Source organism: Rhinopithecus roxellana, unplaced genomic scaffold, assembly GCF_007565055.1.
Source record: "Rhinopithecus roxellana isolate Shanxi Qingling unplaced genomic scaffold, ASM756505v1 contig2159, whole genome shotgun sequence".
Taxonomy (NCBI): Eukaryota; Metazoa; Chordata; class Mammalia; order Primates; family Cercopithecidae; genus Rhinopithecus; species Rhinopithecus roxellana.
In genome coordinates, this window is record NW_022141972.1 from 1 (window position 1) to 70,029 (window position 70,029).

The window sequence follows — 70,029 nt, forward strand, 5'->3', positions numbered from 1 at the left end:
AGTGTACATGTGTGAGTGCATGGGTGTGAGTGCATGCAAGTGTAGTGTGTGCACGGTGTGAGTGCACGTGTGTGAGTGCATGTGTGTGAGTGCATGTGTGTGACTGCACGTACAGGAGTGTGCACATGTCCTGGGCCACCCAGGAGCAGGACTGCGGGGCAGTTTTGGGGCCACCCAGGACAGAGTCTCATGTCTGCCACGTTCGCCAGTGCCTCAGCCAAAGCACAAACTCCCGCACAGCTGCCTCTGCCCTGGACATGGTGCTCTGCCTCCTTAGAGTCGTCTGATGTGACCACTTGAGGCTCCTTGGGAATTCATTTGTGGAGATGCTAGTCCTGTCTGGAGAGAGTAGACTGCACCAGCCGAGGACCACGGACGTCCAGGAAGCACCATGAGCCACTAATCCTTGGCCATCCTGCCTGTCCCTCCCCGACCTCAGGGATAGACCCCAAGTCAAGGAGGAGGGGTGGGTGCAGGCTTTGCTCCCCTGAGTGCTTTGTGGCCCCTGAGGTTCTGAGATTGCAGTAGGTGTGTGTGAGCGTGTGGAGCATGTGTGTGCCTGTTCACACGCCTGTTTGTGTTTGCATATGTGCCAGTATGTTTACATGTGCGTGTGACTCCCTGTGTGTGTGCATGTGTAGATTTGGCTTTCATCAATAAGGATCTTTCAGAATGCATCCCATTAGTGTCCCCTCCTTCCACGTGGCTCTAAGAAGTAAGTGCCACAGATAAGGCCAGAGGCTCAGAGAGTTGCCCAAGGCCACCCTGCCCATCCTGCCTGGCTTCAAAGTCTCTCCTCTGTGGGGCTGAGTCCTTGGACCGTGGTACCCACTGTTGAAGAGAACACTTCCACTGCTCCTGTCTTCACCTGCAGACACACTGCTCCCCCATTCCCTGAGGAACTAGAAGTCACACACACTCCTCTCCCCAGCTCTCAGACCCCGTTCCATCTGTCTCACCAAACGAGAGTGTAGGAGACCCCGGCTGGGGTGAGTGTGAATGACGCATAGCCCCTTCCACGTCCACCTCCTTTCAGGGCCCACCTGACCCCAGCCCTTCCTGGCACGTAATTGGCAAAGTCCCAGCCAGATGACCTGGGCTGCTCACCTTGGCTGTGTCATACCCAGGCCCTTCCGCCCTGCTCCAGAGGGTTCCTCTGAAGGTGCGATTCCCACACGTGGGATCTCTGGGCCGAGGACAGAGACTCGCCTTCCTGCTCTGTGGGCATGCTTGCCAGCCCACACACAGGCACCTTCAGCCCTGCAGGTCCCAGCAGGCTGCTTTCCACCAGCTGGCTCTCACAATGGTTTGAAGCTGCTTTTTCCTCATTCTTATTTGCTGTTCCCTCCAGCTCCTGTCAGTTGCTAATTCAATCCTTTCCCTCTTTGATCTAAATCACCGATAAAATGTCAAACCACAGATTTGGCCCCCGTGTGAGGCCAGGCAGGGTGTCAAACAGGTTCCAACTTCGGAGACTGCGCTCCCTGGGACTATGACCTCAGTTTGTTCGCTTATAAAAGTAGGATAACAAACTAAGTCGCTCATGAGGCTCAAGTGACTCTGCCGCCCTCAGCCCCTGGTGAACACTCACTGAACGCTGGAGCCTGTGGCTAGGGTGCAGGAGGCCTCCCATCAGGCTCTGTTGATTCTGTCTACCCACATTTCTGGTTGTCGAACTTTGGGGTGTGAGGACAGGCTTTGCCAAGCTTTGTTGGCATTGCGGACAATAAGTGTATAGATTCTGACTGAAGCCTTGGTCAAGGAAGCCATCAACAGTGGTATCAATGTCAACTTTATTATCATCATTTCTAGTGACAGAGTCTCACTCTGTTGCTCAGGCTGGAGTGCAGTGGTTTTAATCATAACTCACTGTAACCTCAAACTCCTGGTCTCAAGTGATCCTCCCACCTCAGCCTCCTGAGTAGCTAGGAATACAGGTGTGCCACAATGCCTGGCTATTTTTTCGTGTAATTTTTTTTATAGAGAGGGTCTCACTATGTTGCCTAAGCTGGTTTCTTACTGTTGGCTTCAAGAGACCTGCCTTGGCCTCCCAAAGTGCTTGGAGTATAGATATAAGCCACACCTGACCCAATGTTAAGTTTAAAGTTAGTTTTTTCCCTCCTGGCCTTACTCTTGTCACTTTTTCTGCCACTGGGGCCAGGGTCCATCCTGGGGCTCCCACCCTTCTTGGAGAAGGAGAATGCACCCAAGTCCTGGTAGTGTTCAGTTCTTCCAGGCCCATCAGAGCTAGTCACAGTTGCAGGACTGGCCTGGCAGTCCTCTGTGCTGGGCTCGGTTCTTAGTCCACACTTAAGTTCTTGTAGCAGCACCCAGCACCTTGGAGGCTGTCATTGTCAGCCAGCTCCTTTTTTTTTTTTTTTTTTTTTTGAGACGGAGTCTCGCTGTGTCGCCCAGGCTGGAGTGCAGTGGCCGGATCTCGGCTCACTGCAAGCTCCGCCTCCCGGGTTCACACCATTCTCCTGCCTCAGCCTCCCGAGTAGCTGGGACTACAGGCGCCCGCCTCATCACCCGGCTAGTTTTTTTTTATTTTTAGTAGAGACGGGGTTTCACCGTGTTAGCCAGGATGGTCTCGATCTCCTGACCTCGTGATCCGCCCGTCTCGGCCTCCCAAAGTGCTGGGATTACAGGCTTGAGCCACCGCACCCGGCCTGTCAGTTCCTTCTTAATTCCACCGATTGCACATTTTCCAGACTGAAGTCACTGCTTGGTCCAGACAGGAACAGAGAAAGCCATAGCTGCTTGCTGGGACCTCCTCTTCTCTGAGCTGCCAGGTTCAGAAACCCCTCTGTGCCTGTGTAGTCACCAGCATCTACCACCAGTCTTCCTGCCTCCTGTGCCTTCTATGCCAGTTTCTTCATGCCATCTTTTGTGCATGTAAAATCCTGAAGTCTTCCAAGAGCATCAGTGGGAGTGAACTGAGTGCTCGCAGTAGCTTTTCCGCGTCTGTCGTTAACCCCTTCCAGCAGTTCTTGAGGGTTCACCTCCACACAGCTTTAAGATGAGGGCAGCTGAGGCTGAGTCCCTGGCTGAATGAAGAAGGGTCAGGCCTGGCCCTGAGACCACTCCTCAGAAATGCACTTGATACACTAGCGTCTCCGTAGATTCCTCAGCTTCCTCCTTGCTGGGGAGTCCTAGCTGATTCCGCCTTGGAGTGTCTTGCTGTTGTCCTGGGCTACACTACTGTTTGCCTCTGCCCGGTACTCACTCCAGTTTGTAGCTGAGCTGTTTTGAAACCTGCTCTCCTAAGTTCTGGGGAAAATCTTGGGCCTCCTCTAGCTGATGCAGGACAGGCCGTTGATTATTGAGGCTCGATTGCTTCCTTCCTGCAGGCAATTCTTCATGGGCCTGCTCTGGGAGCCCTTGGCCCTGGGAGGTGGAACTCTGCCCAGCTTTAATGGTGGAATATGCAGGGGGAGTATCTCCCTGAGTCTCCTTCCTCACCAGACGCTGTGAGCCCCTGCCTGGGCTGTGGATTGGGTTGGGGAGGGCGGCATGGGATCCCCGGGTCCCATCTCACTGGCTGTGCATCCCTGTACTGCACCCCAGGCCTATGTGCTTCGTGAAGCAGCTCGAGGTCCCTCCATATGGGAGCTACCCGGCCAACGTGGCCCTACCACGCCCAGGGCCAACTTGGCCAAGGAGCTGGAGAAGTTTCTCCAAGGTCACCTTTGACTACGCAAGTTTCGATGCTCAGGTTTTTGGCAAACGCATGCTTGCCCCAAAGATTCAGACCAGCGAAACCTCACCTAAAGCCTTTCAATGTAAGTTGGGGAGAATTGCTGTTGTTTCTCTTCCGTGTTGCGTCCTGGGAGGGGCAGGATTCAAGGGGCAGTGGAGGAGGGACCGTCTCGAGGAGCTACTAGGGAGGGAATCTCCACCCTCGTGAGGGGACCACGATGCAGGCTGGAGGACTCAGCTGTCCCAGTGGGCACTGTGGCGGCTTTCTTGGGGCCTGCGTCTCACTCCTGCTGCCACCTTCATGCTCACCATTAACATTTATGTGTCTCCTAATTATTTGTGAAACAAAACCCAGATCTGTTATGAGTGTGTGTCTCCGAAGACTCAGAGCAGCTCCACTAACATGGTTCACCCCGGGAGACCCCACTCTCCCCGCTGTCCTCGTGCTACCTGTTTAATCCCAACGCAGCCGGGCGTCCATTTCCCAGCACTGCCTCTGGGGAGGGTCAGACTGTGGGCTGGGTGGGGCCAGATGACTGCGGGGCTGGGCCCAGTGCCCTGGCGGGAAGCCATTGGTCTCCTGGTGGGGACCGTCTTACCGGATACAATGTGTTATTTGTGACATTAGTGACAATTTTCTGGGTAATTGTACTGACAAAAATCATTCCTACAAATCTTTAAGAACAATCCTTTCTGTCTTGTCTTGTCACTTACGTCCTAGTTTGTGGAATAAGCTCATTAGCTCTGAAATGCACGCGGAATGGAAAAGCATTTGGTGCACACACGAGATTGGGAGGGCGTTTTGTGGCAGATGTTGTCAGCCCAAACATGACAGTGACGAGTCTGATTGCGGCAGCTCCAGTGGGGTGTGACTCTCCTCCTAACTCTGGCAGAGCCTGCTCGTCAGGCGGAGGACTTCCTGCCTCCGGGCACACACACCTACTTGGATGAGGGAATGCAATGGTACCAGTGGAGAGGGGACCACACGATAAGCTTTCCAATATATCTAGACCTTTCTGGATATACTGGTGACATCGTGATTGCTGAGAACATTGTGCATGAGAGTGATTTTGCGGCTACAGTACAATTACTAGAAAAGATAACATTGCGTGCCTTCATTCGCCATGTTCATTTGAGCAGTCATGTTACTTTTTGAGGCAGTGATGGTTACTGGGGACACCAAGTCAGCCTAAATATGGGTACACCCCTTTGAGATGGTGTCACAAAGTTTTCCTATTTGGGCGATACGGCACACTCATCCTATTTACAGAATGCTTCAGTTTCTGACAGACAAGTTATTTTGTTTGAAATGTCAGGGCTGCTGGAATGTCTTGGAGGCTTTTATTCTTTTTGCCCAAATTTCACTGAGCCAGAAACGAGATTGTCTCCTCAGTCCCCTAGAGGAGGGTGGGTGGGAATGAGGTGTGTGAGGACATGGGACTGGGATGGGTGGCCAAGCCCCCGGCCCACTTCGACATAGCTGTGCCCTGGGCCCTTGAATCGCTCCCAAAGTCCCCCCTCCCCACTGACTTGTCTGCATTGCTGCCTCTTTCAAGTTGTGTATCAGCCTGGTGTTGTTCCCTTTTTGCAGCCAAACCTTTCCCAAAGGCCTCTTCCCCCAGGCACAGCCCCTCCAGTAGTTATGTGAGGAGCACTTCATCCTCTTCTGCAGGCTTTGACTACTCACACGATGCCGAGGCTGCACACATGGCTGCCACTGCCATCCTGAACCTCTCCACACGCTGCTGGGAGATGCCCTGAGAACCTCAGCACGAAGCCACAGGACCTCCCCAGCAAGGTCAGTGCATCCGCCTTTCTTGGGAGAGGTGAGTTGGTGGAATTTGCAGTCAGGCCCACCTGCTGTCCGCACAAAATGTCCCTAGGAATGGCTCGTGTCTAGCTGGCAATTCTCATTCTTTACTTTTTCTCCCTCCTGGCCCTGGCCCCAAGGACCGCAGAGCTTGGATGGGTCCACCAAGAGAACCTGGTGTGCTGAGTGAAGGGGGACCAAGGGCTGTGAGCACAAGTTCCCATGTGTCTCCCTCTGAGCCTGCGGGTGGTGCACACACATTCCCAGGTGTCTCCTTCTGAGTCCAGGGTGGTGCACGTGCCCTGTTCACATGTGTTTTCCGCAGAGTCTTGTGGTTACTGACACACTCTCCTTGCTCAGAGGACCTGGTCCTACCCGTGTTTATGACATGTCCTGAGGGACTGGGTTTTGTGCTGTTGGAAGGCAAGAGGAATTGCAGGGCCTCCTTCATGGGAAATCAGGAAATGGCAGTTGGATTTTTCCCCTCTCGCTGCCTGTCTATCTGTGTTGTTCTGCTTCCTTCTATGGAACCAGGGTTTCCGACTCTGTACATTTGATTAAAATGTACCAGAAGGCACACACGGGAAGGTGCTGGAATCGCTAACAGATTTCACCTTTGCAATTACAGTCTGTGGATATTGAGGTAGATGAAAATGGAACCCTGGACTTGAGCATGCACAAACACCGCAGGCGAGAACAGGCTTTCCCCAGCAGCAGCAGCTGCAGCAGCAGCCCCGGCGTGAAGTCTCCCGACACCTCCCAGCGCCAGAGCAGCAACCAGCGCCCCCAGCAGCTCCATGACCTCTCCCCAGTCCAGCCAGGCCTCCCGCCAGGATGAGTGGGACCGGCCTCTGGACTACACCAAGCCCAGCCGCCTGAGAGAGGAGGAACCTGAGGAGGTGGGTGCAGGCGCCTGGGCAAGCAGTCAGGGAGGCTGCTTGCCCTGCCTGAGGTTGTTGTAATGCTGGCTTTTCAAGGAAGCTCCTCCTCACCGGTTCTAGTAGAGCCTCGGGGGAGACATCCCTTTTCGTGAAGGGTCCTTCATCTTCTGAGCGGCTGGGACTCAGGGGCCCACCCTCTAGGTGGGATTTTCAGCAGCAGGGCCATGCTTCTTGTCTGTCAAGAAGGAGGTGGTCTTCTCACCCCTGTGGAGCGTGGCGGCCAGTACCAACGTGGGCACTCTGGAGGCATGGGGAGGAGAAAGGCGTCTTTCAGATCCCATGAGTTGACTGGGGAAAAGCTCAGGTTTCTTGGGTTTTGAGCCTCCCACCACCATGGGCTTAGGATCGCCCATGGTGGGCCGTGCCAGGTCCCTGAGACCAGGACCAACCTGGCGTGGGTGTTGGAACTGTGATCTGGGAAGCAGAGGATCCTTCCCTTTTAGTTATTCCCTAAAACATGTGAAAGAAGAGCCCTCAGAGGCTAATTCTGGGTTTTTTCCCAAGGAGGTGTGTGTCCTGAAGAGAAAAGTCCAGCTCTGAGGGCAGCCCAGGGTCCAGGTGGCAGCAGCGGCATGTGTGAGACTAGCAGGCTCCTCTCTCTCTCCCTCTCCTTCCCCTCCCCTAAAGCCCCTCAGAGGTGGAAGGGGTCCCTGCGGAAGGAGCAGGGCCAGACCCTCAAGGAGGAATGAGGGAGGTGGGGCTAGGCCCCTATGAAGGGTGGGGGCTGGATCAGGCCCCCTCCATAATCCGGCCTCAGTGGGGAGCCAGACTTCCTCACTGGCTCTCACACCACCCTCAGGTCGCCCCATTTTATAGAGGAGGAGCCTGGGAACCCACAACAAGGTCCAATTGTCCGAAGACTGTTATTATGCTGGGCCGTGGGCTTCAAGGGCATTTCCTCATTGATCCCCAAAAGCCCGTGAGGGACTGCTGTTACCTCAAGTTTAAAAGAGTGGCACCTGGGCCTAGGAGCCTGAGCCACCTGCCTGGGACACATGCGAGTGCTTGTCAGGACTGGAATTTGAGCTCTGGTTACAGCATCCTGCAGAATGTTGGCCTTCTGACCCTTCATGGACCCCTGGCCCCTCCGTGGGGGGGACTGTGCCCTGCTTACCTGTGTCCATAGCACTGAGCCTCCATACCCAGCATTCAGTTTGAAGCCTTTATCAAGTACCTGCCATGGTCAAGGCATCGCATTGGTGGGCGTGTCAGGCCAGGTGGTTTCAAGGCCACTGCAATGATCGTAATTTGTATATTATTACCCTCGTTGTGTGCCGTCCCATCTTCATGGCATTTCAGTAACACTTATTTAGTGCCTACTGTCTATTGAGTGCCATCCCTGGCTCTGAAGGGACAGTATCCTGATGTTTACACTGTGGAGTGGCGTGGTGGAGGGGACCCACACACCTGAGGCCAGGGAGAGTGTCAGGAGCCTGCCACACTGGGCAGCACCAGGCCTTCTCATTTTTAGGGCAACCCAGGAGCTCTGGCTGAAGTGGGGGAGGGATCCGGCCCCTCGGGGGTGTTGTCTTCTGTGTTTTGCTGGGGAGTTAAGTCTTCCTCCCTTATCCAGAAGACAGGAGACTCCAGGCACTGTCCTGAAGGGTTCCTCTCCCTCGCCCACCGGGTTGGGCGCCCAGGCCTCCCCGCCAGCCGGTAAAAACATCTCCCTGCTGGTTTTTTGCAGTCAGAGCCAGCAGCCCCATTCTTTGCTTCTTCTGAAGCAGATGACCAGGAAGTGTCGGAAGAGAATTTTGAGGAGCGGAAGTATCCGGGGGAAGTCACCCTGACCAACTTTAAGCTGAAGTTTCTCTCCAAGGACATAAAGAAGGAAGCTGCTCACGTGAGTCCCCTGCTTTGGCTGGCACAGCTCCTAGGAGACCCTCTGTGGCCTGGGGAGGAACAGGCCCCGGTCCCGACCCGTGACGAGTGGGTCTGCTCAGGCTTCCTCCGACCTGTCCTGACCACCTTGATCCGGGCGGCCTGCGACAGGAGCCAGAGCAGTCAGAGGTTTCCCAACACCTTTGCGTTGTGGTTGGCTTTACTGCAATCTTCTAAAAGTGATTAAGAACAAAGAAATTCCCCTGGCCAAGCTCACCAAGCAGGACAGAGCAGAGCAGGGGCAGAGTGGAGGAGAGTTCCTCAGAGAGCTCCACTGGAAGCCCTCGGGGCAACCAGAGGCCCAGCCCTCTCCCTGAGGCCGCAGCTGGGCACGTTCTGCCCAGGGCTCCGTGGCCAAGGCCTGGAAATGCACTGCCTTAGGGCTCACCACCCTCACTCTGTCATGCTGGCTGGCCCAGATGCTGTGTGTCTGAGCTGGTCCGCACGGGGCTGGAACAGTCAAAGTTGCTGATGGATAATGGTGAGATGTCAGTGACCTTCAGGTCAGCCTTCATTGCCAGCCACCTCTCCTAGGGGACTGTGAGAGGCTGTGCCTGGCACCTGCTCCACAGGTGATCCACCTCTCACATGTGCTCAGAGTACATTTCTGGGGTCCCTCTTCTCCCCACCCTGAAACCCCTCTTGTACCCTCACACCTGTGTCTTGCCCTCCTGGGAGCGGCTGGATCCAGGGAAGGCCTTGCTGCTTCAGGGCCTGGAAAAGGGAAGGAGCTCCCTGCCTAAATATTCACGGGCACATACACGGGCACACACAGCATGTGCGTCACAGGCATCCTAACTTTAAGCTCAACTTTAATTTGGTTACCTTTTTCTTCTTAAGTTGTGTGGGAGAAACTTCCAGCCTGAGAGGCACCGGCTGTCCTCCAAGGACTGAGGGGAGGAGGAGCCACGAGCCAGGAGTGGGCATCAGTCACCCTCGCAGAGCAGGCTTAGCCTGGGGGACAGGTACACACCACTCTCTGGTCTGACACTCTTTTTCCTTTGTCCAGCTGTCCCACCCCTGGCTGTGACGGCAGCGGCCACATCACTGGGAACTATGCCTCCCACCGCAGGTTTGTCTCCCGCTCGGGTCTGTCTGGCCTGGGTGCTTCTTGGTGGGTCTTCCTCCGCTCCTCCTCCTCTGCTCCCCTCTTTGGCTTACCCCAATATCCCATCTCTTCTCTTTCAGCCTCTCTGGTTGCCCTCTTGCTGACAAGAGCCTCAGAAACCTCATGGCTGCCCACTCTGCTGACCTCAAGTATGTTTGCGCTCCCTGACCTCCTGTCTCTTGGGCGGCACCCTCGCTTTGCTCTCCTTCCATGAGGCTCCTGCCAAAATCAGCCTTCTCCAAGGTGCCAAGCCTCGGCTGGCCCTAGCTCTCCTGAGATGGGCAGAGGGGCAGGGCCGTGGAGGGGCCGATTCTGCTTGGCTGGGGCTGCTCTGCCTCTGTGCCCCTGCTCTGAGCTCTGCTGTTCACCTCTCCGCTGGGGGCTAGGGGCTGCTGCAGGCTCCCGCGCTGCTCTTGCCCCATTCCCCACCCTCCAGCCTCTCCTGAAGACCCCGACAGGGCTGTTTGGGCCTGCCTTCTCACTGCCCTAGAGATTTGGGAAAAGCCCAGAACCGACCAGGGAATGTGAGCCCTGCCGTGGCTCGGCAGGCCGCAGGCTGTGTGGCTCTTGCTGAATGAACTGAACGCTGATCATGAAGAGAAAGCTCCTTGTCCTCCCCCTCCTGTCATGCTCCAGCTGCTTCTGCCTTAGCCCTGATGCCCTCTTCCTCCATGCTTGTGCCTTCTGTTTGCTGGGCTCACCCATTTCTGCTTCTGCACCTCCCTGCCCCTACCTAACACATGGGCAGGGCAGGCCCTGCAGGCACCAGCCAGCCTGCTTGACAGTCCCGCACAGCCAGGCGCAAGCACCCAGAGGTTTCCAGGTATCAGTGTCCTCTTGGGGTTGGAGTCAGGGACTGTTATTGCCTTTGGTTTTCATGCCTCCAGTTGTGCTGTGACTCCACAGCCTATGTATGTGACCCTGAGCCACGGGGAGCACCTCCTGGGCACCGGGGTTGAGCTGAGGCCTTGGAGGAAGGGGGTCCCATTCTTGTCTCCTCAGGGCACCCCTCTCCGGGGGTGTCCCTCCCTCCCATAGCCCTCTGTGTTGGGGGCCCTGAATTCAGGTCAACACACCCTGTCTCATTCCATTCTGGGGCCAGACAGGATCCTGGGCACTGGTGCCTCTAAGATGAGGAAATGAAATTGCTGAAGGGCTTCTAAGGACCTTAGCTGGCTCAGAGCTGGACAGAAAGCTCTGGGCCTCCCAGAGCCCCCACCCACCAGCAGCCTTGTCTCTGTTTCTCTCTGGAGGCTGCCCTGGCCCCAGCAGCCAGGAGGAGTGTGTCATCAGGCCCTCAGTTCCCACAGGGTGGGGTGCACCATCTCAGTTTCCTTCCTGGAAGTTCATAGCTTCAACATAAGCATTTTCTGAGGCTCAGGTCACCACAGCCGATTCACACATTGACTTGTTCATTCATTCTGCCCCTCACTTTGTCTAGTCCTAGAAACCCAGGAAACACTCAGTCCTGCAGCTTCTGGGACTGTCCTCTCTCCCTCTTTCCTTCTTCTCTTGCCATCTTTCTTGCATTCCGTTTTCCTTTTCCAATTCTGCTTTCTTTTCTATGATTAGTTCCCATGGTGTTTCCCATTTGAGGGCCTGAATAATGAAAGGGCAAGAAATGTGGCTGTGTGCAGCCAGTGGCCCCATGTCACCATGTCCTTTCTGTCCTGCTAAGTGGATGCCCAGGTGGATGAAAGAAGCTTGGCACGGTTCCGGCCTGGAGACATGGCCGTCTGGGAGAGTTAGTGCTTTTTTAAGACTAAGAGCCTGTGAAGAACTTTAACTCCAAACTTCTTTAGAAATAACGACCAAAAGCCTCCCCTGTGTGAAAGTGAACCACTCATCAGCATTGGCAAGGTGTGGGCAGGCAGCCAAGGCCTCCAGGCTCCTTCAGAAGCTCCACTCTCCCCCCAGGGGCCTTTCCATGGGAGGCCACTTCCTCTCCTCCCTCCGACCACTGCACGAGCTTGGGACGATGGTGGTCCTGCCCCGCCACGTGTCCTGATATACCAACCTCTTTGCTCTCTGCCACCTCCTGTGTGAGGGGGCATCGGGCACTGGCTCCTTCTGATCAGCCTTGTGGCAGCCATGGGTGAAGGTGGCCTTGGAAAAAATGAGGTTCCTTTCATGACCTCCCTGTCCACAACTGGCTGCAGTGACAGTCGGATGATGTGTGTTCTGTGTTTTAAGTGAATCCCAAGGGCGTTCACTCTTCCCTCCCATGTGTCTGATGTGGTCAAGGGCTGAGAGGACATGGTTGCCTCCGGCCACAGCCACACACACCTGCCAGGGCATGACAGGCTTTGTGCAGGGTGAAGAATGCCTGTCCACAGCACAGGGATGGGGCTTAGAGAGGTGAGACCTGGTGTGTATTGCCAAGGGAGAGGGTGTCCCTCAGACATGGAGCTCCCTTCTGCCCAGATGGGACACTCAGAAACAGGCAGTGGGAGGGGTGGAGGTGGCTCCAGATTCCTGCAGCTGACCCTGGGGGTCCACAGGGCCATAAGGGGCATGCAGAGGGGACACCTGCTCCTCTGACTATGTGAGCACTTTCCTCTCTTGGACACAACTCTTGAGAAAAGCCATTGAATGCGGCCTCAGTGAGGAGTGCAGGATGGCCCCACCTGTGTGTTAGGTACCTGCCGGCCCCTTGGGAGTTATACGCCCACCTGAGACTCACTCACAGATGCCATCGGGGAGTATCTGCTCTGCTGCTGATGCCACTCACAGCCCAATGCTGTGCTTATCCCCGTCGAGGCCTGGAGCTGCTGTGGGTCTGTCACTCTGGCACCTGAGTGGCCACTTGCCCACCGCACTGAACCGGAGCTCTACCCGATGCTTTCCTGCCACTGAGACAAGGAGCTGGAGCCCCATGTGGCCACTTGAACAGCTGCCAACTCAGGAAGGAGAGGCAGGCCATCTTTGGTTCTCTGGGCTGGCCAGCAAGGTATCCAACGTGTGGCCCACAGGGCGAGGATGAAGGAACCTGAGACTCCCCATGAGGGCGTCCCGAGAAAACTCCTAGGGGCTGAAGAGAAGGTTGCAAGAGGTGGGGCCAGCCCTGCTGTGCCGCCATAGCCCTTTGGGTGCCAGGCTGTGCCCGGCCGCATCTTCCTCTAAGCGAGGAGATGTCCTGCCCCAGTGGCCAGATGTCACATGTGCTGGTGGAAGACTCCGGTGAGGAAGGGCCGGCAGCATGGAAAGTGAGACGTCCTCCCTGGGGTCTGAGCGCCACAGCAAAGTGCCCATGAGTAGCAGGTGATCTGGACACAAGCACTGAAGTCTTGCCTGGCTCCTACAGGGTCAGGATGCTCATGAGGGGTGAGGCACAGAGAGCAGCCCTGACGGGGGATGGATCTACCCGCACAATCAGGTCACCTCCTCCCACTCTAACATCAGCAGGAACTCACATATTTTTCCTCACTGCACATTCGGAAGAAAATAGCATCCGTGCTTGTAATATTAAAGTGGAATTTTGTACCACCTCCCGTGATGCATTCATCACATAGTTTTGGGTGTATGAAGTTGGACTTGTGTGCTTCTCCTCCTTAGTCTGCTGTAAGCTACTGGCTGTACGAACTCTGAAGTCACGCTACACAACAGCCAGGCCTGGCGTGGCCAGCGCCATCTGCTATGCAGCACGTGGGCAAAAAACCCTCTGTTCATTTACCAGCCCATGGTGGCAACCCTTTGTGAGGGCAAGCTCCCAGCCCGTCCAAGAAGATGTACTGGTCTTAGGATCTGGAGAACTCATGCTTGAAGTTATGGCTCAGATATGCTCTGAATGCCTTTAGTGCAGCCTAGACCCTACAGAAGTCCAAGCTGGGAGCCCTTCGTGTCCTTGGGCTGCTGTGGACCCTGTAGGCCTGTCCCAGTGCCCAGGTTTGGTGCCTGGATGTAAACTGATGCTGGAGCAGCATTTGGCTGCTGTCCTCTCAGACTTCCTGGTCTCCCTTGGGGAGACAGGGGAGGAAAGTACTGAACCCCCGAGATGATCTCTTCAGACCCCTGTTGCTGGCAGTAGGCAGCTGGGGTGAACATCAGTGATGTTCCTCTGTGGATAAGGGAATGTGAGTGGGCTCACTCAAGGGCTGCGCCCGGAAGGCTTTCCTCTGGGAGTCCCAGGGCTCTGGGCCGGGGCTAAACGTCTTCACGGGCTCTGGTTCCAGTTCTGCTTTCCTCTGCAGGTGCCCCACGCCTGGCTGTGACGGCTCTGGCCATATCACAGGGAACTACGCTTCACACCGGAGGTGAGCCTGCCACGCCCTCAAGTCCTGGGCCCCAGGGGTGTGTAGGGAATCTCTTCCTTAGATGAAGATTGGAAGACACTAATGTTGCTGACCGCTGGAGTCCATTTCCATCTCTTTAATCTGAATTGTTGCCATTTCCAGAACCTGATTAGGTTGCCCTCTGCAGTAAGATAAAAGACAAAGCGTCAGGGTTAGGGGCTCATGGAAATGCTTCTCCTTCTGACCCTGCTGCCTCGTGCGAAGGCTCCGTGTCTGTGGTTTCTGCTTCTTACAATGGATCCATCAGTTGCCCTCATTCTCTCCCACCCCAACCTGGGGTCACAGAGCGTGAGGGGCGAGGATGAGATGAACGGGTGTGAGAAGCCGCTGTTCTAGCACTAAGGTGGCCTTTTTTCCTCTTTCAAAATCAGCTTGTCTGGCTGCCCTCGTGCAAAGAAAAGTGGAGTCAAGGTGGCACCCACCAAGGACGACAAGGAGGACCCCGAGCTGATGAAGTACGTTGGGCCATGCTGGCTCTTTCATTGCTTTGCAGAATTGAGATTTTCCTATGTTTTATAATGTAAAAAATGCCTGCTAGAGTCTCTTTTCGTTAATACAATGGGTCACCTCACTGTTTTATGGAAGCTCTCGCTGCACGTTGGCACCTGTGAAGATGTGAGTACGGAGGGCGTGGGTGCCAGAGCCTCCGGGCTTCTCAGGTCTGGAGTATTTGACGGGGCTGGGAGAGGCAGAGCACCCTTCTACCTATGTCTTAGGGCCACCTGGGAGTGGGCCCCAGGGCCTTGCAACCTGCAGACTTTTGTCTGCAGGAAAGGTGAGGTGCAGAAGTCAAGGAGAAGAGGGTGGTTAGAAAGACGTTGAAGCTTCAAACCCCATGTGTCCGTCCACCCACACACCGATGCAGAGAGCTGGTAGACAGAGAGCTGGGAGGATCTAAACTGGACACCAGACACTGTTGGGTGAAGGAGAGGACATCCTTGGCCTTAAGTGACCCAAAGTCCTTGAGGCAAAAAGAATCTCCTCTGTTGCTCTCCCCACTGGGGCAGGGTGGGGCTGATGTGTCTTTGTGGGGCTCACGGGAACCCTGACTCTGTGTTGTCTTACTCGGTGGGGGTTTGTGTCCTCGCAAGCCTATTCTCCCAATAGGGGATGGGTCCCCTGCACTGCCCACTTGTAGGTGGGGGCAATGCTTTGCCACAGACTCGAACCGGGCGGCCCACTGGCCAATGTGCCCAGGACCGAGGTACTTTCAGAGCTGACATCTGGCAAAACGGGCAGTGGGTTCCCCAGCAGGTGAGCGGCGGAAATGATGGCTCTGTACACTTTGTTGCCCAGGGCCTTGGGGCTGGCTTGGTCAGGACACGGCCCTACTATGCCCACAGGAAACAGGTTGCCCTGATTGTGTTACCTGCTGGGCCAAGGGCAGGCGGACCTCACCCCTGGGGAGGGGGCAACTTGGCCGAGATTGGGTTGCCCCTCTTGGTAGCTCGCTCCAGCTGTGCCCCTGGAGGAACCTAACTGACCAACATCACATCCTTCGGAAGGGCTGGCCCCACCAGCTGTTTGGTGTAATAGGCTGTGGCTTGTTTGTTTACTTTTTACAATAAAACTGTAATGAACGCTAAATTAACAATGCAAAATTTGTGGTTGTTAGTACTATGAAGGCCGCACGCTAAATGCTGAGGTGTAGAAAAAACATTTTGCCCCTGAGAATCCAGGAATTTGCTACGATCATATAAGTGCAACACCTTTATGGATTTGGCAAGGATCCTGCTGGCAGGGATATTACAAGTGAATCGTGCTGCATTTGCAGATAACTAAAATCAAGATCAGTATTTTTCAAATTAATCAGGAAAAACGGTTTTCCTTTCTAATGTGCTGTCAACTTAGCTTTAAAAAAAACAAGAGTTCTGCAGCCAAGTGGAGACTCGACTTTGAGAAACACTTAAGCATTTGCAGGATAGACGAAGTTCCTAATGGCTCCACGGCAGAGGGAACCTGACCACTTAACGCCTCCGTTTTACAGGGGTTTGCCTCCCCAGCCATAAACTTTAACTGCATTTATAATTGCCCAACGTCTTTAAACAGATGCAGATCGAAGCAGAAACTCGAATGGATGTGTCAGGTCTTGCTGAGGGATGGGATTTTGTCAGCGTGCATGAGCTGTGATCTGGAGAGCCTGGTGGAGCAAGTCCTTTTTATGACGTCTCATGCCTGCACTATTTAAAACTGAGTCACAACAGGCACTTGGTGGTAAATCCCTTTGCCACAGCTTTATAACTGGTCATAAAAGTCCTGCGGAGGCGCCACCATGGGAGTCAAGAGGCGAATGTCCCCCTGCCCTGCCCATTGTCCCCAGAGGGGAGCCCACGCTGTCCCTGGCCACACAGACACCCGACAAATGAAATGCACCTCTGGTTCCTGGTCCTGGCCATGTTTCTCATGTCACTGGCACACATGGCTTCTGCCCCCCAATATGTGACAGGAAACACTAGCTCACCCAAGAAGCACAGAGGCCTCACCAGCTCAGTGCCTGCACCCCCGCCCCAGCACGTCTCAACATGATGTCCCTGACGGCTTGAAAGTCTCCACACACGGTGTTGTGAGAAAGAGAACATACTTGAAATCTGAAATCCTCTCCATGTATGTGACCCAGGGGAACAAAAACAGTTTCCCTTGATGAAGGGGACTAGTGTTTTGCAAGAAAGGGAGTAAAAATAATTCAGATTTGGGCCAGGCGCTGTGGCTCATGCCTGTAATCCCAGCATTTTGGGAGGCCAAGGTGGGCGGATCACCTGAGGTCAGGAATTTGAGGCCAGCCTGGCCAACATGGTGAAACCCCATCTCTACTAACAATACAAAAATCAACTGGGTGTGGTGGCGGGCGCCTGTAATCCCAGCTACTTGGGAGGCTGAGGCAGGAGGATTGCTTGAAGCCAGGAGGTGGAGGTTGCAGCAAGCTGAGATCGTGCCACTGCACTCCAGCCGGGGCAACACATTGAGACTCCGTCTCAATAATAATAATAATAATAATAATAATAATAATAATTCAGACTCGACCGTGTAGAGTAACTGAAGAGCCACTTCCCATTTGGCCAGTGCCTCTTCCCAGCCCAGGTCCTCACCTCAGGGTCGGCTGTGCCTGGCACAGGTGCCCCCCAGGGCCCCACGGCTGGGAGGCATCCCCGTCTGAGGGGGGCTGGACATTGAATGTGAACTTCCCAAAGCCCCCATCGGGGCCGCTGGCAGTGTCTCTGCTCTGGATGGGGTTGAGACAGCCTTGGACTGCTCAGGGAATGTCCTGTGAATGTCTGAGGGCTGGGTGGGTGGGATGAGCAACAAAGGGAAAAGAGCCCTGAGAGGGGCCTGTGGAGAGAGAGGAAGCAGGGCCCTGGCTGAGGTGGCTGGGAAGTGCCTGAAATGGCAGCTTCAGAGATGAGGCCAGCGTGGGGGCAAGGAGCCGGATGCTGCCCTCCCTGCCCAGGCCTCGTTGACCTCCCACTGAGCAACGCAGCCCTGTGCCCCCATCTCACCCCTGCAGCAGGAGCCTCTGCCACTGCCCCCGCCCCCCGCTACCGTCCTCCGGAGCGCTTCCTGCGCTGTGACTTCCCTGTATCCCCGTGGATCTCTTTGTAAATGGAGCAATGTCCTCTCTTGGGGTCTTGTGTTGCCAGGTAATCAGCACAGTTGAGCATGTGACAAATGGGAATTTGGATGAGTTTCATTTATGGAGAGATAAGAATGAGCCTTGCAGATTGAAGATCTTGTCCTAGGTTTGGAGTGGGTTCCCGGATGACGTGGTCCCTCAGATCCCCAAATCCTGGTCCAGGTCCTTCCCTGAGGCCGTGGGGACAGACACTCAGAGAGGTCTTGGGCCTGGGCCCTCTGCATTGTCATTGTCCTGTTTGTCTCTGACCCACACTGTGCTCGAGGCATTTGCCAATCTGAATTTATGTTATTGTCATAAGGGCCTCTATCTCTCTCTTGGAACACCCAGAACAAAAGAAAGGGAACCACCATGTAAGGCCAGCCTCAGGCAGGAGTGATTATGGGATGTCCTAGCGAGTCTCCCCCACATGAGGCCTGTGTTCTTCCTTCTAGAACATAGATCTCAGTTGTGTCAAAGCTGCAACATCTGTGGGCATTGCCCCCGATTGCACTGGCCTCAGTCTGGGAGGCTGTGGGGTGACAGGCCCCTGCTGTCCCTGAGCTCCCCTGCTTAGGGTACCTTGTCATTCTCATGGATCCATAGGCCCCCGGACCTGTGCTTGATGCAAGCTCCCAGGGAGTAGCCTCTGGGTGGTCTCAGCTGACAACATGGCTCCACATTGCTGAGTGACACATAAGTGACTCCAGCAGCAAGGCTTGGAGTGAACTTGAGGGCAGCCCCCAGGCTCAGGGTCATAGCTGCTGGAGGGCACGGAAAGAAGGTGGCTGCGGAGACTCCAGCCATACAGGGGCTGTGAGGCCAAGGCGGAAGAGGGAGCGTGGCCCTGCAGTCTTCACATTCAGCCGGGAAGGGCCAGGTTCTTCCCTGAGGCTCCAGGACCTCAACTGCCCTCCCTGCCTCACTCAGAAGTCCTTTAATGTGTGATGCTGGGCTCTCTCGTGTCTGGCTTGGGAGCGTCTCCAGGCTTCTCCTCCCAACCCTTCGCCCCTGTACTCACCCTGGCCTTTCTGTGCCCAGGTGCCCAGTTCCAGGCTGTGTGGGGCTTGGTCACATCAGCGGAAAATACGCCTCTCACAGGAGCGCGTCCGGCTGCCCACTGGCCGCCCGCAGGCAGAAGGAAGGTTCCCTCAATGGCTCGTCATTCTCCTGGAAGTCCCTGAAGAATGAAGGACCGACCTGCCCCACCCCGGGCTGTGACGGCTCTGGCCACGCCAATGGGAGTTTCCTCACCCACCGGAGGTAACTGTGCCTGCAGGCCCTGCCCCTCTGCAGTCAGTAGGGACCCTCGCCTGGGGCCTGGGGCTGAAGCCAGACCAGGACTCCGTGTGACCAAAGGTTCTCAAGGGAAAGGCCAGGCCGCATGGGTAGCGGATGGGGGAGGCTAGTGGGTCTGTTGTGCCAGGTGATGCTGTTGGTTATGTCTTCGCCATGCGTCTTCCCTCATAAGCCACCCTTCCACATCCTGATGGAGTCCTTCCAGGCTGGGTGTGATGCTGGACACAGAGGCCACACATGAGCAGAGCCCTGGGTCTGACATGTTCTCTTAGCAGGCTGACAACTTCTCAGGAAAAGTGTGTCTTCTACACCTTTTGCCGTGTCTCTCCCATGCACACCTCTTCTTTGAACTCTGGGCAGAGACCCCTGCCTGCTTTGCAAGGGAGCTGGCGACCCCTCACTGTCTGGCAGTGGGCCTGGGCAGCACTCACCACCTCTCACCTGCCCTCCAGCACCTGCTGTGGAGCTGAGGGACCTTGCTTCACCAGCCCCCACTTCCTGTGTGTGTCCTATGGCGACAATAAGTGCCTGGTCCCATCAGAAACCCTGTGTCTGGGCCTAGGGCCAATGCTGACTCTTCATTCCCTCCCCTGTCCCTCCCCTCCCCTTTTTCCCTCCTCCTTCCTCTCCCTTCTCCCTCCTTTCCTCTCCTCCCTCCCTTCCTCCTTCCCTTTCCCTCCCCTTTCCTCCCCTCTCCCTTCCCCTATCCCTCCCCATTTCCTTCTTTCCCCTCCCTTCCCCTTCCCCTCCCCTCTCCCTCCCCTTTTCTTCCTCTCCCCTTCCCTCCCTCTCTCCCCTCCCCCTCCCCTCTTCCCTCCCTCTCTCCCCTCCCCTTCCCTTCCCCTCCCCTCCCCTTCCCTTTTCCCTCCTCTCCCCTCCCCTTCCCCTCCTCTCCTCTTCCCCTCCCCTCCTCTTCCCCTCCCCTCCGCACCCCCTCTCCTCCCCTTCTTCCTCTCCCCTTCCTTCCCCCCCACCTTCCCCTTCCCTTCCCTCCCCTTCCTCACCTTCTCTTCTTTTTCTTCACCTCCCCTCCCTTTTCCCTTCCTTCCTCCCCTACAAGATTAATTAACTCACTCATTCAACAAAAGCATTTGCACCATGTACCCAGCCCTGGAGAGAGAGCAGAGAAGAAAAGGACAACTAACCCTTATCCTTGTAGAGTGCATTTGGGGCAGAGTAGGTGGGACAGCCTGTAAATAAATAAATACGTAAATTACAAAGAGGACAAGAAAGTCCTCTTTGAGAAGGAGGTAGCAGCTTGGTCTGAGATGTCTGTGGCACAAGGCCTCAGTGAAGTGGCTGGAGCTGAGAACAGCCTGGCCCGCTGGACGAGGTTGGAGGTGCTGGGGGGCTGGAGCCAGGGAGAGGCAGCGAAAGGAAATGAGGTAGAAAGTTCTGGGCCAGGGCTTATCTGGCTGCCAGCTAGCAAGGACTCAGCGTTCACTGTGAGTGAGGGGCCCTGGCAGAAGGCAGAGGAGAGACTAGATCTGGCACGGGCAGCTGGCATGGTCACAGTCGCAGAAGCCAGGAAGGCCACTAAAGGAAGCTACTGCAGCCAGGGTCAGGTGGGCAGAGACTCACGCTGGGCTTCCTAAAGACGTCTCACCTTGCCTCAATCAACCTTTACTTATGCCGTGGATACAATCACTTCATAAAGGAAATCATGCCTGAGAATGTACAATTTTAATGCCTTTTTCTGCTCGAGTGTCTGTATCCGAGGAGTGATCTGTGATTGTCGTTACCACCACATCCTAGAGGGTATCTCAGAGGCAGAGTCAGCTAGAACCGGCTCCTCTGGGAGGTCCGGGCTGCAAAGTACGGGCAAGCGGGTCATGTGGACCTCAGACCCCAGAGGGAGCGTTACCCAGAGCAACACTGCCCCGGCCCCTCGAGTATCAGTTAGGGCCAGCTATGGCTGTGCCAAGTGAGGTAAGCTCTGGAGTGTCCCCTTCCCAGCCTCTGCCCTGCCAAGATGTAGCTTCTTTTTCCCCATAGAACACAGTTTGGCCATAGGGAGGCCCTCCGGGTCATCTAGGTGAAGTGAACATACCTTCTGTTAACCCATAATGTGTAACCCTGGGCTGGTCATGGTGTCTGACCCCAGACTAGTCGTGGTGACCGCTAGACTATCCCATAGTGTGTGACCCTGGCCTTGTCATGGTGCGTGACCCTGGGCTGGCCATGGTGGGTGACCCTGGGCTGGCCGTGGTGGGTGACCCTGGGCTGGCCGTGGTATGTGACCCTGGGCTGGCCGTGGTGGGTGACCCTGGGCTGGCCGTGGTGGGTGACCCTGGGCTGGCCGTGGTGTGTGACCCTGGGCTGGCCGTGGTGGGTGACCCTGGGCTGGCCGTGGTGGGTGACCCTGGGCTGGCCGTGGTGGGTGACCCTGGGCTGGCCCTGGTGGGTGACCCTGGGCTGGCCGTGGTGGGTGACCCTGGGCTGGCCGTGGTATGTGACCCTGGGCTGGCCGTGGTGGGTGACCCTGGGCTGGCCGTGGTATGTGACCTGGGCTGGCCGTGGTGGGTGACCCTGGGCTGGCCCTGGTGGGTGACCCTGGGCTGGCCGTGGTGGGTGACCCTGGGCTGGCCGTGGTATGTGACCCTGGGCTGGCCGTGGTGGGTGACCCTGGGCTGGCCGTGGTGGGTGACCCTGGGCTGGCCGTGGTATGTGACCCTGGGCTGGCCGTGGTGGGTGACCCTGGGCTGGCCGTGGTGGGTGACCCTGGGCTGGCCGTGGTGGGTGACCCTGGGCTGGCCCTGGTGGGTGACCCTGGGCTGGCCGTGGTGGGTGACCCTGGGATGGTCGTGGTGAGTGACCCTGGGCTGGTGAATGATATGTGGCCTCTGCTTCCAGTTTGTCAGGATGTCCCAGAGCAACATTTGCTGGAAAGAAGGGAAAACTCTCAGGGGATGAGGTCCTCAGTCCAAAATTCAAGACTAGCGATGGTAAGGATGGCTTCCTGAATTTCCTTGCTCATGACTGGGTTCCTGGGCGAGTGAGAGCTGTGCACCTTTTTGGTGGGAAGAAGGCAGAGAGATGAATCCCCTCCTGGAATGAGTCATGGCAGAGGCAGATCCCTTGACCTGAGCTGACAGCCTGTTGGACCTTGGCTCTGCAGCTCTTGACACCTGTGTCTGGGGCCCCTGGCCCTCAGGAGGTCATGCCTGCTGTAACCTGCGGCTTTGGTGACCACTGGGATCAGAGTCCAGTGGAGCCCATGTGCTATGATTTTGTGGAGAGGTGAGGCTCATTCCCACTTAGGTGAGGAAATTCAGCATCGCCCGAACAAACTTCCATCTTTAATGTAGCAATTAATATCTCCCAAAGAGATTTAAGCCTTTCCACCTGCCACCCAGCTCAGGAGGCAAACCATAAACACTCATCTCACAATTTTCAAGACAGACTTCTCCAGCACACAATGTGGGGTATGAGCCCCAGAGAGATGAGCTCAGACAACCAGGAGGGGGGACCTCTGCTGCACGGGGGGTTGCAGTTCCATCTAGAAAGCAGGCTTCCCCACAGCACTTTGGCCCAGGCCTGCCTGAGGCCCAGAGCCACAGCTCAGGTTTCTCACTGGGTCAGTGTTGGAGAATGATGAGGAGATCAAGCAGCTGAACCAGGAGATCCGAGACCTGAACGAGTCCAACTCGGAGATGGAGGCCGCCATGGTACAGCTGCAGTCCCAGGTAGGTGGTGCCGCCCCCCACTCCTGGGCTCTTTGCCTTCCCAACCCAAACGTTCATCCTGGGAACGGTGAGGCATCCGTCGGCACTCATCAAGGTTGCCGTAAGGGCTGAGCTGACGGACAGCGCAGTGCCTGGCACACAGGCACACTTAGGACGTGCTGGCCACTCACGTGGTGGTGTCTGTGAAGTCACACTGTGAGTGCCGGCGGGTCGCTGGAGCTGGTTGTCCCGCTAGGGCTGTGGTCTCATTAGTGTTAATAATACTATTAATAATACTAGTCCTATTAAGATAGCAGCACTGTTTTTCTTACTCTCATTAGAATTAGTCCCGTCAAGGCTAGTGGTCCCATTAGGCTTACTGGTCTTGTGAGTACCAGTAGTCCATGAGGGTGGTGCCTTAGAGCCAGGCCTCTGGAGCCAGGTTTCTTCCCCAGCACAGCCACATACCAGCTGAGGGACCTGACAAACCTTTCAGCCTCTTCCTCCGTAAAATGGAGGTAAGAACAGGATTCTACTCCAGGTTATTGTACAATGAACGCATTTCTATGAGGAAAACAGTTAGCATAAGCACCTGATTGGCCGGGCGCGGTGGCTCAAGCCTGTAATCCCAGCACTTTGAGAGGCCGAGACGGGCGGATCACGAGGTCAGGAGATCGAGACCATCCTGGCTAACGCGGTGAAACCCCGTCTCTACTAAAAAATACAAAAAACTAGCCGGGCGAGGTGGTGGGCACCTGTAGTCCCAGCTACTCCGGAGGCTGAGGCAGGAGAATGGCGTAAACCCGGGAGGTGGAGCTTGCAGTGAGCTGAGATCCAGGCACTGCACTCCAGCCTGGATGACAGAGCGAGACTCCATCTCAAAAAAAAAAAAAAGCACCTGATCCAGAGTAAGTGTGGTCGATGAGAGCTGCTGTTGCTGAGGAATAGGATTACAAATTACTTTAAATGTTTGTGTCATATTTCCTGATTTCCCTAAAATGAGCATTTATAATCAGAAAAATAAAAAAAACCACTAAAGATCTTATTTTGAAAATAAGAGCATGCCTCACCCGTGGGCAGCCGCAATGGGGGAGTGGGCACACATAACTGTGCCCCTAACGGCTGGAGGGACAAAGGGACAAGGAAGTGACCAGGTCCCACAGGGAATTTGGGCAGAGCCCCTCTGGGCAGGGACAGATGGGGAGACGGCGGCCTCCACCAAGGCAGCAGAAAATGAGTGACATAGTCTAGCCCCACGTGTCTCGTTACTCTGCTCTTGTCTCTACTGGCAAACAGGCTCACGTTGACCGCTTGTTACTCAAGAGCCTGTATAAAAATAGCATCACCCCATGGGGATCAGGAAGGATTTTCGTTGTCATGCACATGTCGATGCTGCGTGCCCCCAGGTTCATAGGCAGTGACGACAGAGAAGGGGTGACGGCCCGCCTAGCAGAGCCATCCCCATCCCCTCCTGGTGTCTCCGAGTGTGGAGATGCACTGTTGTGTGGGTGTCCCACTTTGTGCTCCCTGCTCCTCCCCTTCTCAAAGTCCTCAGAGGCTTCATCAGTGTCAGTGTCCTCGGGGTAGCACCTCTGATTTCTCTTTATTTGCCAAAAGCAATCTTTTTAAAGACAGATGATTACCTTTTACTGGCATCCCCTCGGAAGGACTCAGAAGCCCCTGTCCCTCTGAGGGAATTTGGTGAGTGGTGTCCTCTGCAGCAGGGCAAAGGCAAAGGGAAGGCAGATCCCTGTCCCCCATGCATCCCTTTCAAAGCCACATGCTTGTCGCCAGGTGGCAGAAGAAGCGTGCTTGACCCCATCCACAGCCTCCCAGGAAGGAGCTCACCACTCCTGCCTCGTGTGTCACCCACACTGTCTTTCTGTGAGTTTAGCCTCTGCCCGCATGGCTCCCTGCAGATGTGCAGTCCGGCTGGCGGCTATTCCTGGACACCAAAAGCCTCAGGGCCAACACAGCCCTGGGCAGGTTCCCCACCGTGGTGGGGAAGTGAGAAGACTTGCCTGTAGTTGACCTGGGGAAGATGTGCTTGGAGGCACTGAGGAGGCTCTCTGTTGGTCTTTCTGGTGAGGGGAAGACCCAAAGGCAGTCTGACACCCCACAGGGTGGGGCAGTGATTCCCATCTTACAGATAGAAGCAGGAAGCATGGTGAAGCGAAGACCACAGCAGGTGGAGTCTGAAATTGAGACAGGGCACTGTGAAGTCTGTGCTCCCACCCCATCCCCTCAGGACAGAGGGGCTCAGAAAACCAGGAGGGGGACCTCAGCTGCACAGGGGTTTCAGTTCTATCTAGAAAGCATGGTACAGGGAGACGTGCCACATGGGCCCCCTTCCTGGCTTCCCTGGAGTCAGGCCATGTCTCCAGAGGGCCCTTGCCTTACTCTCCTCTGGCAGCCCCTCACCTGTGGCAGGACACTTACAGGAAGGCAGGGTCCCTGTCCCTTCCCCCACCCCAGGGTTCTGCATTCTCCCAGAGGGTTGTGAGAAGCAGCCCAGGGAGGACTCCCAGGAGGATGGGGGCCAAGGGGCAGGCAGCACTTCAAACCTCTCTCTGGCACAGATCTCCTCCATGGAGAAGAACCTGAAGAACATCGAGGAGGAGAACAAGCTCATTGAGGAGCAGAATGAAGCCCTGTTTCTGGAGCTGTCTGGCTTGAGCCAGGCCCTCATCCAAAGTCTCGCCAATATCCGCCTTCCACACATGGTAGGCAGCACGCGGACCTGCCAGCACCACAGCTGCCCCCCAGGGTCTCTTCGGAAAGCAGGAGGGCAGGGCATCTCCCACCCCCTCTGCCACTGGGTCCTGCCCTAGGGGTCCTGTGCCCTGGTGGAGATTCTCTCTACCCCCGAATGGCCCAGGCAGGCTGTTGGCTATGGTGACTTTAGCCCTCCTGAGTAGCTAATGAATCCGAAGCAAAATGATGATTCCACCAGCAGAGAGGCTACTGCTGGGATGGCTACAGAGAGAAACACTCAAAGCAGCCAGGGCAGGGCAGCCAGTGCTGCCCCTCGTTGGTATGGGCTTGTCTCGGGTCACACGGGGGCACAGGTCTGATGGTCCCACATCAGGTTCTTTGGTGTGGGGCCCACTGCATGGATGGGGCTTGCTAACCTGGTTCTGTTCTCTAGGAGCCAATATGCGAACAGAATTTCGATGCCTATGTGAGCACCCTCACCGACATGTACTCCAACCAGGAGTGCTACCAGAACCCGGAGAACAAGGACCTCCTGGAGAGCATCAAGCAGGCTGTGAGGGGCATCCAGGTCTAGGCCGTGTGGCACCCAGGAGTGTCCCAGCCCACCACACCGTTTACCTCCCCCGCCCTGCCCCACACCATGGGGATGCCCAACTCACAGTGACTTCCCGTTCGCGGCCCGGTGTGGCCTCGGGTGGGTTTATCCAAAGGGATGGCTGGAAATCGGCCTCTCCCACGATGCTCCCTCCAGGCTTGGGGCCGTGGCGGCCCCATCCATGTGCATAGGGGCACTGAAGAATTACAAAGTGATTTATTTTTGTTTTCTGAAAGAAATCTGAAGAGCAGCTCAAAGTCTCCAGTGGAAGCTCATGGACAAGGTTCTCAGGGAAGTTTTGGAGTTTGCAACCACAGTATTCCTTTGTCTGTCGAGGCTGGGAGGGTAGCCGTGAGCGTGGTGGGCGGGTGGTGTGAGTGGCATCTTGGCCTGGAGGACATGCCCGGGGCAGCGTGTCTGTGCTCAGTGAGGGCGGCGGAAGCAAGTGCGTTTTCTGTTTTCATTTAATTCAGTTTTGTGTTAAGGGTGGAACAAAGCTCGGTCCCAGAGGGAAAGTTAGGAATAGGCCTCCCAGAGGACACTCCAGACAGTTGACAAGCATTGCAGCCCCTGTCAGGTCAAGGAATTTTAACCTGGGAGACTCCTGGAAATCAGCCTAGTGTCGGGGCAGCTGGCGCGCTGAGGCTGTGGAGATGTGTGTGGCCCTGGGTCACAGCTCCCTGTTTGGGCTGCAGCCTTTAGACCCTGGGTCTGGGATCCACGTCCAGGGACCGCTCTGGATTCTGTGCATCCACCCGGACCCCTGACCCATCACTGCCACATTATCCGGGGCGTGGCCAAGCTTGACCTCTGCATCCATGGCGACGGAGGTGGCAATGACATCATCAAGGTCAGAGGGTAAATTCCTAATAGGAGACCACCAAGGTTTCACTTCTTTTAGATCCATCCAGTATGCGAAAAAAGGGTACATTTTAATTTAATGTGTTAAAAACACAATGTTCCTACTGTGTAAATAGAATCCAAGTCAATTGTGACTGCAATTCCAAGTTAGTATTTAAAAGTAGAGAAATTGCACTTCCTGGAAAAAATTAAAAAGTAGTTAGTTTAATTATTCTGTAAATTATTTAATTTTGTCAAGATGTATTTATATTCACAACCTTTTATGTTAACGTTTGCTATTTATTTAACATTTTTATTTATTAATTTTATACTATTTCAACTAGACCCCACACCAGGGCACCCTAAGAGGGGAAAAGTGAATTCAAAGCAAAAATAACTATTTGACTATAATGTAGGCCACAAAAAATCTTGATATAACTCCTAGTTATAATTTTGATGCAACCAAGTTATTTTTTATATATTTTGTTATTTATTCTTTTAATAATGGAATTTTTTTAAAAACTATTTTGTAACTGAGGAATTTTGATAATTTGGGGATTTTTTTCCCCTTGGTCCAGTGGAGAGAAAGACATTTTGGTTTTCTTTTTCCATTTTGGGTTCCTTTTGTTTCAAGCACGGATAACAGCAAATGGAATTCTGTATTTATTATTATTTAAGTGTAGCGCAGATGTGTGTGCTTGGGCATGTTTCTCGTGTCGCGTTTGCGTGTCGGCCCTTGCGGTGGAGTCCTGTTGCTGTGAGGGGGTGCCGGCCGCAGGCAGCCTCGAGTCGCCGCTGGGCTCACAGGCTGTGCCGCCCATCCCTCCGACAGCTCCAATACTGTGACCCTCCTTCCTCAGGAAATGCGTTGAACCCACAGCACTCCATGGTGTGTTTGCAGGGTGATTTCCTAATAAAAGTCCACTCTGACTGTGAGTCGGTGCTGTGGTCTGTGGGGAGGACACTGTCTCCATTCCTGGTGGGCTCTATCATGCACCCTCCTGGGAGTCCTTCCTGGTGAGCTCTATCATGCACCCTCCTGGGAGCCTTTCCTGGTGAGCTCTATCATGCACCCTCCTGGGAGCCTTTCCTGGTGAGCTCTATCATGCACCCTCCTGGGAGCCTTTCCTGGTGAGCTCTATCATGCACCCTCCTGGGAGCCTTTCCTGGTGAGCTCTATCATGCACCCTCCTGGGAGCCATTCCTGATGAGCTCTATCATGCACCCTCCTGGGAGTCCTTCCTGGTGGGCTCTATCATGCACCCTCCTGGGAGCCATTCCTGATGAGCTCTATCATGCACCCTCCTGGGAGCCATTCCTGATGAGCTCTATCATGCACCCTCCTGGGAGTCATTCCTGGTGGGCTCTATCATGCACCCTCCTGGGAGTCCTTCCTGGTGGGCTCTATCATGCACCCTCCTGGGAGCCATTCCTGATGAGCTCTATCATGCACCCTCCTGGGAGCCATTCCTGATGAGCTCTATCATGCACCCTCCTGGGAGCCATTCCTGATGAGCTCTATCATGCACCCTCCTGGGAGTCCTTCCTGGTGGGCTCTATCATGCACCCTCCTGGGAGCCTTTCCTGGTGGACTCTATCATGCACCCTCCTGAGAGTCGTTCCTGGTGAGCTCTATCATGCACCCTCCTGGGAGCCATTCCTGATGAGCTCTATCATGCACCCTCCTGGGAGTCATTCCTGGTGGGCTCTATCATGCACCCTCCTGGGAGCCATTCCTGGTGAGCTCTATGATGTGCCCTCCTGGGAGCGTGTGGGCAGGAGGGGAGTCATCCATCTCTGGTCTCTCCTTGATACCACACGTGGGGCCCCCCTTGTGTCAGTTTAGCCAATATCTCCTTTTGAAACTACCCTCCCTCACCACCTCCATGTGTGTTTCTAGAAGGTCTAAGTCCCTCTATCTTGCCCCTTCCCACATGACCAGTCATTTGCAAATTGAAGTTTTTCCCAGGAGTCTTTTCTTAGGGTCAGGGAGAAAAAGTTTTCCTGCTGAGGTTGTTAGGCTTGGGGGTGTGGAACTGGGGTTTCCCTGGGCTCTCTCTCCTGGCCACAGTAATAGGAGAGAGTTCAGACATTCTGGAGGTGGGCAAAGCTGACAATGGAGGGAGACGTGGAGGAGAAGAGAGCTCTCTGATGATCTTTTTAGAGCTCATGGACCCAGCCATGTCTGAAGGCACTCTACCCTTGAACTGCCCAGTTATGTAAGGCAATGGATTCTTTTTTTTTTTTTTTTTTTTTTTCAAGCTGGCATACAAGGCCAAAAAGCCAATGCAAACCAGCTTTTTTAAAAAAAGTGACTTCTCCCCTTTTTCATTTTTGTACTTTTGTGTCAGGTGGAGCTCTAGTGCTCCTAGAGTAAGACTTGGACTTAGGGCTTCTAGTCACATTCATCCTAAACTGTCAACATGCTTTTGACCTCCCTGGAATCTGGCCTGGTGGTAGTCCTGGAGCATTCATCTGATATGCAAACAAAGGATCCATCTTCACTGACAAATTCTTAGAAATTCTGGACTGAGTTTCCAACCTCTGTTGTAGTTCAGACAGGGTCCGTAGCACCTGTGGAGGACATTTGATCTGCCTTCAGGGCTCCCACTGCTGGCTCTGGGGGCCCGAGCAGGTGCCAGTGCCTACTAGTAGGTTATGCAGAACCTGTTCAACTATGAGGAAGGGCTCCTGGGGGTCTCCTTTGGTGAGGCCCCATTTGTGACAGGGAGACCAGTGGCCTGGAGCTGTAACCCTTCACATCAGCACAGCAGATGCTGGGGTGGGTGTGAGCAAGACTGAGTCTGCAGCGTCCCCTCAGCAATCTGAGGTAAAATCATTCTGGGGGACATGAGAATTGGCTGGAGAGATGGGGACTATGATGTTGCTGCTAGGGGCCACAGGCTGTTACCATGATGTTAGAAAGCTGCACAACCCCACAGTTTGATAATGGCATGAGCTGGTCACCCCCAAGAAGATTCTCTCACTTTTTGCTTAGAGGCACTGGTTGGGCCACCAGCCCACTGGGAGCCGGGAGAAAAAGTGTCTAGAGTCACAGGCATGTGCTCTCTTAGGATTTATTTTTGGTATGGGACTCCACAGCTAGGCCTTCTCTACCAGCCTGCAGACCCTTCTGTTTACCATATCCAGAGAATAAAGCTCAAGGTTTCATCCAGAGGGAGGGGAGTGTTTGCCTGGCTCTCAGAGTCGGGGTGGAGTTCTGGGGAAGGGGCTACTGGCCCCCAAAACACTTTCTCCCAGTCGTCTTCTCCCATCTCCAGCAGAATTTGGTGCCACCAGTTCTTGGGGGGTTCTGAGGTGTGGACAGTGTTGGTTCTGAACTGTCTACACTCTGGCCAGAATTCAGTGTTTTGGGTCTTCTAGGCCATTTAGTTTGCACCTGTGAATTTTCTGGCTTCTAAATTGCTTTGTTGCAGTTTCACCTCCTCACTCCTGCCAATTTATGCCTTAAAATCTGTCATTTTAGCCCGGTGTAAGAGAGAACAAAGGTAAACACACATATACACCTGCTTTCCTTGCCTGGATGGGTATGCCTCCAGCTGGTGAGCACACGACTGTCTGCCTGAACAGACGGGGAGTCAGCTTAGTGCTGGGTCGACAACAACCCGTGAGTAATTGAAGCCTCAAGTTCAGGCGGGATTTTCCTATTAACCACTCTGTCTCTCTGAAGCTGGTGGCCTCTCAGAGGCTGCTAAAGACATGGATGTGGAGGGTTTCCTAACCATCACCTGACTGTGAATCCTGCAACACAGGCCATCCATGCTCCCAGGGGTTATAGTCTCTGTTCCGTTCCCTTTGCCAGTCTTAAAATATGGAGGTGGAGTGTGGACTTCTCTAATAAGAGTCTTAAGTCTTCACAAGGGCACCTTATCCATGATCGTGGGTGGCCTGGGCTGATGCCAGGCAGCTGACCTTTGGCAGAGCTATGCTCTGAGCCACTCTGGCCCTCACTGCACCCCAAGCCCACCACCCCTCCTGGCTGCTCCCATTGTCTCTGCCTCTCTTTCTTTCCTCTCAGTGTCTTCAGCATGCAGGTCTCTGTGTGTGCTGACTTTTCTAAAGCCTGGCCTCTCCTCTTCCAGCACCTGCTATGGCTCCCTCCTCCTCTCCCTCTACTGTATCTTCCTCCCATCTGCTTATGTACTCCTGGTCTCTCCTCCTTCCTGATTTCCACCCTACCCTGCAGCTGCATCGGGGCTGTCCCAGCCCCTTTCTCCTCATTCCCAAGGCTGATGTCTGCTGTGTGCAGAGAACGTACCTTCTGGGTATGCACTTGGGTGCCCCAGAGGCATCAGGACACGTGCTTGGGTGAAAACAACCGCCTGCCCGCTACTCCCACCTGGTCCTTTCTGGGCCCAGCAAGACACCAACTCCCATCAGCCCCTGGTCTTCACTCACGCAGTGAAGGTCACATGGCCACACGAGAGCCCCTAAGCACAGCTGCCTGATGTGCCACGTGAATGTGAATGCCCTGGGGAGCACCCAGCTTCTGCTGTGCCACCGCATGGGGCCAACCATAGAGCAGCTCTGACAAGGGCAGGAGTATGATGTGGGGGAAGAAGGGATGGTTATTTTGGATCCTGGGGAAAGCCATGCAGGGATACATGTATAACAGCACAGTCTGTGCCCTGCCCACCATGTGGACACAGTGACTCCCCTGAGCTCCTAGAGAGCCCCTCCCAGTAGCTAGTGTCACAGTGTCGCTGAGCTGTCTACTTGGGCTGACTGTAGCTCCTGAGAGCTGGCCACACCCCTGGCAGCCTCGTGAGCCAGTGTAGGTCTTGAGGGGATCACTGGGAGCACCATGAAGTTGAAGGATGAGGCACAGTCTCAGCCCTGCAGAACCATCCCTGAGCAGCCACCACTCCCAGGGTGAGAAACCTTGCTGGAGGGGAAGGGGTGCCTGTGAAGCCTTGCCACCCCTCCCCCCCGACAGGAGCCAAGGAGCAGGAGGTTGAGCAGCAAACCGCAGCCACCACTCCAGCACCCAGCGAACCCTCTTCATGGGGCATATTCCTCTCTGCTCATGGGGCACCTTTTGCCAAATTAGACACACCTTTGCCTGTTGATTTCACTCACTGTCAAAAGTGTTTTCCTTGTCTTTAATCCTGTCACAGCTCTCTCTGTAGAAGTTGTCAAAATAGCAGAAGTCAAACCTGGTAATGTTTATGACTAAAGATGGTGAGGAGCCATGTGAGAACCAGCCTGCTGCCTAGGAAAGACCAACCAGAAGTGCTACAGGTTCCACCCCGTATCCCCCTGGGCCACTGCTTGGGACCCCTGGTGGGTGGATAATCTCAGAACCCATCAGGCACCAAATCTAGAAGGGCTTCATGATGGCTGCTCTAACTCCCACCCCACATAGAAGCCCTACTTGGCTCAGCTCTGAGCGGATAAGGAGAAAAAAGACTGACCATTGTTGAATCTTATCCCTTTCTACACATATGGACTCCTTCCACCTCTCAGCCAACTGTGATATAGGCAATAGGACTGTCTCCATCATTGCAGATGAAGGAACCAAGACCCAGGGAAGCCCAGAAGGCTGCTCAGAGCCACAAAGGTTTGCCTACAGGCCCCTGACTCCAGAGCTGGTGCCTTGGGAACCACATGATGGTGTCTGTAGCGTATCCAGGAGGAGAAGAGCAGATCCTCGCAGAACAGTAGGATCCAGTGGGTATCCAAGGGGCCAGGGGAGAAGGGGCTGCTATGGTCCCTAGTCCAGTGGGATGGGCAGGAGGCGCCTGGAAAAATCTGCCTGGGCAGGGCAGGGAAAGATGGGAGCTCACTGCTGGGTTGCTCCAGCCTCAGGAGAGTTGGGAACCATCTGGGTCCCCAGTCAGGATGCCTGAAGAGGAGGCCAGGGGAGGCCAGGTAGATGTCATTGCCTCCGGGGACAATCTGATCATTCCCCAGGGCAGGTAGGACTGGCTGGACACCACTAAGGCTCCTCGAAATGGAGTCAGATTCTCCAGCCTCATCTGCCTCCGTATTTGGTGAAGAGAGCTACAGAGAAATCATGGAGAAAAAATGGGGCACAATGTGGTCAGGGATGCCCTTCCTGAGGGGATTTGCACTTGACCTGAGGGAGGCGTAGGCCAGCCCTGGGGGTGTCTGGGGCAGGGGCAGGGACCCTGGTGGGAGGGAGGAAGGGTGCTGGCCAGTGGGGCTGGCCAAGGGGCGGGGCAGCGGGAGGCATGAGGGATGAGGGAGTTCGGCCATGGCCAGACTTTGATGCTGTGTGAGATGCAAACACTGGGGCTTTGGGGCAGTGGAGTGACCTTGCTGATGTGTTTTCCGGTTTATTTGCCTCTACAAGATCCCTGAGATGAGGGTCTTGTCATACGAACCCTGGATGCCCAGGGTCAAGAGAGCGATCTGCTCTTGCAGGCAAACAGTGCTGAGTGGAGGGAGGGAGGGGGAGTCCAGGGCCAGCCTCAAGTCACTGGGGACATCTGGATGAGTGCTGAGACAGGGCAGGGGGCTCCACATGGCATATCCTCACCCAGATCTCAGGGCTGGGCTGCCCGGGAGAAGCTGACTTGGAGCTCACTCTCCAGACAGCTGGCAACTGGGTACCTCTCCCTGTGCCTGGCACCCCTGCCTGCCACATAAAGCCATCCTGCAAAGGTGCACTGGGTCCCAGATCATCCACCTATGACACTTCAGGGACATCCCTGCATCTCCCATCTATACCAGCCACCCCTCTTGGCTTCGAGGTCTGACCCTGGTGGGTTGCTGGCTACCGGATGTCTGACAACAGCCCAGCCTGGTTCGGAAGTGCTACCCAAGGCCCTCCTGTCCTCACCTCCAGGTCCAGCTGCCACCCACGTGGTGCCCAGGGAGTGAAAACATCCTCTGCTACCACCTCGTCCTCACAACTAGTCTGTTCCACCACCTGTTCAGTAAGACGTTTCTGGGGCGGCCCATCCTTCTTCAAGGCCGATATCCACTCGCACGTTCCCCTCCAGGTTTTCCTTTCACAATTCACAAGAGGCAGTGAGGAGTGGGGAGTGGAGGAAAAGCTGGCACAGGGGAGTTCCTGTTACGACAGCAATGTCACCAAGAACCCTGGGTCCCACATCCTAAGAAGTGTGGGTGTCAGCTCAAGGCACTCCCACCTCAGGTTTCCTGTGGACAGGGCTCTGGGCCTTGGGTCTGACCCCACTTCTCTGTGAGGACCCTGTGTTAGCCAGGGTCCCCAGAGAAACAGAACCAATAGGGGATACATATGTGTCTCCTACATAGGCCCAGCAAAGTTGATATAAAATTGGCCATCGCAGACCTCTTCCCTATGCCCACCTAAAGTGGTCGTTTTAAGATGAGAAATAATTTTTGAGAATCATTCCCAACCATTTTATGTGTGTGAATACATTTGAGTTTACCGGTATTTTCAGTTCAGCATCAAACTGCTGTCACCTGTGTGGCATGAATCGCAGTGAAGCCTTGACAGATGTCGGAAAACAGACTGGCTCATTCCATTCTCTGGCTACAGGGCTTAAAATGAGAACGACTTCCCCTTCCAGATGACCCAGTTTGTCTCCTCCCAAGAGAGCAGTTGTGCAGCGGTGACACTTTGCGGTAAATTCCTCATATGAGCACCCCCCCGCCCCGCTAGCCCCGGCCAGAGGCAAGAGAGACCAGGCATAAGGCCATTCCCTAAGAGTTCTGGCCCCCTGCCCCTGCGGCCCTGACAAAGCCAACCTGTGTTTGATGAGACTGTGGGCAAGTATCTCAGAGGCCCAGGACACCTACAGTGGGTGTGAGACCTGCCCCTTCACTGGATTGCAAAAAGCACCCAGGAGATGTTGGAAGAGTGGCAGGGAAGGGGCTGAGGATGTAGGGCAGCTGCTGCAGGGGCCTCTCCACACATTCACCCACTTCCCTTGTGAACTGCTTTCTGCTCGCATGGCGGGGAGAACCCCTGACACATCATCCATCAGAGTGTCTTGTTCTGACTCCCCTTCATCTAGCCAGTCCTGACTCAGCCACCCCTGACCACCACCAAGTACTGAGCAGGGAAATGGCAAGGCAGCCACTGTCTGGTACTCAGGAGTGGAGCTCCTCCTCAAGAACAGGGTGCCGTCCGGGCGCAGTGGCTCACGCCTGTAATCCCAGCACTTTGGGAGGCCAAGGTGGGTGGATCACCTGAGGTCAGGAGTTTGAGACCAGCCTGGCCAATATGGTGAAACCCTGTCTCTTCTGAAAATACAAAAAAAATTAGCCAGGCATGGTCGTGGGCACCTGTAATCCCAGCTGCTTGGGAGGCTGGGGCAGGAGCATCGCTTGAACTCGGGAGGCGGAGGTTGCAGAGATCATACTACTGCACTCCAGCCTGGGTCACAGAGTGAGACTCCGTAAAAAAAAAAAGAAAAAAAGAAAAAGAAAAAGAAAAAGAATAGGGCACTTGTTGTAAAACCCTTAGAGGCTAAAAAAAAATTAAATTCTCGGCCGGGCGCGGTGGCTCAAGCCTGTAATCCCAGCACTTTGGGAGGCCGAGACGGGCGGATCACGAGGTCAGGAGATCGAGACCATCCTGGCTAACACGGTGAAACCCCGTCTCTACTAAAAATACAAAAACTAGCTGGGCGAGGTGGCGGCGCCTGTAGTCCCAGCTACTCGGAAGGCTGAGGCAGGAGAATGGCATAAACCCGGGAGACGGAGCTTGCAGTGAGCTGAGATCTGGCCACTGCACTCCAGCCTGGGCGACAGAGCGAGACTCCGCCTCAAAAAAAAAAAAAAAAAAAAAAAAAAAAAAAAAAAAAAAAAAAAATTAAATTGTCGTTGCAAAAGCAATATCGTACGTCATACAAACAAACATCACAGAGGTAAATTAAATGAGAAGTTGCGTCCTCAGCCAGAGCTCAGACATGCTAAGAAATTAACCTTACGTATTTGCCCATGGAGTTCTCATTTCCAGTGTGCTTTTTCAAATGTAGATCTACTCTTCTATCTGCTTCATTTGCTATCTGCCTGAAAAATTCCCTTTAACATTTCACATTGTGTTGGTCTGCTAATGAATTCTTTTAGCTTTGCATGTCTGAGAAAAATCTTTCATTGTTTAAAATAAATGACAAACTTTATTTTTGAGAGCAGTTTGGGGTTTAGAGGAAATCTGAGCAGATAGTACAGAGTCCCATAGACCCCTCTCCTGCACACAGTTTTCCTTATTATTAACTTCTTGAATCACTATGGTACGTTGTAACAACTAATACACCAATATTGATGCATGACTATTAACTGTAGTTATCAGTTAATAGCTATTTAGTCTATTTAACGATTAGTTAATAGTTAATTAGTCTATAGTTCACATTAGGGTTCACTCTTTGTGTTGCAGTTACATGTTTTGCTGTTGTTGCTTTGTGTGTTTTTTTTGAGACAGGCTCAGGCTCTATTGCAGTGTAGTGGCACAATCACTGCTCACTGCAGCTTCCACCTCCCAGCCTCAAGCGATCCTTCCTACCTCAGCCTCCTGAGAAGCTGGGATTACAGGCCTGTGCCACCATGCCCGGCTAATTTTTTTTTCTTTTTTCTTTTTTTGTAGTGACGAGGTCTCGCTGTGTTGCCAAGGCTGGTCTTGAAATCCTCCTGCCTCCGCCTCCCAAAGTGCTAGGATTACAGGCGTGAGCCACCATACCTGGATAGTTATATGGGTTTTGACAAAAGCATAATAACATGTATCCACCATTACAGTATCATACAGAATAGTTTCAGTGCCCTAAAATCCTCTGTGCTCTGCCTGTTCATCTCTCCCTCTCCTCAACCCCAATCCCTGGCAACCATTGATCTGTTCACAGTTTCTGCAGTTTTCACTTTTCCCGAATGTCCTATCATTGGAATCATATAGTGTTAATACGTAGCCTTTTTATCCTGGTTTCTTTCTTTTCGCAATAAGCATTCAAGGTTCCTCCTTGTCTTTTCGTGGCTCAGAGCTCATTCTTTTTATCACTGATTCATACTCTATTGTTTAGCATGTATGAGTTTGTTTATTCATTCACCTATTGAAGGACATCTTGGTTGTTTCCAATTTTTGGAAACTGTGAATGCAGCTGTTATAAAAATCTAAGTGCACCTTTTTGCATGGACATAGTGGTTGAGTAAGCACCTAGGAGTGCAAATGCTAACCCATAAGGTAAGACTTGTGTTTTTCACAGAGCAGACGTTTTAATTTTAACAAAATCCACCTTGCCAAATTTTACTTTCATGGATTGTGTGTTTGACTTGTCAAAAAAGTCATCACTAAACCCAAGACCACCAGGATTTTCTCCTATATTATCTTGTAGAACTTTTATATAAAAAGTTTGAGATCTATGTCTAGTTTTTTGGTTTTTTGTTTGCATGTGGATGCTCAGTTGTCCCAGAATCATTTGTCGAAAAGACTATTCTTTATCTATGTAATTGCTTTTGCTCCTTTGTCAAAGAACAGTTGAATGTATTTGTGGGGGTCTATTTCTGGGCTTACTATTTTATTCCATTGATCTATTTGTCTCTTCTTTTGCCAACTCCACACTGTCATGATTACTGGAACTTTACAGGCCTTGAAATCTGGTGGTGTCAGTCCTCCTACTTGGTTCTTCTTCCGTATTATGTTGGCTATTCTGGGCATTTTGCCTTTCCATACACACTTTAGAATCAGTTTGTTGACATCCATGAAATAACTTGCTAAGATTTTGATTGGTGTTGCATTGAATCTACAGATTAAGTTGGAAAGAACTGATAGCACTGCTGAGTTTTCCTCTCCATAAACATGGAATATCTGCCTATGTAAATATTTGATTTCTTTTATGAGAGTTTGGTAGTTTTCCACATGTAGACCTTGTACCTATTTTGTCAGGTTTACGCCTAAGCATCCCATTTTTTGGTGCCATTGTAAACAGTATTGTATTTTTAATTTCAAATTCCAATCGTTCATTGCTGGTCTATAGGAAAGCAATTGGCTTTTGTTTATTAACCTTACATAGTAGTCCCCCATCTGTGGTTTTGCTTTCCATGGTTTCAGTTACCTGCAGTCAACCACAATTCAAAAATATTAATTGGAAAATTACAGAAATAATTCATAAATTTTAAACTGTGTGCTATTTTGAGTAGTGTGATGAAATCTCGTGCTGTCCTGCTCTATGCTACCCAGTACGTGCGCCACCTTTCTGTTCAGCATATCCATGGCATATATACTACTTGCCCATTAATCTCTCTGTGGTGACAGAGAGACCACATTCATGTAACTTTTATTACAGTATATTGTTATAATTGTTTACTTTTATCATTATTGTTAATCTCTTGCAATGCCTAATTTATAAATGAAACTTTATCATAGATGATCCAGGAAAAAACATAATATATATAGGGTTTGATTCCATCCCTGGTTTCAAGCATTCGTATATGTACTATAGGGTTTGGTACATATCCCCGACAGTGTCTTAGAATGTATCCCCTAAGGATAAGGGGGGACTGCTGTATCCAGCAACCTGGCCGTAGTCACTTCTTAGTTTTAGGAGTTTTACTGGAGATTCTTCAGGGTATAATACACAGTTAATCTTATCACCTGTGCACAAGGACAGTTTCATTTTTTCTTTCCAAATTTGTAACCCTTATTTTCACGTCTTATTGCATCAGCTAGGACTTCTATATGATGTTGAACAGAAGTAGTGAGGGGGGACATTCTTGCCTTGTTCCTGATCTTAAGGAGAAAGGGTCCACTTTCTCACCATTAAGTATGATATTAGCTGTTGGTTTTCTGTAGATGTTCTTTATCAAGTTGAGGAAATGCCCCTCTATTACTAGCTGGGAGAGAATTTTTTCTTTTTATTTTTTGAGACAGAGTCTCGCTCTGTGGCCCAGGCAGGAGTGCAGTGGTGCGATCTCGGCTCACTACAACCACCAACTCCCTGGTTCAAGCTATTCTCCTGCCTCACCCTCCCGAGTAGCTGGGATTACAGGTACACGTCACCATGCCCGGCTAATTTTTGTATTTTTAGTAGAGACGGGGTTTCACCATGTTGGCCAGGATGGTCTCAATCTCCTGACCTTGTGATCTGCCCACCTCGGCCTCCCATAGTGCTGGGATTATAGGCATGAGCCACCCTGCTTGGCCAGCTGGGTAAGAATTTTTAACATGAACGGGCATGGAGTTCCAGTTGGGCGTGATGAAAAAAATGTGGAGCTGGATAGTAGTGAGGGTGCACAAGAATGTCAGTGTACTTCATGTACACTTAAAAATGGTAAAAATGATAAATATTTTGTATATTTTACCATAATAAGAATAGTGTATTTTGAAGACAACAACACGACCTCCCACATGTGGCTCTAGCCACTTGCACTCCAGATACCTGGCCGCACCCCTGTCTTAGGCCCTTGCATGACCTTCCCTCTGTCCCGAGGCTCCTCTGCAGATACGACAAAGATGAGTGGACAGATGCAAGGGGATAGGCAAGGGGACACTGAAGACATACTCAGAAGGCTCCCTGTGGCTGGGTGTGGGAGAAGCCTGGAGGAGGCCGAGAGTAGCAGTTGGATTCCTGTCCACCTTCCTGTGCTTACTACCAGCTGGTAAGTACAGGAAGCCAGCTAACCTCTTGTAGTTTCAGTTCCCTCATCTGTAAAATGGAGGTATCAGTGCCGTCAAGCCAAAGGGCACCAGGAACCTGCCTGTAATTGAATGAGTTGGGGATTATCTCTCATTACAGTGAGAAGGATGCAGATCATGGAGAACTGCAAGGCATCTCAGTAAGAGGTGTCGGGAAAACTTACTAAAGGTTATGGGCTTGAGTTGGGTGATTTTTTTCATGGATTAGATGTTGTCAGGAATTGGGGGAGTGGATGGGTGGAAAGGTCGGTTCCCTGGGCATCTCAGTAGATGTTATCTGTGAGAAGGCCAGGGCAGAGGGAGGCTCAGCTGTAGCTGGTAGAGGAGCAGGAGTCATTGCTACTAACTTGGAGTGGTTATGTTTTAGAGTTTGTGGGTGACACAGTGACCCTATTTTTGTTTGTGCTTAGACAAAATTATGATGTGGCCTTGGATCATGATGGTGCTTCTCTACAAAAGTATTTATGTCCAATAGGAGACCCCATGGCCTCCATCTGAGCGCCAGGCCAGTTCCTGATGTTATGGTCTACTTTTCTTCTTGGAGGTCATACTAGTACCTATTTCTTGGAAATAACTTATGTAGAGTGCTTAGTATGTACCCTGTGAAGGGTTATGAATGCTGATGGTCGTGGGAGCTGATATGGAGGGGAATGGAAGAGACACCTTGGAAAACCAAGCAAGAGTCTGAAGTTGTGGCAGGCCAGGTTTCACTAACACAGGCGTCCATTACAACTGTCCAGCACGGACTCAGTAGCCAGGTTAAACATTAAAAGCTGATTGAGCCGATGCCCTTATACAAAGGTTGGAATGTAACAAAGAGCCCACCAAGATTTTTGCCTAGGCTTTTCCTGGGCCTTGAAGCATGACAAGATAATGAAGGAACTCTTAACAGGACCCTTTTAGGATTAAACAAATTGTACTAGGGATCTGAAGAAACTCCCTAAGCCTCCACAGATAAGTATATGGGGGTCTAAGGGAACTGCCCATACCATTATGATTTAGCAGGAGATAAGATAAGGGTAATCACCCTGGCACCTGGACCCATTTAGATTAAGTAAACTTACTGAGGCTCCAGGAGAGGGTCTTCAGGACTTAGATCTTAGTTATAGATTAGAAGAAGTTAATCACTATGTCTTTAGATGAATGCACATGTACACGTAGACATACAGCTTAGAAGGTATACAAGCTTCAGAAAACTTTGTAATTTTGAGTTGGTCTGGTGATAATTTCCAGGCCTTCTCCTTGTAACCGGTTACAGAAATAAAACCTCCCTTACTCCCCAGCTCACCTGCATCTTGCTTTAGGGCCAGGAGAAGTAGCAGCCGGACCCTCAGTTGGTTCCAGGAACAAAGGGAGTGTCTGAAGACAGCAGTGATGTGATCACATTGTTTTAGGAGGACCACTCGCCAGAGCCCAGGGGAGTGGTGGGAGGGGTGGGAAGAGGTGAGGGGAGCTGGGGCAGGCCAAGGAGGGATATATGGAGGACATGTCCCCTGGCAGTAGGAAGAGGGTCAAGGATGACTCCAGGGCTTCTGTAATTTGAAACAGAAGCTCTCAGGTGGAAGGACACTACCGAGAGCCCCATGAAGGTCATGAGGTGGTGGGCCATCTCAGGTCCGTGGATCCAGGACCACGGATCAACAAGAGAAGTGAGGTCTCCCTGGGACCACATAATGTGTTGAAGGCACCGGCCTTTGGTTTTCAAACTCTGCTCCCAAGTGGAGCTCCAGGGTCTAAGGAGGAATGCGGGGCAGGAGGGAGGCGAGGACGGGAGACCCAGGCCCACTCGTCCGCAGCAGCGACGCTGGCACTTGCTGCACATAATGGGGTGGTTTGCATGGCTGTACTTGAAGAAAAGGTTCTGCAGCTAAAGCCCATCTGCAAAGCCTCACGCGAAGTTTGGGCAATAGGCTGTGTGAACCCAGAAAATGTGAGACAGGTCTCAGTTAATTTAGAAAGTTTATTTTGCCAAGGTTGAGGACGCGCCCGCGACACAGCCTCAGGAAGTCCTGGCGACCTGTGCCCAACGTGGTCGGGGCAGAGCTTGGTTTTATACATTTAGGGAGACATGATACATCAATCAATACATGTAAGAAGTACATTGCTTCGGTCTGGAAAGGTGGGACAACTTGAAGCAAAGGCAGGAAGACTCCAAGCGGGGAGGGAGCGTCCAGGTCACGGATAGGTGAGGCACAAACCGTTACGTTCTTTAGAGTTTCTGATTTGCCTTTCCAAAGGAGGCAAGTCGGATACATATCGATCTCAGTGAGCAGAGGAGTGACTTTGAATGGAATGGGAAGCAGTTTGCCCTAAGCTGTTTCCTGCTGGAGTTTTCCTTAGTGATCTTGGGGGCCCAGGCTATTTTCCTTTCATAGCTGATTTCACAAAGCCGGCTGGGTAGGAGGGCCCCAGGGCCGCGAGGCCGTCCGGGTGGCAGGGCGGGGGCCCCAGGGCGGCTGTGCTTGGTCCTGGGAGGCCGCGCGAGGGCAGCGCCGGCCCCGAGTCAGCCGCCGCAGGGCACCCTGGAGAGGCGGAGCGCCCCCAGCCGTGGGTCAGCAACGGCGTCTCAGGTGACCCTCAGGGAGGGCTTCTCAGGCAGCCTGTGCGGGGTCCGTCCTGGCTGCGCACTGCGCGGACGGCGCGCCCAGGAGACTCGGACCCGGCCTAGGGCCCAGCGAGCTCTCAGCCGGGCGGGCGGACGCGGGCAGCCCAGGCGAGCGGGGCCCTCCCCGCGCCGCCATCACCCCTTTCCGTGCCAGGCCGCGGCGCAGGCGCAGTCAGGCCGTTGTGCGCAGGCGCAGTCAGGCAGGCCGTTGTGCGCAGGCGCAGTCAGGCCGTTGTGCGCAGGCGCAGTCAGGCCGTTGTGCGCAGGCGCAGTCAGGCCGTTGTGCGCAGGCGCAGTCAGGCCGTTGTGCGCAGGCGCAGTCAGGCCGTTGTGCGCAGGCGCAGAGGCGGAGGCGGCGGATGTTCGCGGCGGCCGAGGCTGGAGCGGCGCTGCCGGGCAGCGGGCGCACGAGGGACGCTCCCGAGGAGCTGCAGGTCGCAGCCCAGGCGGTCCGAACCCGTCGGCCGGCCGAGCCTGGAGGTAGAGCCGCCGCCGCCGCCGCCGTCCCCCCACCTCGGCCCGGCCTGCGGCGAGCGGGCGGTGTGTCCCCTCGGCCCCTTCCCTCCTCGTCCCCCACCCCCGGCACCCCTGCGCCCGGAGCGCTCCTCTGGGGGCCTCGCTCCTCCCCACCTCGGGCACCCTCGCTTCCCCCCAGCGGCCCCCAGGGCGCCCCGCCTTTCTCTCTCCGAGCGCTCGCGGTTTCCCTTCGGTCTCTCCCGGTGCCCGTTGCTCACTCACACTCTTGGGTCTGTTTAGTCCAGACCTGCAGCTTGTCCTTGTTTCCCAAGTGGGCAACGTTTGCAATTCCAAGGCAAGCCATGAGCTAAGGTTTAGAACAAAGTCTACCTTGGACCCTTTCAGAAGATGACAATTTAAAAAAAAAAGTTGTCCCCCCCGCCCCGTGCCTTGGAGGTAGTAAGAATTGGAGCAGAGCTCTGGGACTTCCATTCACGCATCGAAAGAGATCTTTGTTGGAGGAAGGAGAACTTGTCTGAGCTTCGTGCCTTTTGTTTTTGTGAGAGGGTTATGTCTCCCGAATGAATGTTTGCTCCAGCGTTGCACCTCAAATAAGTCACCTAAATATCCACGCCCTCTTTACCCACCCCCTTTACTCGTGTGCCTAGAATAGTTTTCGTTTTTCTTCTCCAGGGAATGGCTGAACAGCTCCGATCTGGGCATTTGATAGAATGTCATTCAAGAATGAGTGACGTTGAGGTGCCTATAAGCAACTCAGAAATTGTTGTGGCCGATGCTTGGGGGAAATGGAGCCCTACACGCAGGTGATGAGAGGAGACCTCAGAGGTGATGGGTCCAGGGCCTTTCTCCCTGTCCCACCCCAGCTCGTACCTCCAGTGGAACTTGGCTGGGGTTGTCAAGAGCTCCTTTCATTCATGGCAACTTCATTTGTTAGAAAGCTTCTCTGTGTATTTAGTAGGCATTGTCTCCAGCATGTACCACTGGTCTGGCTTTTCTTAGGCCCATTAATAGTGTGCATGTGACAGCCTTTCAGGTACAGATGCTCCTCGACTTGTGATGGGGTCGCGTCCCATTAAACACGTCGTTAAACCTGAAGTCGAACCATCCTAAGTCAGAGACCATCTGTATTTGAAAAAAGTCCCTTTGCATTCCTTGTAGGAGTTCTGGTTTTCAAGGTGAGAAATCTGTTTGTTTGATCATTCTGCCCAAAGGAGATGTGGCTTTGGGTCCTTTTTCCCACTCACCTTCCACAATGAATTACTTTGTCCATATTACCCTTAAGAAGTGACATCCAGGTTGGAGTGTGGTCTTCTGTATGTAGCCTCCCAAAACGCCATTACCATAGCTTCATGCTTGTGTTGACACAGCCACAATCACAGCCTCCTCAGGTGTCAGTTCTGAGACCTTCCCATGCCTGTCACCACCCAGCAAGTGTCCCTCATGTGCCCTGGCAGTTGGCATTGTAAGGAGCAGCCGGGTTGTCATGGACTGTTGCTGGTTACTACAGAGTAGTGAAGTATAGTAAGGATTAATTACAGCAGATAATGTGCACAGTATCATCGAGTGCAGCATTCTAAAAATGATTCTACACTTTTACTTTGAATAATTGGATTTGACTAGATTGTAGAATCTAGGTGAAAATGATAGGATTTGGTTTGGCAAAGAGCTTAGTTGTTGGTGTTTTTGGTGACATCATGACTGATCACATCCACAGTCTGTTGTAAAGAGCGATGGTTTCCAGCGTAAGGGAGTGTTAGATTAACAGACAAAAATGGTAATAAATGTCAGACTCCACAGCTATTCACATGGATCCTACCAATGGCAATAGATATAGAAAGGGTTGCCCCATAGTCAAAAGATTACCGGTGTGTTGTGTGGTAAAGAACGTTGCTGTCTTGAGTCTTTTTAAAAGCTGCATTGGTGTGGTATTAAAAACACAGGCCTTATGCCATACAGTCCTGGGTTTGAATCCAGCCCCCTTCTCACAAACTGGCTGACGTGATCATGAACAAATTAACTGGCCAGCTCCAATTTGCTTCTTAATGTTGTGAAGTGTAAATGAGGCCATGACTGACAGGTGGTACCTGGAAAAAGGTGCTTGTTTTTACTAAAAAGCTGTCCGAACTTTCCAGTTAAGACAGAGTTCAAAATAAGTGATAGTTACTTAATGGAAAAGGAAACCTATCCAACATACAGTTTGAGGTTGCCTTCTAAAGATGTGGCATCGAGACAGAATGTCAGAACATTATTTACAGGCTTCTGGGTGAGGAGGTGGCTTTGACTGAGGAGGGTATGTGATTTCCAGCTCCTTTCCTAAATAGAACCTTAAGCATCCAAACACATGATTCCGCTTTTAACCACTGACCTAAATTTTAAGATGTCTGTGCCAGGCTAGGGGTGCAGCCTCAGAGCTAAGTGGCTTATCCAGGATTAAACTTGACCTCATTAGGACCTAATTCCATCTAAGTCTAAATCAACTGGCTGTGGACCATAATCTAACAAGGGCTCTGAAACAATTCAAAAAATTCAAAAAGGGTGTGAAAATTTAATGACTGGACCATCCTATTGATTTGCAAAACCTAATATTCAGCTCTAAAATCTTGAGTATGAAGTCTGAGTATTCCACCATAAAAATAGAAGAGAATTTGTGTTAAGCCATAGCCTTCACACTTTCTGTTCACTTGTAAGGAACTACGTGATTATTTTCATTCCTGGGAAAACCTCTCCCACCACTGTCACCTGTTGTGTACGTGGGTGTGTATGAAATCTGCCCCTGGCCCCTCGCCACCCTGCAGTATTTCTTTACGATCCTCATTCTGCTGTTAGAAATCCAGAGGAATGTGAGGAGGAAAGCAAGTATAAACTTCATCATAATTATAACAGGTTGTTAAAAAGATTGTGTTCATTTCAGAAAATGTCTTCATGAGGTCTGGTGGTCTTTTCCCCCAACAATTTGTATCTGGTGTTTTGTAAAGCATTACCATTTTATGTGAAGTTAAAGCAGTTACTTTGAAAAAGTTACATGGGGTAAGTATAAAATTGGAAAGGATATTTTTGTAGTTTTAAGAAGAGTAAGACTTCTCCATATGAAAGTGTTTTCTTGTGAATTAGATGAAGCTACACTGTATTTTAATAGTTAGGCTCAGAGGTGACACATTCTGTGCTTTTTCTTCTTGAAGGCAGCTTGGGAGAAGGTAAGACAAGTAGTTGTTCTTTTTAAAGAGTTGGGAAAGCTGCATATCATGCAATTAAGAAGAGGCTGTAGGAAGTTCTGGTAGCAGCCCCTCCTACACTTAAACTTTAGCCAGGAAGCTGATTTTGCATTTGTTAGAAGAAGGTATTTGTCACAATGTGTTCAATTTGGGAAGAGTGTTTTCTTGCTTTTTTTGTCTAAAATTTGAACATCAAAATATCCAGATCAACAGGTCAAATGGATTGCTTGACTTGGGTGGGTATTTTTGTGTTATGGTGGGGATGTAGAATTCCCAGATGGAATATAGGACACCACCTAAATTTTTTTTCTTTTTTCTTTTCTTTTTTTTTGAGACAGAGAGAGTCTTTCTCTGTTGCCCAAGCTGGAGTGCAGTGGTACGAGCTGTGCTCACTGCAGCCTCTGCCTCCCGGGTTCAAGCGATTCTTCTCTCTCAGCCTTGTGAGTAGCTGGGATTACAGGCATCCACCAGCACGCCTGGCTAATTTTTGTATTTTTAGTAGAGACGGGGTTTTACCATGTTGGCCAGGCTGGTCTCGAACTCCTGACCTCAGGTGATCCGCCCACCTCAGCCTCCCAAAGTGCTGGGATTACAGTCATGAGCCACCGCACCCGGCCTAAATTTGAATTTCAAATAAATATCAAATAATTGTTAGTGTTGTTGTTTACCTGATTTTCCAATTGAACTGGGATTTTTTTTTCCTTCCAAATCTAGCATCTCTGGGTGGGGCGGGGGATGAGGTGGGTGTTGACAAAAGATAGTCTATTATTTTCAGAATTCAGAATTTGAAAGTGGTATCTGTTTAGAACTTTCATTGTTTTGCTCTTACCTTTAACATAAATCACTCTTTTTAAAAATTTTTAATTATAGTATTGCCTAAGTGTAATCTTGAACATGGGCGGTGCTGTGAGTGCTGGTGAAGACAATGATGAGCTGATAGATAATTTGAAGGAAGCACAGTATATCCGGACTGAGCTGGTAGAGCAGGCTTTCCGAGCTATCGATCGTGCAGACTATTATCTTGAAGAATTTAAAGAAAATGCTTATAAAGACTTGGCATGGAAGCATGGAAACATTCACCTCTCAGCCCCATGCATCTATTCAGAGGTGATGGAAGCCTTAGATCTGCAGCCTGGACTCTCATTTCTGAACCTGGGCAGTGGCACTGGGTACCTGAGCTCCATGGTGGGCCTCATTCTCGGTAAGTGTGGAAGGAGAGTCTGAAAACTCATCTGTCTCAGGGAAGGAGGCGTCTCCTTTGACAGAAAATGTAGTCTGCTAATGGCCCGCCTGGGTCGAGACCCCAGCCTTCCCAGTAGTTATCTGATGTTGACACATCACTGGGTGGTGGATGGAGAGATGAGGGAGGAAGGCCTGCATGCATCTCATGGCCCCAGGTTCTCCAGGGGGACCTCTCCTGTTCTCTGTCCCCTCTGCCTGTACTGCCAAAGCCTGTACTGTGCACCTGCCCTCTGGACAGTGGAGGACAAAGATAGTTGTGTAACTCTTGACCCCACTGTGATTTCTTGATTTAATTTTATCACTCAGTCTTCCTTGGCACTCCTTCTCTAAATCGATGGGAATTAACTTTAAAGTCCTTTCGGAGTACTTCTAAGCAGTTTTTTTTTTTTTTTGACAGAATCGTGCTCCATCGCCTAGGCTGGAGTGCCGTGACACAAACATGGCCCACTGCAGCCTTGACCTCCTGGGCTCTAGCAGTCCTCCTGAGTACCTGGGGCCACAGGCGTGCACCACCACACCTGGCCAATTTTAAAAACTTTTTTGTGGAGATGGGGTCTTGGCGTGCACCACCACACCTGGCCAATTTTAAAAACTTTTTTGTGGAGGTGGGGTCTTGGCGTGCACCACCACACCTGGCCAATTTTAAAAACTTTTTTGTGGAGGTGGGGTCTTGGCGTGCACCACCACACCTGGCTAATTTTAAAAACTTTTTTGTGGAGGTGGGGTCTTGGCGTGCACCACCACACCTGGCTAATTTTAAAAACTTTTTTGTGGAGGTGGGGTCTTGGCGTGCACCACCACACCTGGCTAATTTTAAAAACTTTTTTGTGGAGGTGGGGTCTTGGCGTGCACCACCATGCCTGGCTAATTCTTGAATTTTTTTTAGAGACGGGATCTCGCCGTGTTTCCCAGGCTAGTCTCAAACTCCTGGGCGCCAGCTCTCCACCTTCCTCAGCCTCCCAAAGTGCTGGGGTTACAGGCATGAGCCACCATACCTGGCCTGCTTTTTTGTTTTAATATTAAGAGTAATATCTATAGATTTTAAAATTAGTTTCAGGGATGGAAGGGATTTCACAGGTTATCTTATTTGAAGCTATTTAGTGTATTTTCCCAAACAAATGAGTTGTGAGACTGCATATGGGAATATGGCTGTTTTTAATAATAACAGATAACTAAGGAAAAACATCACTTGGTGCAAAATGCTATGGGGGGCGGGGAAGGCATCTCTTTTTAACTCAGTAAGGTGGAAAGGTTTTGCCAGAGGAGTGGTAGGAGCTGATCTGTACTGTAAAACCTTGCTCTAAACAGGAAGCAGGGGCCAGGCTGCTGAGGCATGCTGGCTAAGACACTGGATGAAACCAGTGCAGAGAAGCTGGAGTCTGTATTTTTTCTAAATCCTGTTAGAACTGACAGGATTTACGGATAGACTGTATATGGTTGTGAAAGAAACATCAAGAATGTGGCTTGACTTGGTGGTGCATGCCTGTAATCCCAGCCCTTTGGGAGGCCAAGGCTGGAGGATCGCTTGAACCCAGGAGTTTAAGACTGCAGTGAGCTATGATTGCGCCACTGCACTCCAGCCTGGGTGACAGAGCGGGACCTTGTCTCTAATTGAGTTTTGTGGATATGGAATGAGAATTTTGTTTTTTTTCTCTAAGACTGTATAAATTGGAATTTGGTGAAGTTTTGAGACCGATTATTTTGACTTTAGGCTATAGATTGCTACCTTCAGGTGTAAAAATGTGTAGATTTTTATAATGCTTTTTGACTTTAACTTCTCTTCGATTGAAACTGTTGTGATCCTTGTGCTTTGAGAAGAGAACATGGTGGCTAGGTTATTTATCATTTTTGAATTTGGGAATTGTGATTTCCTCCAATGTAGCTGAAAAATTGGAGCTATAGCTAAGGTAGAACCTTGGGGAGAAATAGGTGATCTAGCTGACTAGATTAGAAATGCTGTTGAAAAGAGCCAAAATGCTTAGGAAAAGATGACTTAAAGTAAGCCTGAAGTGGCCAGGCGTGGTGGCTCCTGCCTGTAATATCAGCACTTTGGGAGGCTGAGGCAGGCAGATCGCTTGAGGTCTGGAGTTTGAGACCAACCTGGCCAACAAGGTGAAACCCTATCTCTACCAAAAGTATAAAAAATTAGCCGGGTGTGGTGGTGCGCACCTATAATCCCAGCTACTCAGGAGGCTGAGGCTGGAGAATCACTTGAACCTGGGAGGCGGAGGTTACAGTGAGGTTACAGAGATCGCGCCACTGCACCCCAGCCTGGGTAAAAGAGCGAGACTCCATCTCAAAAAGAAAGAAGGAAAGTAAGCCTGAAATGGCCTTGCCGCACTTGACATCCCCTAGAAGTTATAAGAAAAGGCCTTCCAACTTGATATTGTTGCTTCTCTTTTCTGAATCCCGTTTACTGGGAATTTCATTGGATTTTGGGAGAAGAGAGGTCTGAAGGAAGGAAGGCCTGTTTTCTGCTGTGATGGATGTGACATGCTGCTTTGTTGCAGTTGGAGGAAGTGACTTCAGGGTTTGCTGTCATGGATGCATGTCTTGGCTGCGTCTCCAGATGCTGCAGCTTATTCAACTGTAACAGCACTTTGTGCAAAGCCCTGCAGAGTGGAAGCTCGTTGGCTTCCCAGTGCTTGTGAATGTGGGTCTCTCATCTGACGGATCCCTTACTGTGACTCTTCATTGCCTTTCACGTGGTCTGAGCTGCATCCTGGGTCAGCCATGTTCCTGTGCTTGCTCTGTGGGCTCCTCTCCCCTTTGCTCAGGGCTGTCCTTGCCTTCGTTTGTCATCAACCAGGGGAGAATACAGTAGCTACTAAGAGATGGTGACTCATAAGTCACCTACCTGAAAAAATGCTGTGTGATTAGGAAGCAGGGCATGCCTGGGAGTGGCTCTGCCAGGGGAGGCCTTGCAGGTCTGGCTTCAGTGCCATATTCCAGTGCTGTGTTCCAGGTGCTGTGTTCTGACACCCCCCAGCCACCCTGTGTCCTCCTTCCCCTGCTAGTCATCTTTTTATTAAGCAGGTGGGTTGAGATATTTGTGTTACTACTGTTTGGTGTTAAGCTTCTTGGGAATAGGACACATATCTCATATCTGTTATTAGAATTAACTGCTTATTCTTATTAAGTGCTTGATAGTGAAGGTGAGGGGTCAGTGAAAATAAGATGAGTAGGAAAAATCAAGCAGCTATTTTTGGTCTCTGGCACAGTGGCAGAGTCGGGAATTGAAGTCGGGGAGTTGTCAGAAGGTCTTAACGTTCGGAGTAATTCAGGATTTCATGTTGTAAATAGTGAAAAGTTGAACGCTCAGGTAGGGTGTATTTTGATGAGGTAATGTTTTAGCAGCAGCTCTGTGTGCGAAATCTGTTGAGAGAGAAGAGCAGCAGGTACAGTTGTCCAAATGGGGGCCAGGGAAGCCTTGGCCTGGGCTGGTGACTCTTGTACTAGGAGGGCCCGCATGGTGCACAGGTGTGGGATGCACAGAAGGTTGCTCGTTTCTCAGCATTTCTGTGAGATCGTAGGGTCCAGTGCTGCATGATCCCTGTGGTAGATCCGTCTACTAAGTAAAGTCCTATGTGCCCTATTGATTTTTACATGTAGACTTAAAAAGTTGTTGTGTAACTTACCCATAGTAAATGAACAAGTGTGAAGTGTGAATTCTGGTGGACTTTTACATGTGCATCCACCTCCATATAAACTCCAACCGGAGCAAGATACAGAGTGGAATCAGCACTCCAGAAGGCTCCCATGCCCCCTCCTCCTTCTAGAAAGGTCCCCAGTGTTGCACCTTCCAGAAAGGTGATGACGGTTTTGCCTTTGTCAGTACAGACGAATTTTGCCTGATTTTTACCTTCGTGTAAGTGGATTCCCACAACAGAGAGACTCATCTAAGTTGAGTGTCAATACTGTGTTCCCAGTTAATGTAGGGGCAGTTTTATACGGAGGGAGCACTTTCATCACTAAGTGGGCTTGTAACATTTCTCAGTTTTATTTCAAATTACTGATAAATATCCTTTGATATAAACAATGTTTCATTGTGACTTGGAAGCATAGTTTTATCTTAATGATGATGATTGAACCCTGTTTTGTGAATATTATAATGCACACATCTGAGTGTTTTGGGAAACTTTTCAGGGAAAACAGAATCGTCTTAAATGTTACCTGTGGACAAACAGGTGAGGCCTGTGTCAGTTGCACTTGCAGATACATGTTTCTTCTTTAGTTCATTAGTAAGACTTGAACACTTGGTTTGTTTCCATTTTCAAATGATTCTTTAAAAGTTTGAGAGCAGAGAAGCCCAGGCCCCAAGTATTTATGATGTGGTGAGCCGTGGTCATGTGATGAGACTTCAAAACTTGGTGAATGTCTGCAGTTGCAGATGCTAAATCAGATGCGTCACAGTTGGTAGAAGTAAACAAATGAGCAGGAGCTCTTGCTCTGGTTCTACATGTTTTCTTCTTCTTAAACCTTTTAGGTCCTTTTGGTGTGAACCATGGGGTGGAACTTCACTCTGATGTGATAGAATATGCAAAGCAGAAACTGGACTTCTTCATCAGAACAAGTGATAGTTTTGACAAGTAAGATGAAGTACTATCCATTGGCGCAGATAATGTGAATTATAATTTTACAAAGTTTTGCTCAGATAGAAAGAAATCAGCTTATTAGTGTTCAAGTGGTAGCAAACGTAATTAAACTGTGGTGGGATGATCCTATGTGCCTGTTCTAAGTTTTAAAAAATATTCTGTGTTTTTGAGGGTTTTAGGGTATTTCAAACTGTTACACCTACATAAGGTAATTTCTGACCAATATAAGAATAGAAGAAAACAGAAAATGTTCATTTGCTCAGTATTCATGTTTCCTATTTAAGACGACTTTTTACCACCTAATTTTTCCTAAAATGAAATTGTTGCACTTTTCTTTAAACAGTATATATGAGTAGCTTTTGCCATTTTAAAATAAGACGTTAAAGTTCTTATTTTAGGGATTAAAATTTTTAGAAACACCAAGTGCAGTTTCACCACCCCCACATCTCACTCATTGTGTTAATAGATCTCACATAAGATGATAGGAAGATGACAGAGACAACAGTGATTGGAGATTGTGTTAAATATGGATAATACTTTTGATACTCACTTTCATACTGTTTGACATTTCTAGAGTTCTCGTTATATAGTGTAATTCTTTTTGGAAGTAATTCTTGGACATTTGTAATTCTTTTCTTCCAGCTCCTTGCTCTGTAAACTGTGTTACATTGCTGTGGGATTTTAACCTATGGTTAGCATAGGTTTACTGTATAGACTTGTTGCAATGTGATACCTTTAGTTGCAAGAAGCATTTTTTACTTCCAGGTTTGACTTCTGTGAACCTTGCTTTGTTACTGGGAATTGCCTGGAGATTTCTCCGGATTGTTCTCAGTATGATCGTGTATACTGTGGGGCTGGTGTGCAGAAAGAACATGAAGAATACATGAAGAATCTTCTCAAAGTGGGAGGGATCCTTGTCATGCCACTGGAAGAGAAGGTCAGATTCCCTTCATAACTGACATTTTTGCACACTGTTTACCAAGGTCTGTTCTGGGCAGTTTATGTATACTTACTCTTTTAACAATTTCCTGCATTTCATAAATGAGGAAACAGAGGCAGGGACAGGTGAGGGAGATGCCAGGTCATGCACATACCCTAGGTGGGGCCAGAACCTGACTCAGGTGGGTACTTCAGAGCCTACACATGAAACCCTTTTTCTCCACCTTCCTTCTCTCTTTCCTTTTCCTTCTTCTATCCCTTCCTCCTCACCTCCCTCTTCCTTCCCCTTCTCCTTCCCCCCTGCTGTTCTGAGTTTTAATTCTAATTGTTAATCTATTATAATTATTCTGTTATTAGAATTATATATCACATTATTAGAGTAATTCCATTCTCATCATTAGCCTAATTGTTAAATGCCTCGATGTTATGCACTTTACAGGACTCCTTGCTTGGTGAGAGTCTTGTCCAAGTTTGCTATTTGGTCATGCATGTTTGTCTGTGCTGCTGTATTTCACTGAAAAGCAGTTCGTAATAAATGAACAGATTATTCAGACGTGAATTGGTCACCAAGAAGAATGTCTCCCAGTCAGAAAGAACTAGGGAAACACTAAAAGTAAAAATTAGGAGGTTTTAATTGTTTCAACAAAAATTTGGAGATGAGACCTTGCTCTGTCATTCAGGCTGGAGTACAGTGGCTTGATAATAGCTGACTATAACTTCAGACTCCTGGGCTCAAGTGACCTTCTGCCTCAGCATCCAAGTAGCTGGCACTGTAGGCATGTGCTGCCATGCCCAGCTAAATTTATTTAATTAAATTAATTAATTTATTTAATTACAGACGGAGTCTCACTCTGTTGCCCAGGCTGGAGTGCAGTGGCGCAATCTCGGCTCAGTGCAACCTCCGCTTCCCGGGTTCCAGCGATTCTCCTGCCTCAGCCTCCTGAGTAGCTGGGATTACAGGTGCGCGCCGCCACACCCAGCTAATTTTTGTATTTTTAGTAGAGACGGGGTTTCACCATGTTGGTCAGGCTGGTCTTGGAGCGCCTGACCTCGTGATCCGCCCGTGTCAGCCTCCCAAAGTGCTGGGATTACAGGTATGAGCCACTGCACCCAGCCTAATTTTATTTTTTAGTGACGGGCTCTCACTGTGTTGCCCAGGCTGATCAAAAAATCCTGGCCTCAAGCAGTTGCCTCACTTCAGCCTCCAGAGTTGTTGGCATGAGCCATCACACCTGGCAGAATATTGTTTTAAATGTCTTTGCTTATACAAGTGAAATTACAGGTCTTTGTTGCTATACAAAAATGCATTGGATTTTTATTGGAATTGTGTCATCTCGATTAGTTTGAGGATTGTGGACATCTTTACAGCGTCTCATCTGCTTATGTAGAATATGAAATGGGGTTTATAGTTTTATTTAAGGTTTTATACATCATTTATTGATTATATGGAAATACTTGTTGTTCATTATAACGACATTCTTTTAAAAATGTTTAAACATATGTTTTGCTGCTATACAAGAATGTTTGTTGATATTTGCTTAGTACATGGCTACTTAATCCTTTAAGTTATGAGATTTGTGACATAGAATCTTAGTTTTTAGAGGATTGACTGACTTAGATATTTTTAGAAAAGGCCAGCAGGTAATCATAGCATGAAAGAACTGACCAAAAATAGTTTTGTGACCTGTGTAGGCCACTTGGAGACTGACCCAGCTACACAGAGCACACAGAGGGTCCTGTCTCATTGTGTTCTCTGGTGCTGCTAATACTTGAATTCAAAAGAAATGCTTTGATGACCTACACTGGAGTATGTTAAGCCACCAGATTCCGGTGCTTTCGTGGGGGTGATATCAGGGCAAGGCTCACTTAAACACTTCAGTGTTTGTCTCCAAAGCATGAGGATAATTGCCTAGGCATTCAAGATGACAAGTTTACATTTTAAAAAGTAACAGGGATTCTATAACAGTATCTGTGACTACAGTGCCTATCAGGAGTTAGGCCTGCCGCCCCCCGCCCCCCGCCCCCAGTAACAACAGGTCAGGATTCAGTTGGTTATTAACATATCTTTAATTACTTTATACTTTAGAACAGACCCCCTTTTCACCCTCAATGTTGACTTTTTTGGAGAGTGCTAGAGCATTGTCTTACAAGAATCCTCACTTTCTCTATGTGATTGTTTTCTCTTGCTATCCTATAACTAGTTTCTCTATAATATTATAATTTCTGTAAACAGAAGTTAGGCCTAGGGCCTGAATATATTCAGGTTAAGCATTTTTGCAGGAATATTCATAAGATAGATGTACTTCATGGCACATCACATTAGGGGTCCATATGTCAAGATATTTCATTTTATTGTAAGCGTATCTATGTATTTTTTTAGTATGTATAGGAATGATTAAATATGAGCTATTCAGTAGCCAAATCTTTTGAATATTCTCATTTTGTCTCTGGGATAGTTGACTAAGATAACGCGCACGGGTCCTTCAGCTTGGGAAACCAAAAAGATTCTTGCTGTTTCTTTTGCTCCTCTGATCCAGCCCTGCCATTCAGAGTCAGGAAAATCAAGACTTGTCCAGTTACGTAAGTATACCAGTCCTTACTTATTTTATCTTTTAGATCTTTTTCGTCTCGTTAGATTTTAAAAGGCAGCAAAGCTTACAAAGAACCTTTTGATATCAAAAAGCACCACTCCCATGCTGAAACTAAAATTCTACAAGCAATTTCAGGCATTAAAAAAATTATAATCTATTTTTAGCCTATTTCAGGTTATTTTAGCCGTCGTTTAAATCTACAAAGAGCTGTTGCTGGTCACGCCATTGAAAGCTGAGGACACACATAAAAGGGAGCTCATTTTGCCACATGGGAGACTGAGCCTCTTTGCCACTTCCGCTGGGAGAGGTCTTACAGAGAGAGCCATCGAGAGGGGGCTCCTACAGAGTCCTGGGGCATCTGTTCCCCAGGGCACCAAGCGCCTGCTGCCTCATGGGTAGACAAGGGTGGAGAACACATTCCAGCTAATCTGCTGGGGTGGATAGGAGACTTTCCGTGGAACCTTACACAGCCGAGCCTTTGTGTTCCACTATTTCAGGATGCAAACTGAGCAAGGAACTGATGCCAGGGCCAGCACGACAGCAAAACCTCCTGATGTTTTAAAATTTAAACAACTCACACAGAAATGAGAGTTCCAATTGATTTTATTTAAAATAAAACTATCAGGATGCTCTCTGATCATTTAGAAAATTTGGAAAATGCAAATTTTAGGAAGGGAAATGCAAATAATAGGAAGGGAGAAGTTTTACATAGTCCCACCACTCAGAGACAGTACATTTGGCAGATCTCTTCCAGAAAGGTTTTTTGGTTTATTAGGAATCATCTATTACATGATTACACTTTGCTTTGGTCTCTACTAAGTACAGGTTCTAAGAAACAGACACGGTTCTTGAAATTTGATAATGAGCAACAATAGGACGTGCAAAACGGTTGGAGTAATTAGGGAAGGTTTGGCAGAGGATGATGTTTGTGCTCGGCCTTCAAGGGCAAAAAGCAATTCCCTAAAGAGAGGAGAAAGTGGAGAAAAGTGGCAGCAATGGTAGGGCAGAAATCAAAATGCATGTTCCCTGTATAGTCAGAGTTAGGACTGGTGGGAGAAACTACTGGTATGTAGGTTAGAATTGGGTTTATCATGTTGGCTGGGGAGAGCTATCAGATGCTTCAAGTAAAAGATCCTGGATAAGCCTGGTGGTCAGGTGGAGGGTGAATCTGTCAAATGCATGCTCTGAAAATCTCACCAGAATAATGTTTTTAAGTAACTGCTGCTCTTGGCTGGGAGGTCACCAGCTTCCAGAGCCTTAACAGAGTTTGGGAAGGGCAAGGGCATCTTTGGGGTATTTGAGACTTTTTGAGGGTCTGGTTGAAAATGAGTCTTTCCCTGTGAGGGCTTCATCTGGCCTGATTAAGAATCATGACAATGTGGTGGGCAGTTTGAATGCTTGTTTTGCGGAGATGGTTTTGAAGAGAGTGTTAGATAATCAATATTAATGTGATGCTTTTAGAGTTTCTGAAGTGACCCATTGGGTTATTTGCAACTTTTCTTTTCCTGGGCCAGAGTTTCCTAGACTAGTAAAGTCACGTTCGTGAAGACAGTGGAATAGAAAACTGTGTGAGTATAGACATATGTGATACTGGATCATGTGAGTGTAGATGCGTGGTGTGGGGTGTGTAAGTTTAGACCTGCATGATACGGGGTCAGAGTGAGTGTAGACGTGCGTGATGTGGGGTCATGAGAGTGTGGACGTGCACAATGAGGGGTCATGAGTGCGGACATTTGCAGTGTGCGGTCGCGTGTGTGTGGGTGTGCGTGGTGTGGGGTCGTGTGAGTGTGGGCACGCGTGGTGTGGGGTGATGAGTGCGAGAGTGCACGGTGTGGGGTCGTGAGTGTGGGCGTGCATGGTCTGGGGTCATGGGTGCAGGCATGCGCGGTGCGGGGTTGTGTGAGTGTGGGCGTGCACGGTGTGGGGTCGTGACTTGAAGTGTGCACGGTGTGGGGTGTGAGTGGGCATGCACGGTGTTGGGTCATGTGAGTGTGGGCACACGTGATGTGGGGTCATGTGAGTGTGGGCATGCATGGTGTGGGGTCGTGAGTGTGGGCGTGCATGGTGTGGAGTCATGGGTGCAGGCATATGCTGTGTGGGGTCATGAGTGCGGGCGTGCACGGTGTGGGGTGTGAGTGTGGGTACGCGTGATGTGGGGTCATGTAAGTGCGGGCATGCATGGTGTGGGGTCGTGTGAGTGCGGGCACGTGTGATGTGGGGTCGTGTGAGTGCACGGTGTGGGGTCGTGAGTGCGGGTGTGTGCGGTGTGGGGTAATGTGCATGCACGGTGTGGGGTCGTGTGAGTGCGGGTGTGTGCGGTGTGGGGTGAGTTCGGGCGTGCACGGTGGGGGGTCATGTGAGTGCGGGCATGTGCGGTGTGGGGTCACGTTCGGGCGTGCACGGTGGGGGGTCATGTGAGTGCGGGCATGTGCGGTGTGGGGTCACGTGAGTACGTGTGAGTGTAGATATGTGCGGTGTGGGGTCACGTGAGTACGTGTGAGTGTAGATATGTGCGGTGTGGGGTCACGTGAGTACGTGTGAGTGTAGATATGTGCGGTGTGGGGTCACGTGAGTACGTGTGAGTGTAGATATGTGCGGTGTGGGGTCACGTGAGTACGTGTGAGTGTGGATAGGTGCGGTGTGGGGTCACGTGAGTACGTGTGAGTGTGGATATGTGCGGTGTGGGGTCACGTGAGTACGTGTGAGTGTGGATATGTGCGGTGTGGGGTCACGTGAGTACGTGTGAGTGTGGATAGGTGCGGTGTGGGGTCACGTGAGTACGTGTGAGTGGATATGTGCGGTGTGGGGTCACGTGAGTACGTGTGAGTGTGGATATGTGCGGTGTGGGGTCACGTGAGTACGTGTGAGTGTGGATATGTGCGGTGTGGGGTCACGTGAGTACGTGTGAGTGTGGATATGTGCGGTGTGGGGTCACGTGAGTACGTGTGAGTGTGGATATGTGCGGTGTGGGGTCACGTGAGTACGTGTGAGTGTGGATATGTGCGGTGTGGGGTCACGTGAGTACGTGTGAGTGTGGATATGTGCGGTGTGGGGTCACGTGAGTACGTGTGAGTGTGGATATGGGGTGCATGTGCGGTGTGGGGTCACGTGAGTACGTGTGAGTGTGGATATGTGCGGTGTGGGGTCACGTGAGTACGTGTGAGTGTGGATATGTGCGGTGTGGGGTCACGTGAGTACGTGTGAGTGTGGATATGTGCGGTGTGGGGTCACGTGAGTACGTGTGAGTGTGGATATGTGCGGTGTGGGGTCACGTGAGTACGTGTGAGTGTGGATATGTGCGGTGTGGGGTCACGTGAGTACGTGTGAGTGTGGATATGTGCGGTGGTGGGGTCACGTGAGTACGTGTGAGTGTGGATATGTGCGGTGTGGGGTCACGTGAGTACGTGTGAGTGTGGATATGTGCGGTGTGGGGTCACGTGAGTACGTGTGAGTGTGGATATGTGCGGTGTGGGGTCACGTGAGTACGTGTGAGTGTGGATATGTGCGGTGTGGGGTCACGTGAGTACGTGTGAGTGTGGATATGTGCGGTGTGGGGTCACGTGAGTACGTGTGAGTGTGGATATGTGCGGTGTGGGGTCACGTGAGTACGTGTGAGTGTGGATATGTGCGGTGTGGGTTCACGTGAGTACGTGTGAGTGTGGATAGGTGCGGTGTGGGTTCACGTGAGTACGTGTGAGTGTGGATATGTGCGGTGTGGGGTCACGTGAGTACGTGTGAGTGTGGATATGTGCGGTGTGGGGTCACGTGAGTACGTGTGAGTGTGGATATGTGCGGTGTGGGGTCACGTGAGTACGTGTGAGTGTGGATATGTGCGGTGTGGGGTCACGTGAGTACGTGTGAGTGTGGATATGTGCGGTGTGGGTTCACGTGAGTACGTGTGAGTGTGGATAGGTGCGGTGTGGGGTCACGTGAGTACGTGTGAGTGTGGATATGTGCGGTGTGGGGTCACGTGAGTACGTGTGAGTGTAGATATGTGTGGTGTGGGGTCACGTGAGTACGTGTGAGTGTAGATATGTGCGGTGTGGGGTCACGTGAGTACGTGTGAGTGTGGATATGTGCGGTGTGGGTTCACGTGAGTACGTGTGAGTGTGGATAGGTGCGGTGTGGGTTCACGTGAGTACGTGTGAGTGTGGATATGTGCGGTGTGGGGTCACGTGAGTACGTGTGAGTGTGGATATGTGCGGTGTGGGGTCACGTGAGTACGTGTGAGTGTGGATATGTGCGGTGTGGGGTCACGTGAGTACGTGTGAGTGTGGATATGTGCGGTGTGGGGTCACGTGAGTACGTGTGAGTGTGGATATGTGCGGTGTGGGTTCACGTGAGTACGTGTGAGTGTGGATAGGTGCGGTGTGGGGTCACGTGAGTACGTGTGAGTGTGGATATGTGCGGTGTGGGGTCACGTGAGTACGTGTGAGTGTAGATATGTGTGGTGTGGGGTCACGTGAGTACGTGTGAGTGTAGATATGTGTGGTGTGGGGTCACGTGAGTACGTGTGAGTGTGGATATGTGCGGTGTGGGGTGGATGGTTTAGCTTTCAATTGAATGGATACAGGTCACATTGGAAGCAGGAACCAGTGGAAAGCTGTTGAAATTTTCCAGGCGAGATATAAAGATGAAAACTAAGAGACTGGCTTCTACGGTAGAGAAGATTGAATGATACATACAATGATACAGTCCTTCTGAGGAAGGACATGTGAGGTGTTCATTGTTTGTTGTAGACCTGGGTCTATGGGAGGCTCAGGATCCTGGTCAGGACTGGATTAGAACCTTGGGAGCTATTGGCTGGCCTCTGTTATGTAAAGCCACAGAATGGATGTAAAACCAAGGACTAGCAGTCATACCGAGAGGGGGAAATGGTGGAAATTGGAACCTTAGGGAGCATCACTGGGCTGCATGGAAGAGGAAGAGCCTGCAAGAGAAAAGAGCTGTGGAGGTCAGAGGGAGCAGCTGTGCCTTGGGCCAGGGTAGCAGTGAGCCACATTCCTTATCCCAAGCCGACACCTTGGAGATCTGGAGAGGCCAGAGCTGAAGGCTGGAACCCTGAGGGCCTCGGAAGGAGTTGTTTCAGCCTCTTGGGGCAACAGCTAGATCCCAGTGCTCTGGAGTCATATTTCTAGATGTGAGATGATGAAGGAAGGATGGCTGTACTTGAGGAGGGAGCTGGGTCGCAGATGGGGCAAGAGGCATGATCGTGGTGTTCGGTGAGGAGACAGGATTGAAGACAAAGGAAGTGCCAGAGCCTGTCCTGGAGAAAGGAGAAGGGACCTCTTGTCGGTGGAGTCAGAAAAGCAGGAAAGGTTGAAGGGAGAAGGTGCTACTTACTGCCTTGGGCCTGGGACACATGCCTGTTTGAGGGTTTCCGAAGAACAGTGGAGATGGCTGAGATTCTCTGCAGGCCTTTCTGATTTTGGTGATAAATGTGTACAACACAAGAGCTCTCCCTGTAGTGCAAACTGTTGTTCTTTGGAGAAGTTGAGTACTGGAGGGGAAAAGTGATGCTGATTTACTTTTATTAATGATATATAATTAATACTAAACTATAAGTTTAATGTAATTTTCCCTTTGAGAAATATTTGTTCTTTCTCCTTGGTGTGGAGTTTTTGCTTTTTCTGAAAAATGTTTGGATTTGCATTTCTGTACTTTAGTAAAAATGGAACAAATATTCAATGTGTGAATAACTATGAAAATACTAATAGATAAAAGAATATTAGGCTGGGCACGGTGGCTCACGCCTGTAATCCCAGCACTTTGGGAGGCTGAGGTGGGTGGATCACTTGATGTCAGGAGTTCGAGACCAGCCTGACCAACATGGTGAAACCTCACCTCTACTAGAAATACAAAAATTAGCTGGGCGTGGTGGCACGTGCCTGTAGTCCCAGCTACTGGGGAGGTTGAGGCGGGAGGATCACTTGAACCCAGGAGACGGAGGTTGCAGCAAGTGGAGATCACACCCTTGCACCCCAGCCTGGGTGACAGAGTAAGACTCTGTCTCAAAAAAAAGAACGTTGTAGACATATTCACTCTCTTACTAGTAGGTGGGTATTAATATACACATGAACGTGCAGGTAATAGAATAATGAAACTAGGCTGTCAGGAAAACAAACTGTAACCCAGGTGTTGATTCCACCACTGATTAATATAGCCAAGCAATATTGCTTCCTTTCCCTTTCACAGTTAAGAATGGATGCATTTGAAAATGTCTTCTGAAAAGTACCATATGATTGTAATCAGAGCACTAATTGACCTTTGCTTGGCCTGCTCTCATATTCCTTCAACATATTCATAGATTTGCCGTTAATTCAAATGAAGTTACGGGTCTTAGATGTGTAGGCATTGTGGTCGTGTCGCTCAGATGAGTTTGACTGTGTCTCATTCTTTTGTGCCGCAGCACCCGTGGCAGTTCGCAGCCTCCAGGACTTGGCTCGCATTGCCATCCGGGGCACCATTAAAAAGGTTATTCATCAGGAAACTGTGAGCAAAAACGGAAACGGACTAAAGAACACCCCCAGGTTTAAACGAAGGAGAGTTCGCCGCCGTCGAATGGAAACGATTGTCTTTTTGGACAAAGAAGTCTTTGCCAGTCGGATTTCCAACCCCTCAGATGACAACAGCTGTGAAGACTTGGAAGAGGAACGGAGAGAAGAAGAAGAGAAGACCCCGCCTGAAACAAAGCCAGACCCCCCAGTGAACTTCCTACGCCAGAAGGTCCTGAGCCTCCCTCTGCCAGATCCCCTGAAATACTACTTGCTTTATTACAGAGAAAAATAAGTCCCCTGTTTGAAAGGGGGAAATGAGGAAGAGCAGATTGCTGAGTGTGAAGTTTGTGCTGCCTATGTGCTGTTGAACCTGGAGGCAGATGTTGCGGGGGAGGGAACTGCTGGGCTCGTCCACATCATGGGTTTCTTCTTCTGGTTCCTGACTGGCCTCTAAAATTGTATTTAGTTGTATGATTTCTGTGCGTAATTCCACAAGACCTTCATTGCATAGAAGATTGTTTTCCCAAAGTGGAGAGACTCTTCATAGAGAAAAAGAGAAGGCTGTTGCTTTTTCGGCTCTGATGAAACACTAAAGTGTGTGTAAGAGAGACTGTTTGACGACCGTCCCTCATACAACATGCACGTTACTCCCTAAAAATGAAAACCGAAGTGGAAACTAACCTGTGTTGCTTATAAAGTGTGAAAGCACAAGCTTATAAATGTATGAAATCTTTTCTGGGTGTGACGCACCTGCATCCAAGTTTGAATTTTTATGATATGTGCCACTTAGTTACTGGCACTGAGTATCACTGAATTTTAGTTTCTAGTGGGGAAACATTATTGAGAAGCCCTCCCTTATTTTAAGTAAGTTAATTAAATCTTATGTGAGTTGTCAGTTGTAATTTTTCAAAGGAAAAATTTTGATGGGGTGGAGGAATGAACTGCCAGATAATCTTTCTTGAATTCCGGGAGAATTCCAAAGAGGTTTTTTTTTTTTTTTTTTTTTTTTTTTTTTTTAAATGACATCTTTTGATACCTTTAAAAGAATTACTGCCACGTAATCCTTAAAAGAATATCCTGGAAAAGGAAGCGAGTTTTTTCCTGTGTGTGAGCAGTAAGCGAAGGCACATGTGCCGTAACCCCTAGGGATGGTTCTTCACCCAGGTTTAAAGCTCATCATGGTTTTCCAAGGTGTTGACACCCTCCATCCTCAGAGCAGGTAGAAAGTGTTAAATAGACTGGGACTCGAGGTAGAAAGGAATTAGACTGGGGACTCTGATGAACAGCCTGTGCTTTTTGACTTCAGTTTGCTATTTTTCTGCGATCACATTAGAGTACTGATTCATAGATTCTATCTTTTATAATTCTGGAGAAAAAGAGATTTGTTAGTTTTGTAATTTTTTTGTAAGAGCAAATGTATGTATTTTAGTAGCTCCATTGATGAGAACAGTGTAACTCACACTGACTTGTGGTATCAGCCTTCTCTGAGCCTTGTGTGTGGAGAGCTTTCTATCTTACCAAGTGGTAGGGCTAAAAGAACAGCAGCGTTTTTGGTAGTCACATAGCAGAATGATCAGAGTTACATTGCTTATTCCAAAACATTGGTTCTTTTTAAAACATTTTTTTTTTACCCAAAGAAAAGAATAATATAAATTATTAACAATAAACATAAATTCAGGGTGTCGATGTAGGATTCGGTATCCAGAGTTTATTGTTAATCTTAATCCTCAGCTTCTTGGGAGTTGCTGAGCTTCAGTGTCTCTGTGGTTTCGCCACGTTAGCTGAGCTCTGATTATTTTGGATCTTTTCTGCTTTTTTAAGTAACTGAGTCATTTTTACCACACAATCCAGTTTGCATGTATAGCTGGGAAACGTGTATTGCACTAGATTGGCCAGTTTAAGTCATTTTAAAGAAAGTTAGTTCATAGTTACTGCCTTTTAACTCATAGTCAAGCTTCATTCTTTCAAAGACAAACGTGTGATTTACATTTACTTGCTAATATTTTGTAGTTTGGAGATCCTTGTGGGCATTATTCTAACATGTAGACACTTACTTGGAAATTTTTGGACATAATATTAAATGAGTGGTATCTGTGAAATTGGTTATATTAGGTGGCTTGACTAGTTTTTTTTCTATAATTGTATATGGACTGCATTTCTTAAAAAACCGCGTATGCCTTTATGCTAGATTGTAAAAAAAAAAATTGTATTACAATGCATAAGACATGTTTTTTCCCTCATATGCTAGACTTTTCCTAGCATTTCGTATTTCTGTGTTGTCAGTGTGTGATTTTTAAACCAGAATTTGGTTTAAAAAAATATGGTTGTAATATATGTGAGAAATAGTTTGGTGTTTACCTTTTGAAAATAAAGGATTGTAAGTAAGGTTTCCTGCGCACCTTATACCAGAATTCAATATAATATAATACACTACTTTCTGTTTTCAAACAGATAAATCATAATATAGTCTGTGTTGTCTGTAAGATCTATCTCGTAAACCACGTTCTTGACAACCATTTACTTTTGAGTAGTTTGTATTTTAATATGTGACTTCTGTCTTGAAAAGTAGTATAGCCATAGACCTGTGCAAAACAAATTTCAAGTTTATAGATATGAAGTTTGTAATGAAAGAATCAAATGTGTATGTAAAAATACTTTTTACCAGTCTGGAACTTGGGAAAAATCCAAGGAATTTGCAACGTAGATTTTAATGAGCTGGTAAACACAAATCATGTCAATAAAGGTAGTCAGGATATTTTATCCTTAGCATTGCTTCTGCATCCTGTGTGGGATTCGAGTTCTTGAATATGTTCTTTTCAAAATCTTAAGAACCTTTTTTCATTATTAACATGTTTACTTTCAGCAAATATTTGTATTACTGCTTGATTCTGTGAAATTCACAGTAGATGTAGAGAAGGCATTATTTTTCATTAATAAATGTGAAATTGGAATGGAGAAATGGAGGAGTGGCTAGCTCCAAGTACATAAGAGAATAGGGCCTTGAAGATTGCCGTTAATGTTTTTGGCGTAATTTTCCCACATTCACCTTTTTAAGGGGCAGACATTTTTTTTTGTTTGTTTGTTTTCAGTTATCTGTTCAGAGCACAAATGTTGTTTAGATCTTGAAATTCTGGGACCAGTCTCCCAAAGAGCTTATATTTTCTTTTTTATTGTATGTTCCTGTTGGGAAATTTTTTACATTCTGCCTTCCAATTTTTTATTTTGGCAGTTATATATTTTAAGATAATTTCATGCTGTCTTGACTGATCTCTGAATTTTCCTTCCTGCTGTATTCGTCAGGGTTCTTCAGAGGGACAGGACTAATAGGATAGATATATATATATGAAAGGGAGTTTATTAAGGAGTATTGACTCACAGGATGGCAAGGTGAAGTCCCACAATAGGACATCTGCAACCTGAGGAGCAAGGAAGCCAGTCTGGGTCCCAAAACCTGAAAAGTAGGGAAGTCGACAGTGCCGCCTTCCGTTTGTGACTGAAGGCCAGAGAGCCCCTTTCAAACCACTGGTGTAAATCCAAGAGTCCAAAAGCTGAAGAACTTGGAGTCCGAGGTCAGGAAGCAAAGCATGGGAGAAAGATGGAGGCCAGAAGACTCAGCCAGTCTAGTCCTTCCGTGTTCCTCTGCCTGCTTTTATCGTAGCCGAGCTGGCAGCTCATTAGATGGTACTCACCCAGATTGAGGGTAGGTCTACCTCTCCCAGTCCACTGACTTGTCAGTCTCCTTTGGCAACACCCTCACAGACACACCCAGGAATGATACTTTGCATCCTTCAAGCCAATCCAGTTGACACTCAGTATTAGCCATCACACCTGCATATACTGTTACTTTCAGTGGATGCAGTATCTTAGACTTTTTTAGGATCCTAATTAGAATTTTTTTAAAATTTTGCTTCATCAGAGGTGGGAATGTGGATTCTGGCCCTTCCTTGAACAGAGAAGGAAATGGCCAGAAAGGAAGGAATGTGGGGACTTACTCCCCTACAGGTGACTTGCTGTGTCTTTTTTTTTTTTTCTTTTTTAACTGAACTGTTGGAGACTCACGTTTGCCTGTCTGTAATTACAAACCAGGCTGGCGTAGGGACAGTCATTGGCCAACCTCATTGTGGGATAAGGAGAGCTGGTCTTCAAGCCAGGAGCCTGGACATGTGAAGGGTAATGGTCTCTTGGAATCAGTGAGCCTCCTTGATCCGTCCGCAGAAACCCCTTCCTTCTGGTTCCCTGCTGCTGCTGGGCATCAGGATGCTCTCCTGCCATTCGAGCTCCTTGCAGACCATCCTAACCCTAACCCTGCTGTACCCCAGCTCCCTGTCAGATGCCCGTCACCAGGGGCTCCACTTGCAACCTGACTCTGAACAACTGTGGACCTTGTGCTTATATCTCTTCCCTTCTCTTTCTCTTGGAGACAGAGATGTAAGCCATTACTCTACTATGTTGGAACCAGAATGTCCAAATGAGCACTTGAGGTTCTGCAAGGAAGAGGAAATAGCAGAAAGCGGGGGTAGAGTCATAGACCACATGATCAGGAAGTCCCTTTGATCTAGGAGGGCCCTGGGCAGCTGGGCACTGGGTGGTTAGGTGGTGGTTCAGGTGGTCAGGAGGGAGAACAGCATGAGCCCTGCCCCCAGGCCTGTTGTTCTGTGTCAGAGATAAGGGTTGTCTTAATGCCCCGTATCCCCTACCTGGCCAGCTCCCGCAGACTCAGAGGGCAGGAGCAGTAACTACTGTGCCTTGAGCCGCTAAGGTGGCGAGGGCCACCCCTCTGCCATCACAGGAAACACGCAGAGCCTGGGCCCATCCCAGCCCTTGCCGGTAGCCTTTCCTGGGACCAGCAGGGCCCAGGGACTGTGTGAGGAGGTGCCTGGGTGTTAGCTGGTCACAGCCAGAGGCACGGGCTACATGAGGACCTCCAGGGCGTGTTGTTCACTCATCCTCTTCAGGTAGCAGGGTCAGTCCTGAAAGTTCTAGAACCATGACTTAGCCAGTTGCATCATGTCCATTTTGGGGAAAATAAAATCTCTGGAGCTGAACCTTGGCTGGGACGGGACCACCCAAGAAGTGGCACCTATGCAATGGTTAGAGGTCCGGTCCAGATGGAAGCTAAAGGCTCCTCCTCACCCACTCCACTCGGCATCTGTGGGGAGGGGCCACTGCCCTCAGCGTCCTCTGCCCACAGCACCGCCCCCGCCCCAACACTTCCCCCTCTCCCCTTTCTGGCCTTATCCCTGGCCTCTCTGAGAAGAGGGATGTGATCCCACAGCCTGCCTTCACCTCCTTAAAGGTCCAGCCTGGGCCTGGTGGACACAGTTGAGGCACCATCTTGTGCCTCTTTCTGTGCCTTCCTGTGGCACCTTTCCTAGACATTAAAGGGACATAATGGCTGTTCCAAAGTGTTGATAGCTGGAGGAGGAGCCAGGGGAGGTGTGAGGGGTGGGGTTTGCGCAGCCCTGGGTTTTCTGGGCTCCAGTGACAGCAGGCTCAGGGTCAGCTCTGGGTACAGTGGGGTAGAGACTCAGGGAACAGTTTCAGGGAAGCCACCTGGCCCCGTCCCTCCTGGTCCACAGAGATCTGTTGTCTCGAAGTTCTGAAGTCCGGAGTCTGGAATGAGGGTGTTGGTGGGCTGGCCCTAGGGAGGCATCTGTTCCAGGGTCTTTCTCCAGCTTCTGGTAGTTTCTTTGCTTGTGACGGCAAAGCTCTAGTCTTCACAAACCGTATTCCCTGTGTGCATTTCTGTGTCCACATTCCCCTTTTGATAAGGACACAATCATCGTGAATGAAGGATGGCCCTAATGACTTCTTAACTTCATCATTTGCAAAGACCCTATTTCCATATAAGGCCATATTTGTAGGTACTGGGTGTTAGGACTTCAACATATGAATTGTTAGGGATGGAAACTCCACCTGTAACCTTGTTCCTGCCTCTGCCAGTGATCTCCACATTCCTCCATGGCCCTTTCCAGGGTGCCCCATCCCCTTCCAGGGTACCCCAGGCAGATCACAGGAGGGCCTGCCTGCTGGGGATGGGGCTGGTGCTGGGAACCTCTGCCCAGTGAGGGCTGGGATGAGACTATTAAGGGGTTGGGGCTGCTGAAGTCTTGAAGGCAGGGTAAAATAGAGGCTGGGTCCCTCTCTGGACCCCAAACTCCAGGGAGCACCTGTCCTGGGGGTTCCCATGCTCCCTGTGGCCTGGGCAAAAAAAAAAAGTACCAAAGGCGAAAGCCTTCTGACCCAGATAAGCATCCTTCCTACCCTCTGTGCCTTCTGAACCCCTGAGGTTTGTGGGGAGCCTCAGACCAGATCCTGGTCAGCAGGGATGAGGCAGGCCTGAGAATGTATCTTTAGCATCCAGAGAATGGGAGGATGTGGACGGAAGCGAGGTTCAGCTGTCCTCAGCTCTAACTAAGTATCACATAGTAGCGTGAATCCACTTCCTGGAGCTGGCCTCTGGGGAGCCTTGGGTTGGTGTACAGAAGCAGGGTCTGCCTGATTCATGAAGTTTCTCATGGGGCCTGGACCACCTCAAGATCACAAAAATGACCCCACAGCTTCGATACCTCTCCTGTATGGGCTGGACACACGTTCATCTGACTCACAAACTCCCTGGGTGGCACCTGGAGACCCGGCTGTGGGCTGGAACCTGAGTGTGAAGCCACTGGAGGCTGTGGGATTGCAGGTCAGGTGAGTCACTCAGCCACCTGAGCCTGGCCAGGGGACTAGCTATAGATAGCAGGGAGTTCACCTCAGCAAGACACCTGCACACGTTGGAGCTCAGAATACTCTGATTTCCTTTTATTGAGATGGGAGAACCGTCGGAGAGCATGTGCCAAGGTCTGGATTACAGCAGGTCAAGGTTCAAAAGACCCTGTGAGCCCTGAGGTGCTGTTGCTGATCCTTGGGTGTCTGTGAAGGCGAGAGAAGGTGACCTGGACCTGGAATGATGAAATGGCCGTGGGTTTAGGAGCTGGCAGACATGTGTCCAGAATGTTGTTGGCCAGGCCTAGGCAGCGCTGGCCTGTGCAGGACCTTGAACCCCAGGCTAAGAGGGCTCACCCTGGTGAGGGAATGCTGGGATAGGATTTTGTTTTTTTATTGAGGTAAAATCCACATAATATAAAATTAACTGTTTTAAGATGTACAATTCAGTGACATTGTGAACCTGCAAAATATTGTGCAACCATCACCTCCTAGTTCCAAAACCCCAAAAGGAAGGCCGCTACCTATAAAGCAGCTACTACCAATCTGCCCTCTCTCTGCCCCCTGGCAACCACTCATCTGCTTTCTGTCTCTGTAAATTTACATGTTCTGGATATTCTACACCAATGGAATCATAGAGTATGCGACCTTTTGTGTTCAGCTTCTTTCTTTTAGCATGTTTTGAGGTTCGTCCACATTGTAATATCAGTACCTCAACCCTTTTTACAGCTGAATATTATGCTGTTATAGGAATGTACCACATTCGACTTTCCTGTTCATTTGTTGGTGGACATTTGGGCTGTGTATGTGTGTGTGTTTTATTTATTTATTTATTGAGATGGAGTTTTGCTTTTGTCACCCAGGCTGGAGTGCAATGGTATGACCTTGGCTCACTGCAACCTCCGCCTCCCAGGTTCAGGTGATTCTCCCGCCTCAGCCTCCTGAGTACCTGGGATTACAGGCACCCACAACCACTCCTGGCTATTTTTTGTACTTTTATAGAGATGGGGTTTCACCATGTTGGCCGGGCTGGTCTTGAACTCCTGATCTCAGGTTATCCGCCCGCCTCTGTCTCCCAAAGTGCTGGGATTACAGGTGTGAGCCACCACGCCTGGCCTGTTTCCAACTTTTTAAAATTGTTAATAACACCGCTATAAACATATGTGTACAAGTTTTTGTTTGAATATCTCTTTTCCATTCTTTTGTGTATATTTATCTAGGAGTGAAGTTGCTGGGTTCTATGGTAATTCTATGTGTAGCGTTTTGCAGAACCACCAAACTGTTTTCCACAGTGTCTGCACCAGATTACGTGCCCGTCAGCAATGTCCACATTTCTCTACTTCCCGGCCAACGCTTGTTAGTTTCCGTTTCTTTCTGTTTTGTAGTAACCATTCTAATAGGGATGAAGTGGTATCTTACTGTAGTTTAGATTTGTGTTTCATTTCCCTAATGGTTCCTGATGTTGAATATCTTTTCATGTGTTATTGTGTATCTTCTTTGGAGAAAAGTGTCTTTAATTCTTCTGCCCATTTTGTGTGGGAGGTCGGTGGGGGTTGTTTGTCTTTTTGTTCTTGAGTTGTAAGAGTTCTTTGTATATTCCAGATACTAGGCCACTATCAGATTCTCAGTTCTCAAGCATCCAAAATGATTAACAAAATGACAATTTCTAGGGCTTCTGTGCGAGAGTATGGAAGGTCTTTTTGAACTTTTTAATGCTGTCAACTGAAGAATGATGAGGTTCATAAATATGGAAAGGAGAGATTTCTATTTTTTTGTTTATTTTTATTTTTTGAGACAGAGTTTCACTCTTCTTGTCCAGGCTGGAGTGCAATGGCGTGATCTTGGCTTACTGCAACCTCCACCTCCCATGTTCAAGTTATTCTCTTGCCTCAGCCTCCAGATTAGCTGGGATTACAGACTCTCGCCACTACGCCCAGCTAATTTTTGTATTTTTTTTTTTTTTTTGAGACGGAGTCTCGCTCAGTTGCCCAGGCTGGAGTGCAGTGGCACGATCTCGGCTCACTGCAAGCTCTGCCTCCTGGGTTCACGCTATTCTCCTGCCTCAGCCTCCCAAGTAGCTGGGACTACAGGTGCCCGCCGCCACGCCTGG

The 70,029-nt window shown here is 50.3% G+C and overlaps 2 protein-coding genes across 4 annotated transcripts; both read left to right on the forward strand.

Moving 5' to 3' along the window:
* The first annotated feature begins 3,571 nt into the window (after nt 1-3,571).
* LOC104663874 (myelin transcription factor 1) lies at nt 3,572-25,591 on the forward strand. The gene is given in 17 exon segments (XM_030926367.1): nt 3,572-3,626; nt 3,629-3,672; nt 3,674-3,782; nt 5,291-5,454; nt 5,456-5,497; nt 6,138-6,284; nt 6,286-6,408; nt 8,138-8,310; nt 9,341-9,403; nt 9,520-9,588; nt 13,630-13,692; nt 14,103-14,186; nt 18,380-18,601; nt 21,491-21,582; nt 22,220-22,323; nt 24,882-25,025; nt 25,451-25,591. Coding segments are annotated over 17 exon segments (1,839 nt in total).
* A 16,417-nt stretch (nt 25,592-42,008) lies between these two features.
* Nucleotides 42,009-64,166, forward strand: LOC115895750 (protein-L-isoaspartate O-methyltransferase domain-containing protein 2). Of its 3 annotated transcripts, none has more exons than XM_030926363.1 (6): nt 42,009-42,138; nt 46,218-46,548; nt 51,076-51,178; nt 51,950-52,121; nt 54,580-54,703; nt 61,124-64,166. In XM_030926363.1, the coding sequence occupies exons 2-6, from the start codon at nt 46,242-46,244 to the stop codon at nt 61,501-61,503; spliced, it is 1,086 nt and encodes a 361-aa protein (XP_030782223.1). In that variant the 5' UTR covers nt 42,009-42,138; nt 46,218-46,241; the 3' UTR covers nt 61,504-64,166. The 3 variants fall into 3 exon arrangements, with proteins under 3 accessions (XP_030782223.1, XP_030782225.1, XP_030782226.1); XM_030926365.1 differs by having other exon boundaries at nt 42,025-42,138; nt 42,808-46,548; XM_030926366.1 differs by having other exon boundaries at nt 42,071-42,198.
* The last annotated feature ends 5,863 nt before the right edge of the window (nt 64,167-70,029 follow it).

What these genes read in the sequence shown, in the direction of transcription:
- LOC115895750 (XM_030926363.1), top strand. Translation starts at nt 46,242, where the DNA reads ATGGGCGGTGCTGTGAGTGCTGGTGAAGACAATGATGAGCTGATAGAT. An exon ending in CATGGTGGGCCTCATTCTCG is followed by an intron (nt 46,549 to 51,075) that starts GTAAGTGTGGAA and finishes TAAACCTTTTAG; the next exon opens with GTCCTTTTGGTGTGAACCAT. An exon ending in ATCAAGACTTGTCCAGTTAC is followed by an intron (nt 54,704 to 61,123) that starts GTAAGTATACCA and finishes TTTGTGCCGCAG; the next exon opens with CACCCGTGGCAGTTCGCAGC.